This window comes from Dromiciops gliroides, chromosome 4 (assembly GCF_019393635.1).
Source record: "Dromiciops gliroides isolate mDroGli1 chromosome 4, mDroGli1.pri, whole genome shotgun sequence".
Lineage (NCBI taxonomy): Eukaryota > Metazoa > Chordata > Mammalia > Microbiotheria > Microbiotheriidae > Dromiciops > Dromiciops gliroides.
In genome coordinates this window covers 483,966,976-484,035,857 of record NC_057864.1, presented here as the reverse complement: position 1 = coordinate 484,035,857, position 68,882 = coordinate 483,966,976, and the positions used below count along the sequence as shown (strand labels likewise).

The 68,882-nt window shown below is 50.5% G+C and overlaps 4 protein-coding genes across 11 annotated transcripts in view; all 4 read left to right on the top strand.

The window, feature by feature from the left end:
* Positions 1 to 19,476: 19,476 nt before the first annotated feature.
* On the top strand, positions 19,477 to 28,856 carry PRSS56 (serine protease 56). The gene is made up of 14 exons (XM_044003634.1): positions 19,477 to 19,585; positions 20,682 to 20,715; positions 20,986 to 21,123; positions 21,479 to 21,639; positions 21,767 to 21,956; positions 23,500 to 23,599; positions 23,730 to 23,889; positions 24,185 to 24,327; positions 24,930 to 25,092; positions 25,879 to 26,061; positions 26,187 to 26,357; positions 26,915 to 26,974; positions 27,449 to 27,555; positions 27,861 to 28,856. The coding sequence occupies exons 1-14, from the start codon at positions 19,477 to 19,479 to the stop codon at positions 28,044 to 28,046; spliced, it is 1,905 nt and encodes a 634-aa protein (XP_043859569.1). The 3' UTR covers positions 28,047 to 28,856.
* A 531-nt stretch (positions 28,857 to 29,387) lies between these two features.
* Positions 29,388 to 38,562, top strand: CHRND (cholinergic receptor nicotinic delta subunit). Its single transcript, XM_044005355.1, has 12 exons — positions 29,388 to 29,482; positions 29,862 to 30,007; positions 31,936 to 31,980; positions 32,131 to 32,240; positions 32,474 to 32,629; positions 32,996 to 33,111; positions 33,249 to 33,449; positions 34,142 to 34,253; positions 34,375 to 34,489; positions 35,984 to 36,185; positions 36,301 to 36,419; positions 38,119 to 38,562. The coding sequence occupies exons 1-12, from the start codon at positions 29,431 to 29,433 to the stop codon at positions 38,299 to 38,301; spliced, it is 1,557 nt and encodes a 518-aa protein (XP_043861290.1). The 5' UTR covers positions 29,388 to 29,430; the 3' UTR covers positions 38,302 to 38,562.
* Positions 38,563 to 44,931: 6,369 nt separating this feature from the next.
* Positions 44,932 to 55,711, top strand: CHRNG (cholinergic receptor nicotinic gamma subunit). The gene is made up of 12 exons (XM_043962848.1): positions 44,932 to 44,980; positions 45,585 to 45,724; positions 45,971 to 46,015; positions 46,309 to 46,418; positions 47,554 to 47,709; positions 48,291 to 48,388; positions 48,632 to 48,832; positions 50,569 to 50,683; positions 50,897 to 51,011; positions 53,134 to 53,350; positions 53,741 to 53,874; positions 55,458 to 55,711. Exons 1-12 carry the CDS (start codon positions 44,932 to 44,934, stop codon positions 55,620 to 55,622), a joined length of 1,545 nt encoding a protein of 514 aa, XP_043818783.1. The 3' UTR covers positions 55,623 to 55,711.
* A 9,110-nt stretch (positions 55,712 to 64,821) lies between these two features.
* Positions 64,822 to 68,882, top strand: part of EIF4E2 (eukaryotic translation initiation factor 4E family member 2) — a 24,191-nt gene continuing 20,130 nt past the window's right edge. For 2 of the 8 annotated variants that reach the window (XR_006356343.1, XM_044002348.1), the window contains exons 1-4: positions 64,875 to 64,975; positions 66,085 to 66,162; positions 68,094 to 68,208; positions 68,640 to 68,774. Coding sequence is in view for 7 of the 8 variants with exons in the window: in XM_044002348.1 (XP_043858283.1) it covers positions 66,134 to 66,162; positions 68,094 to 68,208; positions 68,640 to 68,774 (279 nt within the window). In the remaining variant the exon portion in view is untranslated. Of the gene's footprint in view, positions 64,976 to 66,084; positions 66,163 to 68,093; positions 68,209 to 68,639; positions 68,775 to 68,882 lie in introns of all 8 variants that reach the window. The other 6 variants (XM_044002349.1, XM_044002346.1, XM_044002353.1 and 3 more) reach the window with 6 other exon arrangements.

Below are 68,882 nucleotides of genomic sequence, written 5' to 3'. Positions count from 1 at the left end.
TTTATCCACTGTGCTATCTAGCCGCCCCCCAAACCCCTCATTTTACAGAGGAGGAAACTGAGACCCTGAGAGGAGAAGTGATTTACCCAAGGTCACACAGATAGGAAGTAGCAGAGCTGAGTTGTACTGTGTGGAGCTGGAATATACTAGACCTGGAGTGGCCATGGAGGGGGGGGGTGTGGAACTAAAGAGAGCTTAACTTGGGATCCGACAGTGTTTTCTTTGAACATTGTGACAGCTGTACTTCTATTAATAACACTGGTTTCCTTTGCAATCCTATATATTTATTTTATGCATTTAACATTATACTGAGAAGGGGCCCAAAGGCTTCACCAATCTGTCTTCTCAAAGGGTCCAGGACATAGAAGGTTAAGAATCCCTGGTCGAGTCCAACTCCCCCATTTTACAGATAGGGAAATCGAGGTCTAGAGAGAGGAAGTATAATAGCCAGGGGTGCACACTGGCATTGGGCACATTGCCATCTGAAGCCAGATTCTCTGGAAACACTGACCAGACCACTGACCCCCGGGCCATTGCTGTTAATTGCACACCATCTCCTAAGAGTTGCTGCTTCCCTGTTCCCCTAGCCTGGCTCCTTTCCAGCACCGCCCCTCCAGTCCTCAACCAGAGCCAGGTCTTCGGGAGCATCAGGGTTCAAGTCGAGGGGCCCAGATGACCTGCAGAGTCTCTCTGGTGTCTGCAAGGACAGACTGGCTCAGGGGGGAGGGAGGGAAGGAGTTGGCCTTCCCAGCTGCCCCGGCTGCCTCCTTGTTCAGCCCCCTCTCCCCCCAGGGTCTAGGTCCTGGATCCGGTCAAGAGGGCTGGTTCCCCTCTGAGAGGGCCGCTGCCCTGGTCACTGGCTCGGGGAGAAGAGAAGCTTTTGTCTCCCGGGCTTTGTCTCCTGGGCTGCAGGAGCACTTCCCTTCCCTTCCGCATGAATCATGTGTGGGTAGGTTTATTTTCTCAAGCAATTTCACTAAATGCAATGGGGCGGGCAGGCCCGCCCCCAGAGGAGCAGCCAGAGGGAGGGAGCGGGGAGGGAGAGGGGAAAGAGGAGGGGGAGAAGGAGGCTGAGGACTGGATTGTCATTCCCAAAGGCTATTAGCGTGAAAGCACCAGCCTTCCTTCTGCCGCTGCCCGCCTGCCTGCTGAGGGGAGCCAGGAGCGTAAGAGGCCTGGAGGGGCTCTCCCTGGTGGGGCAGCCCTCTTCCACCGGACTGAACCACTCCCAGCCCAGTTCAGTCCCGGTTCGTGGGGCCCAGCTTTGCCCTTTGAGTGCAGGGGCACTGAGCCTTGAGGTTGGGGGTGGGGACAATAAGGTTTGATGGAGCTGGAGAGAGTCCGAGTGGCTAGCCTCCCAGTGGGGACTCCTTCTAGCTGGGGAAAATTGAAGGATTTTCTCTTTTGCTCGGGAAGGGGGAAGGGGGTACTCATCCCAGTCCCCTCCCTCCGAGGACTGCTTAGCAGCCCAGACACGAAAGCAGGGATAGATTCCCATTACAGTCATGGAGAGAAACAATCAGCTAATGCCAACCCCCCCCTTCCCGCACCCCCACCCCCGCCGCTGCCACCCCTTCTCCCTTCTTGCTTTCTTCTTCCTTCCAGCTCTCTCCCCCTTCCTCCTCCTCTCTCGGATCATCCCTTCTCAACCCGAATTTTACAGCACAGAGGTGTCCTCAAGCCCCTAGGGGGGAGAGGGGGGCAGAGGAACAAAGAGAGGGGAGAGAGGTGGAGTTGAGTTTGAAGAAGAGAGACAAAGGATTTAATAAAGTGGCTGGGGCGAGGCTGGAAAGCAGGCTGAGGTTGGAGAGGCAGGACTGCCAGCGCCCTACTGCATGCGGTCCCAGAGCTTGGAGATCACTATATCCACCCTCCTCCTTCTAGGGAGGACTTGGAGTCCTCAGGCTTTGAGAGATGAAGAGACTCGTCCAGAGTCCCCCTAAGGCAAAGAGCAGAGTACCCCTGTATTCAAAGCCAGGTGTTCTGACTCCAGGCCCAGGGATCTTTCCCGCTGCTGCCCCGCCCAGCCCGGTAACCTCTCGAGAAGGGGCGAGGCGACCCCCCCAACCACAGTGAACCCCGAGACGACGGGGCTGCTGGTGCTCAGATGTGGGCAGGGGTGACCCCGGGGGCCTCGGGATAGGGGAGTCTGGGTCCCAGGAGGACCTAGGAAGCGTCAAATGGCCTTCCCTGATAGGAGGGGCTCGGCAGAATGCAACAAAAATGTGGCTAATGTCTCCTGTGTGCCGGGCCCCGACTCGGCGCTGGCGAGGCCAAGACAAAACAAACCAGCGGTTCGTCTCCAGTCTCGAGTAGTTTACATTCTAAATGGGGACACGGGCAGAGAGACACCTCATCTCCCAGCAGGGTGCCAGATTTAGAGCTGGTGGAGCCTCAAAGGTCAGCTCGTGCGTCCTGCTCCCTTTATAGATGAAAAGACTGAGGCACAGCAGGGACTCGCCCAAGGTGACCCACACAGGTGCTAAGAGGCCGAGGTCAGGATTCGAACCCGGCTTCTACTTCAGCTCTAGGCCTCCTTTCGCTCCTTGACCTCCTTAGAGTCCTTCCAGCTCTAAGGTCTGCGCTGGAACGAGACAGCCATCAGCTCTAGAGAATTCTCCCCAATCCCCTCTCCTCCCCTCCCCTCCCCAAAAGACTCCCCCGCCCAACCCGGGCTGGCGTTCTAGATCTAGAACTCGGGGATAATGCATTCACGCAAGTAAGCGGCAAAGGTGGGAATCGAACCCAGAGCCTGGCGGAGGTGGGAGGCCGCTGTCCCAAGGAGGAGGGGCGGGGGCCGCCCTGCTCTGCCTCCTGGGGAGGCAGCAAAGCCCGACCCCACCCTCTCAGATTCCCGGAGGACAGGATTCAGCTGCGGCCTCCTTTCCCTTCTCAGGGTCCTCTCCCTCCCTCCCCAGGCCCTGCCACCACTAATGCCGCAGATAATTCCTCCCAGCGCAGAGCGATTACCCCGCAAATGGGCCGCATTTCATCTTAGGCGGGTGGCTGCTGCTGCGGTGGCTGCGGCTTGTTTATTCTCGCTCCTCTCCCTAATAGCCTACAGCGATTTATTAGCGTCGGGCCCTGCGCAGCGGCTGCGGCGGCTGCTGGGCTGAGGCTGCGGCTGCTACTGAGCCAGCCCTCTCCCGCGCCCCCTGGCCTCCACTCCTAGCCTCCGCAGCCCACCCAGGGAGACCCCAGACTCTGTGCTTTGAGGAGCTGGGGCCCGGGTGGGGAAGGGGAGCTAAGAACCTGGGGCGGGAGGAAGACCCCAGATTGGGTGCCTGGAGAGTCTAGGAGCGGGGGCGGGAGGGAGGGAGGGTAGGCTGAGACCTTTGGGGATGGGCGCCTGGGGGGAGGACTGGACGTCTGGAGGGGCCTAGGTATTTGGAACCTGGGAGGTTGGAAACTGAGAGACCGGGATCTGGGCGGGGAGGGGGGGGGGCGCGGAACGGGCTTAGCTACCCCCTCCTCTCTCCTGGGTTTTTGGCCCAACATTTCTCCCACGCGTTCCCGGTAAGCTCCAGGACAAACAGCCTTTCCTTTGGGAGGGGGCGTAGACCAATCCCGGGGCCAGAGTATGGAGGGATAAATGAAAGCGGCTGCGCGGTGAATGGATAGATGACTATGCCTTCCCTCACATTAGGCTGGGGCGTAAAGAGCAGGGAGTTCCGGGAGGGGCCCCGAGGTGGGATGGAGGAGGCGAGGGTGAAAGGAGCAGAGAGTCTAGGCTCGGGCTTCTGGGCAGGGAGGCAGTGCCAGCTCTGCGCTGGGGCCCCTTCCCACGCTGCCTACGCAGGGGGCCACCAGGGGGCAAGCATTCCCTCCTACGCAGTGCTTCCCAGGGACTGACTTTTAATGGACTTTATAATCTGCCCCCGGGGCAAGCTAGGTGACGCAGTGGATAGAGCACTGGCTCTAAAGTTGGGTGGACCTGGGTTCAAATTTCACCTCAGACACACTTACTTGCTGTGTGACTCTGGGCAAGTCACTTAACCCAATTGCCTTAAACATCCGGGGCCATCTCCAGTCATCCTGATACATATCTTGCCACTGGACCCAGATGGGTCTGGAGGAAAGAATGAGGCTGGTGATCTGGCACAGCCCTCCCTCACTTAAATCCACTGCAAGTCATGCCATCCGCCGATGTCATGGTCCTCTTCAAGAACGCAGAACAAACAACAACAATAACGTGCTCCCACCCCACTCACACCTTCCCAGTTGTCTTACACCTAACTGGTCACCGGCCTCACTTTGGAATCCAGTGACACTGGCCTCCGGGTTGTTCCTCCCACCAGACACGGCAGGCATTTGCACTGCCTCGCTCCTCGTCTCGACCTCCGGCTTGCTTGACTTCCTTCAAGTCCCCGCTAAAATCCCACTTTCTGCAGGAATCCTTTCTTTTTTGTGGGGCAACGGGGGCTAAGTGACTTGCCCAGGGTCACACAGCTAGTCCGTGTCAAGTGTCTGAAGCCGGATTTGAACTCAGGTCCTCCTGAATCCAGGGCCGGTGCTTTGTCCACTGCGCCACCTAGCTGCCCCAGGAATCCTGTCTTGATTCCCCCTCAATTCCCTCTGTTGATCCTCCCTCATACCGTCCATAGCTTGCTTGCGCATAGTTGTTTGCATGCTGCCTCCCCGTTCCATTGTAAGCTCCTTGAGGACAGGGGCTGACTTTGACCCAGCGGTTAGCGCCCAGCACAGTGGCCACGTGATCAAAGTTGAATGACTGAAAGGCCTGGGTTCGATTTCGATCTCAGATACTTGTCAGCTTTGTGACTCTGGGCAACTCTGAGCCTCAGTGTAATCCTGCTTCTGACCCGTCCTGGCTGTGTGACCCTGGGCAAATCACTAATCCTCTCAGAGCTTCAGGCAACTCTAAGGCCAGAATGTCCACAGAGGGAGTTCCCTTTGCCAATGACATTTCACCCCAAATTTCGGGTGGGGAAGAAGGTGTGGCCATTTCACATTTATAAGAAAGTAGACTAGGGTCCTATTGTAAATATCCCTAACTAAAGCCAATTACATCTGGCTGACATTGTCTCTCAACTAATAGTTGAAAAGGACACCTCCCACCCCCCACCCACCACCCCCCCCACCGGGCCGCAGCTAGGTGGCGCAGTGGATAAAGCACCAGCCTTGGATTCAGGAAGACCTGAGTTCAAATCCGACCTCAGACACTTGACACTTACTAGCTGTGTGGCCCTGGGCAAGTCACTTAACCCTCGTTGCCCTGCAAGAAAGAAAGAAAGAAAGAAAGAAAGAAAGAAAGAAAGAAAGAAAGAAAGAAAGAAAGAAAGAAAGAAAGAAAGAAAGAAAGAAAGAAAGAAAGAAAGAAAGAAAGAAAGAAAGAAAAGAAAAGAAAAGAAAAGAAAAGAAAAGAAAAGAAAAGAAAAAAGAAAAGGACTCCCCCCACCAGCCCCGCAGGGCCCCCAGAACTTTGAGCAGACAAGTTGCCAGTCCAGTTTTAAAGGTCTGACCGCTGAGTAGGTATGAGAGCATCCATCTTTTCAGGTCCCTTCTATGCTCCTATGATCTCCCACCTCTCGAGGCTGTGAATGAAGATCAAGTCGAGGGCATGAGGGAACCCAGAACACAGCCTAGAAGTAGGTTTACTTAACTAAATCTTGATATTGTCATCTTTGGAGACAGTCTCATGTTCTCAGTGTGGAGCTAGAATATTCCCATAAATTGATGATTGATGTGCTCCCAGGCAAGTCACTTAAACAGTTCCCTAGTAATTGGCAGAGAAGATGGCTTCTGCATCGGCCTGTAGGAGGCATTTCTCACCTGAAGCTCCCTATGCTGGGAAAATCACAAGTCTGAACAGAAAAGTAATGGTGATAATGAAGACCTCCCATTCCTGCAATGCGTCACACTAGTGATTTACCGAGATTTTGTTCACAGCAAAGCATCGGGGCTGATAGCATGAATGTGACTTCATCCAGGGCTCTGAGGCTCAGAGAAGGGGATGGGCAGGCCCAGGGTCAGAGGAGGGATTTGAACTTGGACCTTTCTGATTCCAAGCACTCTGTGCACAGCACCATTGCTGGATCCCTGTTCACTGGCCTGCCCCTCTAAGCCAAAGAACAAAGGGTAGTCCAGACCACCTGCCTCTGGGCTTCTCTTCACTCTGGTCAGAGGCCACAGTGGGAACTGACCCTGCCTGGGCTGGACCATGGAGAACAGGGCGTCAGCTGTTCAGGAGTCATGCACTGAGCACCCGCTATGGGCCCTCTCCATGGAGAGAAGAGCACTGGACCTGAAGTCGCAGCCCCAGGTCTGTGCTTACTGAGGAGCCAGTCACTATGGCCTCTCTGAGCCTTAAATAGCCTCCTCCATTCAAATGTAAACTCCAAGAGGGCAGGGACTGTCTTACTTTTGCATGTGTATCCCCAGCACTTAGTATACTGCCTGGCACACAGTTGGTATCTAATAAATGCATGTTGCTTGATCTATCAAGTAAGAATAATGATACTTGTAATATCTTCTTCACAGAGTTTTCATGTGGTTCAAATAAAATGAGTATAAAATGTTTATAAGTTATCAAACACTATATAAATACGGGCTGAATATTATACTGTAGGGAGGGAGAAGGGCTGGACACAGCATCAAAGATGGGGACTCAGTGACCATCTACTTCAATCTCCCATTTTATAGATGAGGAAAATGAGACTCACCAAGGATAAATGACCTACCAATGTTGCACAGATAGATAGTATGTGTCTAAAGAGGGATTTGAACCCAGGTTTCAAGGTTGTCTCTATCCATATCTATTACCACGTGCAGAAGAGGGAAATACAGCTCTCACCATCTGGGAGGTAGCTGATCATTTGCAGAAAGCCAAGGGATGGGCATGATTCATTGGGGCATTCAGGGAAAGAAGGGAGAGCTGAGGACTCAGGAAAACAGGAAGGACCTCTTAGAGGAGGTGGATCTTGGGCTTCGCCTAGAAGGGTGGGTAAAAAGGAAGATTCCAGGGGCAGCTAGGTGGTGCAGTGGATAAAGCATCAGCCCTGGATTCAGGAGGACCTGAGTTCAAATGTGACCTCAGACACTTGACACTTAATAGCTGTGTAACCCTGGGCAAGTCACTTAACTCTCGTTGCCCTGTAAAAAAGAAAAAAGAAAAAAAGAAGAGAGATTCCAGCCAGTCGCTACAGGTACGCCTTGTTTTATTTCACTTCTCTTTACTGGGCTTCACTTTTTTTTTTAAAAAACAAATTGAAGCTTTGTGGCAACCCTATGTGACCAAGTCTATGGGCGCCATTTTTCCAACAGCAGGTGCTCACGTCATGTCTCTGCGTCACATTTGGGTATTTGTTGAAATCTTGAGAACTTTTTCATTGTTTTTCTATCTGCTGTAGTGATCTATGGTTAATGATCTTTGATGTTACTACTGTAATTGCCTGGGGGCACCGTGAACCACGCCCATGTAAGATGGCAAACTTCATCAATAAATGTGACTGCTCCACCGACCATCTGTCCTGATCTCTCTCCCTCTCCTCGGGCTTCCCTATTTCCCAAGACACAACAACATTGAAGTGAGGCCAATTAATAACCCTGCTACAATGGCATCTACGAACTCAAGTGAAAGGAAGAGTCAATCAATGCGGCAAACTTCATTATTGTCTATTTTAAGAAACTGCCACAGCCACCCCAACCTGGTCAGCAAGCAGCCATCAACAGGGAGGCCAGACCCTCCACCAGCAACAAGATTATGACTCCCAGGGGGCAGCTAGGTAGTGCAGTGGATAGAGCACGGGCCCTGAATTCAGGAGGACCTGAGTTTAAATCTGGCCTCAGACACTTGACACTAGCTATGTGACCCTGGGCAAGTCACTTAACTCTCTTTGCCCTGAAAAAAAAAAAAAGATTATGACTCCTAGAAGACTTAGATGATGGTTCCCATTTCTTAACAATATAGTATTTTTCTTTTTTTAGTGAGGCAATTGAGGTTAAGTGACTTGCCCAGGGTCACACAGCTAGTAAGTGTTAAGTGTCTGAGGCCACATTTGAACTCAGGTCCTCCTGAATCCAGGGCCGGTGCTCTATCCACTCTACCACCTAGCTGCCCTAGCAATATAGTATTTTAAATTAAGTTGTGTATATTATTTTTAGACATAATACTATTGCACACTTAATAGACTACGGTATAATATAAACACAACTTTTATATGCACTGGGAAACAAAAAAAAATCATGTGACTCACTTTATTGTGATGTTTGCTTCATTGCAGTAGTCTGGAACCGAACCCGCAATGTCTCCGAGGTATGTCTGGACATCTTGGGAGGAGTCTGGACATGCTATCTGTTGGGGCTAGGGGTGGACAGGAAGTTCTAAGAGGTAGAGGCAAAAAGAAAAAGAAAATGTCTTCCTGGAAAGAAAAACTCCCCATCGGAGCAATCTCTTGACTTTCTGCTAAAATGAGGGAGACCACCTGTAGCCACAATAACAGCAGCCCCACCCCCCTCCGGGAGCTCTGAAGCTCCTGAATCGAAGAACTGCCCAGTGCTTAGAAATGTGGTTGGCCCCCAGTGCTCATAAATACCAGAGATAAATTGTGTGGAAAATTCTTTGAGCTAATGGCCTGAGAAATATCTGACTCAGGTGACATTCTCTCCTCCGTTCTAATTGTGTCTTTAACATTAATAGCCTGGGAGAGCTACAGGCTGGTCACCTGGGTCACCCAGAGCCCAGTGGTGGAGGGACCAATGGAATTTAAGCCTGGAGAGGCAAGCGGAATCTAAAGGCGAGAGCCTGGGGATTGGAAGGTGGGAGACCTGGCTTCTAGTCTGGCTTGGCCAGGAATTTGCTAGATGTCTTTGGGCCTGTCACCTCATGGCTTTGGGGCTCAGTTTCCCTATCAGTAAAAAAGGAAGAGTAATGTCTACCCCTGCCCAAGGGCCGTGAGGCCTCACAAAAGCTAAATGAGGTGAAAGTGCTTTGCACAATGAAAGTTCGACTGACATAAAACTGAAAAGCTTTTGTGCAAACAAAATCAATTCAAGTAAGATTAGAAAGGGAATAGCAGAAGGGAGAGGAAATCATTGCTGTGAAGGGAAATCCACTGTGCCAGGGCAGGGCATCAGGGGAGCTAGATTGGGTCTGAATGTAAGGAAGAACCCCATCTGTGGAGTCACGGGACCTGGCATCAGGTCACCTGTCTAATGTTTCATTCTTGTGACCTTGGTTCTGGGTGTCATCATCTGTAAAATGGGTGGGGGCTGGACTAGATGGCTTCCTAGGTCCCTTCCAGCCCTAGATCTATGATCATAAGCACTTTTCAAGAAACAGCTGTCTTGGCAGCCTTGAAAGGGAATGAGCTCCCTGGCATTGGAAGTGTTCAAGAACAGAGATTTTGCAGAGGGAATTCCCCAGTTGAGTGTGAGGCTGAATTAGCTGATCTCTCAGATCCCAAGAAGCTCTGATATAAGCCTTCTTATCTCTCTAGTGCTACCACTGAAGTTTAGCTCAAAAAGAAGAGAGCTCCTTGACTGGGGGCAACCACACATATACTGCTCTAAATCTCAGGATCCTAGGGGTAACGCATGTGGGTTACCATTCCCATCAACACTGTAGCTCACGAGCCCCCAGTAGTGCATTTCCCATGAACAAATTAGCCACTAATCATAAAACATTTTCCAAAAATGCAAAGAGAATATGATATTTACATAAACTGAACCCATAATCCTGAATTGTACTCTCCCATCAATGTATATAGTGTCCATGGTGAGAGTGAGCATACACCTAAAGTGCCAGGTTAGTCAAGTTTACACATGGCCAGAGAAACTCACTACTCTGAAGCTATAGCCTTCAGTGTGCTCTTTCTGTCTTAAGAACCATCCATAAACATTCCCTGAAGAGCATAATCTCTGCATTAAACAGATATCCCCACTGCTAAGCTGAGCTGATCTATGCTATGCTTGACTTTACAACTTACTGAACATGACATTTTAGCTGGACTAGCTGCTTCTCTTATGCTCTCCTTTCAAGTTGTACCTCTGCTCAGCTGGGCTTACAATTTGACAGCAACTGTAGTATCTGTCACTTGCAGCTTCAGGTTTATCTGATGCCTTCTGATTTAGTGTTCTGCAAAACCACTCCAATTCTGTTACTTGTCAGGATTCTCCTCCACCTCTCAGCATCAACAGCTGGCAATGAAGAGAAGTCTATTCTGTCCTTTCTTCACACTCCAATCAGTGACACTCCAGCTACAGGTAACAAGTGACAGTTGTCCTTTCGACTCCTGCCCTTCCCTTCTACCTCTTCTTGGTTTAGTCATTGATTGTTCTCATGGGGTGAATAACCAATAATCAATCTCCTTTTCTGTCTAAAACCAGTAAAACAATATTTGTCCTATAATTATAGAAAGTTTAATGTTCTGTGATCTTTCATATTACTAATCTAAAAATTCTCCAATTCCTTATATGCAAATCGTTGGAGCCCACTTTGATCTCCATTCGTTCCAGTATTTTACAACTCATCATATTAAAATGAGCAATCTTTGTCTCAGAACATTGAGTCAAACCAAATTCTAGTAATGCTTCTCTTAGAACTCTAAGTTCAACCTGTTTCCCCAGACAAATGAACTGTCAACAGTTATGGTTAACTCAGCAACTGCTTTTCTCATCAGATATGCCTCAGAGAAGTGAACTGTCAAGGGTCACCTCCTTACCTAAGGATAAGACTAAGCAGCTAAGTATTAGTTCCATATACACTGCTCCTCTCACCTCTGTGCTAGGCTCAGATGTGAAAGATATGAGAAGGAAAAAAGATGCCAGGTCCAAACCTTTAGGAACCTTACAGCCCCGGTCTTCTGCACTGTCGTCCTCACTGGACCTCTGGCTCATTCTTTTCTTTTTTCCTCCATCCCTCAGAAAATCCATTTGAGGAGTGGAGTTGGATAGGTGACAAGTTTATAGGGGCGAAGATTTGGGGTCAAGGAGTTAACAGCAAAGCTATCTGAATTCTCCATTTAAAGATGCTAGACTTAGAGAAATGGGCAATGTCCACTCACAGTGTGTACATCCAGACCCTGGTAAAGCAGAAAAGACACTGATCACACATCGAAATTTAAGATTAAGTCCTTGCTCTTCCTTCTAATAGCTAGGCTAGATTCTAAACCACTCTGAACCTCAGCTTCCTCTTCTATAAACCCAAGATAACTGCTCCTCCTACTTCACAGAGATGTCACAGGGCTCAAAGGGCTTTGGAGTGTCTTGCAATAGAATGGAAGCCCATCCTCTCTCCTCTGCCCACTTTCCAAACCAAGATAGATTAATCGTCCCACATTCTCTGTCTCTCTCTGTCTCTGTCTCTCTGTCTGTCTCTCTTTACAGATGAAGAAACCAAAAACCGAATTTCTCCACAACACATGGGTATTCAGTGGCAGGGGTAGGATTTGAACCCACTTACTCTGACTCCAAATTCACTACTCTTTCCATTAGACCACACTTGATTCATGTTCTGACTCTGACACAAACTGGCTGTGTGATCCTAGACAAGTCTCTTAAACCTCGTGGTGCCCCTAGCCCACTTTCTAAGACTCTAAATTGCAGGTATTGACCTGAATTGGGAGAGGGAATTTCTCTATTGGGGACTCTGTATACCAATAGATCTAAAATTGGCCAATTCATAATGGATTCCTCAGGAGAGCTAGGGATCACAGAATCATAAATTTAGAACTTGAAGGGACCTTAGAAGTCCTCTGGCCCAGCTCTTTCAGCCCACACTTCCCCTTTGCCATGGGCCATGTGAGAACATAATGGGATTTGCCAACACCCAAAGGCCCCACCTGGAGATTGATTTGGATTGATTGAATTGATTTGGGAACTGGCATATTTAGTGTCCTTTGGGTCTATCCTGGTTATTTTAGCTGCACTTTCCCTTCACCTCGGCACATGCGCCAATGGTAATTTTCATAGAGCTATGGTTCATTCAAGATTCGAGAAAGTTCCCATTGTGATACCTTGTTATTGGACAGAGGTGACCCTAGGTTCTTGAAGGTTATACCCAGGTTGTGGCAGCCAAACACTTTAAGAGGGGGGTGAATGATGGATCCTACGTCCACTATCTGAGGGCCAGCTGGCTAAGTTTGGAGATGTCCCCTGAAGTCACAACTGGTCACTGCATGACTAAGAATTCTGAAGCCTTTCAGAGTGGATTTCCTTTCCATGACTGTGGCTGTCACTTAATTTGTTTTCCTGCTTTGGCTGACTTCACTCCACATCAGGTCATAAATAATCAATACTCATGGTGCAATAATATTCCATCACAATCACATACCACAATTTGTCCTGCCATTTCCCAATCATTTGGCATCCTCCAGTGCTTTTCCCATCACACCACCCTGGGCTGCTAATGATGTTACTGAAGTGTCTCCCGTTCCCTCTACCTCCCATGAGCCATTATCGAGAAATAGCCATATCACACCCTGGCACTCAAGTGACTCAAGTGTACCAGGCAGTCAATAAATGTCTGCTTGAATTGAACCCGGTTTCACCAGGCCTTTCCGGCCTGAGCTCTCATTATTTGGTTTCAAACATCCACTGCCCAAGCCAGGCTGGCCCCTCGATTGACAGCAATTCAGTTTAATTCAAGTAGCATTTATTAGGTACCTACTATGTGTAAGGTACTGGACTGGGCACTGGGAGGGGTAGGATACAAAGACAAAAAGAAAAACATTCTCTAGAACCATTTGTCTGTTGGGGAGTAGCTTTCAGATTTACATGTTTCTGGTAATTGTCTCTTTTTAAAGTTTAGCTGGCTTAAGCCTGCACTAAGACTTTTGGGACACCTTGTATTTTGCATATCGAACCCTTATCAGAGATATTTGATACAGAGATTGTTTCCCTGATAACTGCTTTCTTTCTTATCCTTACTTGCATTAGCTTTGCATATACAAAATCTTTTCAATATGATATAATCAAAATTATCTAGTCTTTTGTAATTACGTCTGTCCATTGTTTGATTAAGAAATTAGGGGGCACCTCGGTGGCGCAGTGGATAAAGCACTGGATTCAGGAGGACCTGAGTTCAAATCCAGCCTCAGACGTTCAATACTTACTAGCTGTGTGACCCTGGGCAAGTCACTTAACCCTCATTGCCCCGCCAAAAAAAAGAAATAATAATAATTTAGCCATTTACCTAAAGCTATGAAAGAAGTAAAATATGCTTCTCTTCTCACTTTTTTCTGATAAGATCTTTAATATTCACCTCATGTATCCATTTGGAATTTATTACAGAATATGGTATAAGATATTGGTTTAAACCTAATTTCTGCCAGACTGCTTTCCAGTTTTAATACTTCTTATCAAAGAGAGAGTTCTTTCCTAGGTAATTTGATAATTTATGTTTGGGGGTTTATTGGACATTTGGTTTATCGAGTTCAAGTATTTCTGATTCTTCCTTTTCTAGCTTGGACTATTGACCTTTTTAGTTTTTAAAACTAGTGTCAACTCCAAAGGACTCAGGATGAAAAATGCTTTCACCTCTAGAAAAAAGAAAAGAGTCTGAATGCAGGTTGAAGCAATTTTTTTTTCACTTCATTATTTTTGTGGGGTTTTTTCTCTGTGTCTTCTTTCACAATATGACTATATGGAAATTTTTCAAAACCCTAGTATTGAATAGTCCTGATAATTTCTGCATTATAATACAGTCTAAGGTCTAATAGAGGCAGACAACACATAAAGGGAGTACTGGAAAGTATAGAGGAGGATGCCTATTGCCACAGTGAAGAGACAGCTAGCAGGGAAGTGTGGTGGAAACGTGGACCCTGGAAAAATGGGCCAAAATTCACCTCTCCGAGCTGGAGAACCCAAGGTTGTGGTAGTAAGGCAAGGAAAGCAATGGTTACAGAGCATGGTGGAGTATTGCTACTACCAGAAGTAGCTCAGAGTCCTGGAGGAGGTCAAGACTGGATTTGAGTTTTGGAAGTGACACTCAGATTAGCATCTTGTGAATAAGGAGGTCTCTGATTGAGCTGGACTCAATAAATTTTGGTCTGAATCTTTCATGAAAACATACCAGTGGGCTGCTACAGCAGCATCATGAGGGAGAGTATTCCACAGAATCTTGCCTTTGCTTCTGAATTTCAGTGTACAATCTTGGTTGGCTGACTTTGGGAAAATTAATTCTGCACCAATAATACACTAAGGTCAAAGAAGTAAATCAACAGCCTCTTCTCTTGTGCTCTTGAAATGCACATTCTCTTGGGTGTCAGGGATGATGTGGTTTTGAAGGATTGATACAGATTTTCATTTCTAGGTTATACTGTGGCAAAGTTGCCAACAGCCTAGAAGATGCCCCCCTCATGAGGAGTTACTTGCACTGCATCCACATGGACTAAGTAGGGTCTTGGGAGAGTCTCCTCAACAGAGGCTATCACTTTCTAATCTTATTATGCTCCTACCCTAGAGTTCCAGAGAAAAATCTCCTAAAAAAAGCTCAGGTTTGTCCCATGTCCAGGGTCTCCTCTTAATAAAGGGATTAAAAAGGTACTTCCTAGAAAAGATACCCAGTGTACAAAGTATATATAAGGTATAGGACAGCTATTTACTTCTTCTACCACTAAGGAAACACTCAAAGCACCAAAATGTATTCTTTTTGTTTTCTGTTGGGGCAATAAGGATTAAGTGACTTGCCCAAGGTCACACAGCTATAGTAAGTGTCAAGTGTCTGAGGCTGCATTGGAACTCAGGTCCTCCTGAATCCAGGGCTGATACTTTATCCACTGAGCCACCTAGCTCCCCCCTCCCCACCCCACCCCCGGCCAAATGTATTCTTAACTGATAAAGGTAGCTTGGCTAAGTGGGCTTGGTTCATTTATTGACTGATGAGTTTAGTCAACCTCTTCCCCTAAACTAGGACCAAATAGAGAGCTGGGATCAGTTAAGACACTGAGCCTCAATTCCTCTGTCAAATGACCACTAAATTCCCTTCCAAGCCCAACATTCTGATAGTCACATCCTCAGAGGGCAGCTAGATGTCGAAGTGGGTAGAGGGCAGGTTTTGCAGTCAGAAAGATTCTTCTTCCTTAGTTCAAATCCAGCCTCAGACACTTGCTAGCTGCGTGACCCTGGGCAAGTCACTTTATTCTGCTTACCTCAGTTCCCCTATCTGTCAAACGAGCTGGAGAAGGAAATGGCCAACCATTCCAGTGTATTTGCCAAGACAATCCCAAATGGGGTCATGAAGAATCAGACATGACTGGAAAACAACTAGTGAGATTGGCTCTCGAGTCTTCAGTTCACCAGTCCCTGCTCCTATTTGATGCCATTTTGAACCCTGGTCCCAGAAACACTGAACTGATGCAGACGAGAAAAGAATTGAGAAATAGCCAGAGGCTGAGATCTGAATCCTGAACCACTTCCCCACTTGGGAGACAAGGACGTTGGACATTCCTCTCTATATTTTATGATTCCATGACTAGATCGCTAGAGTTTTGGACCCTTCCCTCTGTCTCCCTATTTGTAAGACGGGGCGTGGATATTCCCATAGCCCGCTCACACAGAGTCGTACCCTTGAAGGCTAATAGAAATGCCGCCTATCCCTTCATGAGAAGCATTACCTACGCGCCATCTAGTGGTGAAAGCCCAGAAGTCCCATCTCAAGCACCCTCTGGCCACCTCACCAGCCTCTGCCTCCCCTTTTCTCCTCTTGAGTATGTATCATCGTGAAGGTGTGGGCTCCAGAGCCTGAGGCCAGCTGAAGCCCGTGGTGCTTCCTTCAGGCTGGAAACATATTCGATCGTGTTTAGTGTCTGAAATTGGACTGTTCTTAGCATGCAGATCCTCAGGGGAGAGCCCACCGAGACCAGTAAATAAGGAGAGATGAGAATGGGTCACCAGAGCCTTCTGGAGGGAAGGGCAGGCTTTAATAAAGACTTTGCAAGGAGGTGTGGTCCCTAGTCAGGGAGGCTCTGGGAGTCCAGTCCAGTGCTCGGTGCAGCGGCCCACACACGATGAGAGCTTAATAAATGATTATTGGGACCCTCTCAGGTAGCCCTTGGTTCTATGGCCTGAGCTCTCCTCCAAAATCCTGTGATTCTTGAGAATAGTCACAGATTTCTGGGGAACCTTAGAATAGAAAATATGTCCCTGAAATAGGCAGGGAAAGGGAAGCAGATTTCTCACCTGCTGGGGAGGGAGTAATCAGGGATATCCAGGAAAAAGTTAAAAAATTGGGGATGGGGGTTCACCTACTATAATAGCTGATAGCTGACAGGGACAACCTAATTTCTTATAAATGTGAATTGGCCATGCCTTCCTCCCCCACCTCAAATTTTTTAGGGGGGTGGGGGATTGGGTGAGATTTCATTGTCAAAAAGAACTCCTTCCGTGGAAATTCCCTCTCCCATCACAGAATCCCTTCTGTTCCTCAATATCTAGGTAGTCTTAGGCATGTGAAGTGCTTTGCCAGGAGGAGACAGATCGAGGATCTGTCTGAGACTAGACCCTCCTGACTCTGAGCCCCAACTCTGTCTCCACCCCTGACCTTTGCTGATGCTTCATTTTCGCCACCTTCCTCCCCCATCCTCAAGGGAACAATTTCTGGCTGAGATAGTTTTTACCTGAGGTGATTACAACGACCCCTGTGGCTTACAAGCTATTCCTTATACGTGACATTCCATCTCCCATCTGCAGGCCTTCGCCCAGGCTGTCCCTCATGCCTGGTATGCACTCTCTCCTCACCTCTGTCTTGTAGAGTCTTTCATTTCTTTCAAGGCTCAGATAGTTTATCATCTCCTACAAAAGGCCTATTCTGATCCTTCTAGTCATCTAATCCCTCCATCAAAATGGGACCCCATCAGGGTGCTTTGCATTATCAATAAGCCAGCTAAAATAAATTAGCTTTCAGAAAAGTGATTTACTGAAAAGGTATAGCTAGAATAAGTTTCCCACAATCCAGAGAACACACTCTCCCCCTTCATAAATAAGGTGAGAGTTAGTGAGGCATGTAGTTAGTCAGGAGAACTTGGTGCTTCTCGACTCCTGGCCCTGGTGGTCCTCTTCTCTCTTTGAGGAGACCTCGAACCAAGGCCTGGCTCTGGGGATAGATGGGTCAGTTCATTTCTGGACCAAGCTCCTTTTCATGTGGTGCTGGTACTCTCTCTTTTCCTTGCAATTCCACAAGGTCACTGCCTGGGCATCCTGCAGTGGCCAGTGCTGGCACACTTTCAGCTCCCTGGTGGGACCCCTGCAGCTCTGCACTCACAAAGTGGTCTGGAGGAAACAGGGGTACCACGTGCTCCCAGACACATGGTGGCCAAGTAGAGAAATGTAACTACCTAGCAACTCAAAATTGCCCTCCTCACCCAAAACCTGCCAGGGAAGAGGTGGGCTGATTAGTTGGTGGCGCCTTTCCTACGCATACGCAATCCCCTCAGCCACTCCAGAGTCTTCAACTTTTCCAGCTTAGAAGACTTTCATTTCAACCATAATGGCTCCCCAGAATTCCACACGGCCTGGTATCAGGCAGAGAATAATGATACACTTCAAGGACTGGGCCTCTTCAGCCAGTCTTTGACTTTCAAATCATCTATCTATCTATCTCTTCATCCATCCATCATATATCCATCCATCCATCCATCCATCTATCATCTATCCATCCATCCAACCATTCATCCATCCATCCATCCATCCATACATACATACATTCATCCATCCATCCATCCATCCATACATCCATCCATACATACATACATACATACATACATCCATTCATACATACATCCATCCAACCATCCATCCATCCATCCATCCATCCATCCATCCATCCATCCATCCATCCATCCATCCATCCATCCATCCATCCATCCATCCATTCATACATCCAACCATCTGGCTTTGAAAACTTTAAGGCCGATTTGTGTAGATGTCGGTTACTATTATCCTTCTCTCTCCAGTTGAAGGGATTTTGGGGTGGGACAAGATCTGCGCCTTTTGCAGCACCAGGAGTGCCCCCTTGCCACCTGCTCTGTCGTTTATAGCCTCAGAGACCTGGCTGGGAAGGCCAATGTCTTAGCCACAGCAGCACAACCAGTACATGTCCAAGGTAAGAGCAGAACTCAGGTCCTTCTGCCTCCAGCACCCATTCGCTAGTCCCTATATGGGAGGCCTTTCTCTTCATTTCTTTCCAAAGTACAGTGAGTAAGGGAGCCCCCAAGCCCCATCACCTAGTTACCCGCTCAGTGTTTAGGCTGGCCACCCCGCCCCCCTCCGTCCCCAGCCATTGACCCCAGTCTTTGAGCTGTCCCCAAAGGTCCCCCTGGGAGAGAGGGCACAGAGCTGACACTGGACCTCCCAACAAAGGATGGACAGTTGGGGAGGGAGAGGGGCAGGAAGCACCATCTGGGAGGGTGGCAGCCCCTCTGCCAGCGCAGGTCCCTCTGAGAGGCTTTCATCTCCTCCTCTCCCCCTCCAATCTCCCGGACCTGCTGCCAGCACCCCCTTCTGGCCTCCCTTCCCCTCCAGTAATTACTGCGCTAATTACAGCGCTTTGATCTTGCCCTTTTGAAGTGGTAACAATTGTCTGGGAAGGGGCCCCAAAGCAATTAGGCCTGGGAGCTCCTGGGGCCCAGGCAGGGAACCCGGAATCAGGGATCCAGTGCTCCAAGGGACCTTGAAAATCATCAAAATCAAGTCTCCTTGTTGGATATTGGAGAGAGGAAGGGCCACTAAAAGCACACAACAGAGTCTGAATTTGAACCCAAGCCCCAAATTCCAGAGCTGGCTCTAGGCACTCAAACCAGGCCTGTAGAGGCTGCCTGGGACCTCCTAGGACAGGCTGGGCTGCAGCACAAACTCCTTGACGTAAGCCATGAGCTTAGAGATGCTCCCCCTCCCATTCCAGGGCCTGGGTTCCCTCTCCCATGCCCCCCCCCCCAACTGGCCTCTATGAGCAGCTCTGGGATGGGAAGCTGCTGTCCTGACGGTCTGGCCTCTCCCTCCCACTCACTCGCAGGGCCACCGGCCCAACCGTTAGCCCTGCTTTTCCCCCTTTGATGCCCCCTTTGATGTGTCCCGGCAAACAAGGGGCCTTTTCACAAAGAGCCCTGAGGACAGGACTTCAAAGGCTGTGACTGGGGGGAAAGGGGACCCAGGGAAAGGGAGAGGCTCATCCCCACCCATTCCCTTCCCTGTGTCTGGCATCTTCGAAGGCCTTATTCATGACCCCAAGCAGGACACCAGGGCCAGCCAGAGGAGGGTTTGTCCAACAGCCCCTTGTCCCCCCCTCTTCTAGCTCACCTCGTCTGTTCTGTCCCTGCTACGCCAGGGCATGGTGGGAGGGCCTGGCCAGGGAGAGACGGACAGACAGAGTGGCTGGAGAGGTCTAAGGACATAGGCCCCAGGACCAGCCAGAACAAAGGGAGGGGAAGAACTGGGGGCCCAGGGAGGGTAGTTTGGAGGCCTCAGGAGCCTGGGGTGGGGGGGAACTGCTCAGTCTTGTTTTCCCCAAGCCCTCAGGGGACAATGCTGCTAGCCGCGCTGGGACTTCTGGGCCTCCTGTTCCCCTGGGGCATTGGGGGAGTGGGGGTTGCAGTCCCACGGCAAGAGCGCCTGGCCAGGACCACACTTCAAGGTGAGTTTATTCCCTGGCCATCCTGAATGTGGGAGGAATGGGAATTGGGGAGTATGTGTTGGGGCGGAAGTAGGTGAAAGTGTAAGATTTAGGAAGGAGTGGGGATTAGGGAGAAAGAGAATGGGGTAGGGAAGAGTGAAAATAGATGATTCAAGTTTAGAAAGCAAAATGAGCATTAGGAATGACTCAGGGTTGGGGGAGAATTTAGGGGCTGAGGAATAGTTAGAGATTTTGTTGTTCAGTCATTTTTTCAGTCGTGTCTGACTTTTTGTAACCCTATTTGGGGTTTTCTTGGCAAAGATGCTGGAGTGGTTGGCTATTTCCTTCTCCAGCTCATTTTTTACAGAAGAGGAAACTGAGGCAAACTGGGTTAAGTGACTTGCCCAGGGTCACACAACTAGTAAGTATCTGAGACTGGATTTGAACTCAGGTCCTTCTGATTCTGGGCCTGGCACCACACCACCTAGCTGCCCAAGTTGGAGATTAGGACAGGAATTTTAAGGTTAGAGGAAGAGGTTGGAAGTCAGTCAGGAGAGTTAATTGAGAAATTGAGATTTGGAGAGGAAGGTGGTGAGTAGCATCCCAATGGCCCAGACCTCTCTCATATGTCTGCTCCATCCCTATTTGGGAGAGCTCTACAACCATAGTTTTAGCTTTGGTTTTTCTCGGATGTGACGACTGACCCTTGGAAGGTGCCCAAGGGCAATGGGGGCAGGTGGGACCATCACTAGCCACTTTTGTACCTGGGGCAAGTGGAACAATATTCACCTCAAATCAACTTTTTGAGACAGATTAAGTCATACTGATAAGAGACCTCAGGAGATAATGTATGCCCATGAATGGGCATACCAGGTCATGGAGTGCAGGAACCCCACCCAGACACCATTTCCATTATAACTAGTTTAGTTTAGTTTAGCTGGCCGGCTGCTAAACTCAGTAGTTTCTACCCTGTCTTCACCCTCCACATTTTGATGCCCTGGGGCCAAGCCCATATCACTCTAGCTTAGTTACAGATCTTAGAATCATAGATTAGAACTAGAAGGGACCTCAGAGGTCATGACACCAGGTGCCCTTGAGCTTCCTCTTCGAATCCCAGGTTTGGCCTCCAATACCTGCGTGGCCTTGGGCAGGTGACTGGCCCCTCTCTAAGACTGTCTGCATCTGTAAAATAAAGGCGCTGGGGGCAGCTAGATGGCACATTGGTAAAGCACCGGCCCTGGATTCAAGAGTACCTGAGTTCAAATCCAGCCTCAGACACTTAACACTTACTGTGTGACCCTGGGCAAGTCACTTAATCCCAATTGCCTCACTAAAAAAATAAATAAATAAAAATAAAGGCGCTGGACTGGGTGCTCGCTAATCTGACGTGATGACCAGCCCCGGTCCCTCTGTTTCCGCAGCTCTGTCCGAACAGGGCACTCTCCTGCTGAAGGCTGTTCAGAGAAGGGCCTCACTGGCTATAGAAAGGGCGACGATGGAATACAGACGCAGGCTTCTGGCGTGCCGGGCTTGTGTCAACCATACCTTGCCTTGTCCTGGTGAGCACCGAGGGGGTGGGCCAGGAAACCTAGACTCATTTCATCCCTTCTCTTGGGGCTGGGGTCCTCAGTGTTCCTCCCAAGCATCATGGTCCCCTCATAATCCCATCTCCTCCTCTTATTCCCTCTTCTCTTCCCTCCTATCTTCCTGCTCAAGGCTGAACAAAAGTCCAGGCTAGCTCCTGACTAATCATTCACCGAGGTGTACCCTCCCCCCCATGGACCCTTCTCTTGGACCCTAGCACTTCCTTAGAGCCTCCTCCTTTCAGTTAGCCCAAGGACAAGGTCCAAGCTCCTTTGTTGAGGGGGTGGATGGCCATTCATCGGGGGTGATACAGAGAGGATTCCTGCTCAGGAATGGGTTGGACCAGGCGGCCTTGGAGATACTGGGATACTGGGATGAGGATGTGCTGGTCGGAGGTCAGTATTGTGTTCTTGTCCCCTTGATCCCCACATCCCTAGCGCTTTGGAGCCAGCAGCCTCATGTCCACAACTCTCCTGGACACCAGAAGTTAGGTAAGGGCTGTAAGAGATGGGCAGAAGGGTGGAGGAAAATGTGGCTAGAAGTGGGGGAATGTGGGAATCCCAGGCAGTGCCTCCCAGGACGGGAACCCCATCCTGACTCCCCTTCCTTTCCTTCCAGTGACCTGTGGCCTGCGGAAACATGGAACTGCCAATGTGACGTGGACCCAGGGCAGAATTGTGGGGGGCAAGGCAGCATCCCCCGGCTCCTGGCCGTGGCTGGTCTCGCTGAGGTTGAATGGGCAGCCCATGTGCGGAGGTGTCCTAGTCGGGGATGCCTGGGTTCTCACCGCTGCTCACTGCTTTGCAAGGTGTGAACCCTGGAAGGTAGTGGGGGGAGGGGAGCAGAAACAGACTCACAGGTCCACACTGCCCCTCATCTTCCATCTCTAATGGTTCTGGGATTAACAGCCTCAGCCAGGCAGTGATCTCTGCTGCCCCCTGGTGGATGATAGAAGTATTGCTAAACCCGTCCAAAACCCTCCTCATGGGGAAAGGGAGGTGGGCTCAGTGCTCTGGGTATGACCCAAGTAGTTCATACTATCAGGATTTAGAGTTGGACAGGGCCACAGAGAGGCCTACGGGATAAGGATGGCTAAAGTCCCTACCTCCCAGGTAGAGGGCAGCTCAGATAATATGTGCTGTGGAGAGATGGGTTCAAGTCCCTCTACTGACACATACAGGTTGTGAGACTGGACCCCCAACAAGTCCCTAACTCCCTACAGCTATATGTTGAATAGGAGTCACTCCCCTGCATTAGAACAGGGAGTTTCCTCCACTGGAATTCCCTACACCAATAAAGTCACACTGAAAACAAAGAAACAGATGAGTAGATGAACAGAGGAAGGAAGGAAGGAAAGAAAGAAAGAGGGAAGGAGGGAAGGAAGGAAGGAAGGAAGGAAGGAAGGAAGGAAGGAAGGAAGGAAGGAAGGAAGGAAGGAAGGAAGGAAGGAAGGAAGGAAGGAAGGAAGGAAGGAAGGAAAGAAGGAAGGAAGGAAAGAAGGAAGGAAGGAAGGAAGGAAAGAAAGAAAGAAAGAGGGAAGGAGGGAAGGAAGGAAGGAAGAAAAGAAGGAAGGAAGGAAGGAAGGAAGGAAGGAAAGAAAGAGGGAAGGAGGGAAGGAAGGAAGGAAGAAAAGAAGGAAGGAAGGAAGAAAAGAAGGAAGGAAGGAAGGAAGGAAAGAAGGAAGGAAGGAAAGAAGGAAGGAAGGAAGGAAGGAAGGAAGGAAGGAAGGAAGGAAAGAAAGAAAGAAAGAGGGAAGGAGGGAAGGAAGGAAGGAAGGAAGGAAGGAAGGAAGGAAGGAAAGAAAGAGGGAAGGAGGGAAGGAAGGAAGGAAGGAAGGAAGGAAGGAAGGAAGGAAGGAAGGAAGGAAGGAAGGAAGGAAGGAAGGAAGGAAGGAAGGAAGGAAGACCTGAGGTTCAGATATGGCCTCAGACACTAGCTGTGTGGTCATTGACAGTCACTTAGTCTTCCTCAGTCTCTTCATCTGTGAAATGGAAATAATAATAGTAACTACCTCCTTTGGTTGTTATGAGGACAAAATGTAAGTCCTCTATAAATGCTGGCTATTGATATTATTGTCAACCCAGAAATAGTATAGTAGAAAATACAACACACAGTGAGAACTTGAGTTCAAATCTTACCTCTCAATTGCTCCCTGTGTGACCTTGGGCAGGTCACTTTATTTGGCCTCAGTGTTCTCATCTGCAAAATCCTCATTGGATTGGACTGGATGTACTCTGAGGTTTCTTTCAGCTCTAAATCTAGCAGCCTCTGTGTGAATCCCCCTCCTGAGACATGAGAGAGAAGGAAGGGCCCAGGAGAATCAGTAGCCTCTTCCTTCCCCACCCCCCCAGCCTTCAGAATGAGCTACTGTGGACAGTGACCCTGAGCAGTTCCCCAAGGGAGAGGCAGGAGGAGGGGATCCCTGTTAACCGCATTCTGCCCCACCCCAAGGTAAGACCCCCAGAGCCCTTCCTTATCCCCTGCCTCCAAACTGCTCCTGGTCCCTGGGTCCCCCACAACTCTGACTTCCCCTTTCTCAGCCCCACCCCCACTGACATACCCCCTTCCCTTCTTCCTATAGTTTGATCCCCAGACCTTCCAAAATGACTTGGCTTTGGTGGAGCTGTGGGTACCAGTGCCCCCATCCGAGTGGGCATGGCCTATTTGTCTGCCTGAGGAGCCCAGAGAACCTCCAGCAGGCACCATCTGTTCCATTGCTGGCTGGGGAGCTGTGTACGAAGGTATGATTGACCGGGGCTCTGAGTCACTGGGGTTGTAGGTGGCTGTCTAGCATTCTGTCTCTGTTTCTGTCTCTGCCTCTCTGTCTGTCTGTCTCTGTATCTGTCTCTCTGTCTCTGTCTCTCTGTCTCTGTCTCTGTCTCTGTCTCTCTCTCACACACACACACACACACACACAAATGGGAAGGGAGATGGGAGTAGGTGGGTGTATGGGGAGGTAGAAGGAAAGGGTCACAGGGAGTGGAGCCAGTGTCCCACGACCTCTATGCCCAATGGCATCCTGCCACTCCCTCTCAGACGGCCCTGCGGCTAAGGATGTGACGGAGGCCAGAGTCCCCTTGCTCAGCCTGGACACTTGCCGGACAGCTCTGGGGCCAGCACTTCACCCCAACACCATGCTCTGTGCTGGCTATTTGTCTGGAGGGGTGGACTCCTGCCAGGTAGGAGGAAGGGAGCCTGTTGGAGACCCCAACAGGCCAACAGTGTGAGCTTCTCGATTTTCTCTTCTCCTTCATGGGGAAGCTTCTTAGAATGGGTGAAGGCCTGAGTTCAGATCCCACCTCAGATCCCACCCCAATGACCTTGGGCCAGTCCCTTCACCCCCTTGGACCTCAATTCCCTTTTCCATAAAGTGAGGGGTTGGACCAGTTGGCTTCTGAGTCTCCTTTCAGCATTAAAACCCGAGATTTTATGACCCTGTGAACATGAGCAGGGAACAAAACCAGGATGTGACTATGTCTTAGCAACCTTCCCACCCTCTCCCCTTTTGAGTCACCAAATGTGGAAAAACTTAGAGACCACCTGATCTCAACCGCTCTGGGCAGCCCAGAGAAGGAGAGCAATTTGCCCTAGGTTGCCAAGTTAGTGGCAGGGCTGAGACTCGAACCTGCCCCCCCCCCATCTCCTGATTCTTACTTATCCCATTCTCCTTAACGGTTCCTTTGCAACTGTATGGAATCGCTCCCTGGTTGGGGGAAAGGGGGGACAACCTGGTGGCCCGGGGGCCTGCCAGCTCCTCCCTCTCCCCGGCATGTGCCCACAGGGTGACTCAGGGGGGCCTCTGACATGCTCAGTGGCTGGGCCCTCCCTCAGGGAGGTCCTCTACGGCATCACGTCCTGGGGGGACGGCTGTGGAGAGCCAGGCAAGCCCGGCGTGTACACCCGCGTGGCGGCTTTCGGGAACTGGATCCGCCAGCAGCTGGATGGTGAGCGCCCCTCCCCCGCCTCCTCCTCCGCCTTTCCTTGGGCTTCTTCCTCCACCTTTCCCCTTGCATGCTGCCGGGAATCAGGACACAAAGAGCAATCATCACATCCAGCGGCCATTGATTTAGCACCTGCCACGTGCTGGGGCTGGGCTGGGGATGTGCAGAGGCAACAATGAACCCACTCCTGCCCTCAAAGAGCTTGCGTTCTATTGATGGGTCCCGCAGGCAGGTATTAAGCACCTACTACGTGCCAGGCTCCGTGCTAGGAGCAGGGCATACAGACAAAACGATCCTGCTCCTAGGTTAGAAATTTAAACTCATGCTCTGGCCCCGCCTGGGTAAATCCCATTCTCTTCTGTGTCTCCATTTCTTCCCAGCGGCCTCCCTTCCTCTCATGGCTTTAGAGAGAAAAGGACTTTAGAGACCACTGAGTCCACATTTTACAGATGAGGAAACTGACCACAGAGAAGTTGACTAGTCCAGAGTCACACAGCTAGGAAATGTCTGAGGCAGGATTTGAACCCAAGTCTCAAGACTCTAAATCTAGTACTGTATTCACTACACCAGGCTGCCTTTCCTTGGGTGTATTTGTGCACCTCTCTTCCAGTAGAATGTAAGCTTGTTGAGGGCAAGGACCGTCCCGCTTTTGTCTCTGGATTCCTAGTGCCTAGCATGGAAGCTGGTTGATTGACTGGCTGGTTGATTGATTGACTGATAAATTGACCCAATAGCTTCACGAGGTTGGTTCAGAGAAAGAACCGGCCGATCCAGTTGTGTCTTCTGCAGCCCCTCCTTCCAGCCGGGAGCCCAGCTGCCGGGAGTTCTTGGCCCTGGACACCCAGGAGGACCCTTCGGCAGAGTTCAGCCGCCTCTGCTCTTTCTATGAGCGCTCCTGCCCCGCGCCTCGGGGATCTGGCGCCTGTCCCCGCCTGTCCCAGAAGAAGTGTCAACTGCGCAAGAGGAGATGTGGTCAGCTTCCCCCTGCTGCCTGGGGGCCTGGCTGCAGGGCAGGTCGGGAGGGGGCCCCGGGGTGTGGGGGGCTTGGAATCTCTCCTCCCCTCCTGAGTCCTCCCCCATCTGTGGCCCTCCCGCAGAGCTGCGCTCTCTGCTCCAGACGCTGCTGAGCCTACTCAGAGATGCTCAGGACTTCTTTTCCCGTCACTTGGGTCTGCTTCGTCTTGCGCGAGCCCTGCCTCAGCTTGGCCTGGGGCTTCTGGAACACTCCTGGCTTCCTCCTCGTGCTCCTTGGCGGGGCCAGGGCTCAGGTACCTCGATCCTCTTTCCTGACTCCCTCCCTCTGGACGGCAAACTTCCCTGCCTCAGTCGCCCTTTGGGAACTCTTTCCTCTGACACCTCATCGTTCTTAGAGACCCTCAGTTTTGCCTGACTCCCCCCCCCCATGTATTAACCTCCCTGAACCCCTCCTCCACTCCTGTGACAGGAGCCTCACCTAAGGCAAGGACATCGGGGCTTTACCTCAGGGCCCTGACAATGCTTTCTGCCTTTCACTTTCGATGACAATACTTTGATGCCTTTCACTTCCCCATCTCCCCACATCTTTCCCCCTTTGACAGCCTCCCTAGCAGTGGCCTAGAGGCAGCATCTTAGGGTCTTTGTCTCCCCATATGGGGTGATGAGCACCCTGTTCCCTCCTCGGAATAACTTCCCTGCCTCTTGCGGGGGGCGTGGTTTGTGGCGCTTACCCCAGACGCCCAAATCTCTAGGCACAACTGAGTGCGCTTTTCCCCCTCCCCACCTCCGGTGAGTTGCTGCCTACTCTCCATCTCTGGTTCTGGCTCCCCACTGTCTTCTTCCTCCTCAGCCCCCCGAGGAGAAGCCCCCCTACCCCAGGGGAGGCAGGAGCAGGAGGCAGAAGAGAAAGGTAATGGGACAGGCCCTCCTCCCATCCCCCTCCAACCCAGCACTGCCCCGAGGCCATCTCCCTCGGAGGGAGGCAATGGGATAAAGGGGAGAGAGACGTGAAGTCAGGAAAAGCCTGGCGTCTGAATCCCACCTCCAACACTCGTTAGTGGTATTAACTGGGTAGGCGCCTTCTTAAGCTCCCTGGGCCTCAGTTTCCCCATTTGTAAAAAGAGGGAATTGGATCAGATGTTCTCTAAACTCTCTCAGCTCTAAATGCTCAGCACATACCGCCTCTCGGGGTCCGTACCGGTCCCGTGTCCTCCACAGCTGCCCTGTGGATTCTGGTGCAGGTCGTTTTGGGCGATCTCTGTCCCCGGATCCCTCCTTCCCCTTCTCCACGGTACCACCCGCTCGCAGAGGTGTTGTGAGGACTAGAGGGAAACGGTGATTCTAAAGTCCTCTGTAACCTCGAGTGTCGTGCCCCTCCCTCCAGGCTGCCCTGGGCTGGACACTCTGGGCCAAAAACTGGCTGCTGTTCGGGGAGCCTATGCCTGGATCCTGCAAGTGCCCCCTGACCAGCTGTCTATGGACTTTCAGGAGGTATGCACAGAGCCCCTCAGACCCCAGGCTTGTCTTCTTGTCCCACACAACCTGACCTGGCTTAGGATGGGCCAGAAGCAGGGAGGCCTCAGCGGAGAAAGTCAAGGGGGGAAAAGGGGCTTCCCTTTGTCAGTGTGATCCAGGCCTCCCCCATCCAGAGAACAGGTTCAAATCACACTGCTAAAGATCCCCTAAACTAATCCTGGGGACCCCTCCCAAAGGAGGGGACTAAAAGAGGCAGAGGAAGGAGGATGCTGGGAAGGGAGACACAGCTCCCCTCCTGATCTGCCCCTTTCCTTGAACAGATCCTGGCTGACCTGGGCTCCAGAACTCAGAAGGGACTCCTCCAGGCCCAAGTCAGAGCAGTCGTGGGGGGCCGTAGAGTGGTCTTTGTCACCATGATCGGAATGGAGCCTGCCACCCTCACTCATAGCCTCCCCGGCCTTTTGGCCCGAGCCTTGAGAGCCTTGAGAGCTGGGCCCCCAATATAGTCAGGAAGGACTCAGGCCAGATGCCCCCTGGGACTCAGTGGGGGCTCAGCCCTACTGCAATGGAGACAGCAGGGTGAAGAGAATAAGAACAGAGAAACCTCTTGGAGTTGATGCCCCTGAAGGTGGGGCCAAGGAGCCCCCCAGGCCATCCCAGCCTCCAGATGAAGTTTGATGGTGGGGGTGCCCTGTGACAGGCACCCTCTCCTTAGCCTTTCAGGGGGACATGACAGCCCATGGGGTGCTGGTCTGGCAGGGGGGAGGGGCAGGGATCAGGATAACATAGTTATTTATCAGTAGATCTGGTTTATGAAGGGACTGGGTAGAGATTTGGATATCATCTGAGAACGAGCATTTCTATAATAAATTCCCGCTACCCCCAAGAGCTCCCTTGGAACTGGACCAACGAGTAAAGATCCATCAACTCTTGGGATCATAAACTTGGTTGGGAGAACAACCAACCTTCATCTGGAAATAGAAGGAACTTCTGAAGTTCTGGGGCCTGGGGTGGGGGCCTATGGGTATGACACATTGCATACAGCATCAAACTTTCTGGACGTGCAGGCTAATTTTGCTGCATTGTTTTCCCCTCTTTTTTATTCTTTGTTATAAGTGATGACTCTGGGAGGCAGAAGTAGGATCACGCTGGGAAATGTGGTTGACAGAAAAACAAACAATGTCGATTAAAAAAAAAACAGCTATGGAGATATTGGGGTCCAGGGCCTCTTGGCAAACTGTAGGCGTTTAATAAATGTGTGTTCCTCCTCCTCCTCATGTCTCCCAGTGAACGACTGTATATCTGAAGACCCCGAAGGCCAGGGGCTGTCTCTCTTTGTCTGTAATCCCAGGACCTGGCACACGAGGGGCATTTAATAAATATTGGCTGAATTGAGTTGAATTTCCTAGGTAGAATGGGTATGGACAAGGCACAAGCCTCAGAGGGGGCACTTGGCTAGCCCCCCCCCCCCGCCCCGACCCAAGGAAGGAGCCTCCCATCTTCCCACCCCTAGGAACACAGCTGTGCCCCACAGATGAGTGACAGCCCCAGATGGCCTGGCCCACTCTCTGGGCCCCTCCCCAGCTCTGAGCCCAGCCCCACGGCCCATTTCCCCCAACGAGCTCTCCCATGGCCCCCTTCCCTCACTGCCCCTGCTGCCCCCCCCCTTCCCTGTGCTCTCACTTCCTCCCCCTGCCCTACCCTCCTTGAGCCACACAGGGTGTCCGGTTGCTGTTATAATCCCTTCATTTCCTCTGCTCCTCCTCCCCCCAGCCCATCAGCACCTGTCCCTTCCTTCCTCTCCCCCCACCCCCAATCCTATCTACATTCCTCGGCACCCTGTCTAGGACAGTAGGGGTCAGGCCCAGGGCTGCAGACCGAGGGGACAGAATGGAGGGCTGGACGCTGGGGCTGGGGCTGCTCACAGCTCTGGCTGTCTCAGGTAAGGACCTGCTGCCCCCCGCCCCAGCACCTTCCCATCCAGGGGAGCAGCCCCACCTCCCACCAACACTTTCACTTTGGCCCCTCCTCCCTGCTCCCCAGCCCCATACCCCGCACTACCTGGCTCCCAGGATACACACATGCTAGCCGCCCCCCCCCCCAGGATCTCCTCTATTCCTCCAGGCCTGTCCCCCCTCCCAATCCTGCTCAAGGCTCCACACTCTGGAGGCCTTTTCAGACCCTCTATCCAGCTTCAGCCCCTTGGAGCAGGTCAAGGTCGTCAGAATGAGCTGCCCCTCCAGCTTCCCAGCCAGCCTCAGCCCAGATCCTTGGACCCCTCCCCAGCCAGCCCCCAGCCTCCCAGCCCCTTCTTTCCCCAGGTGCCTGGGCCCTGAACGAGGAGGAGCGTCTCATCCGCTACCTTTTTGATGAGAAGGGTTATAACAAGAACCTTCGGCCTGTGGAACGGCAAGGGGACAAGGTGGACATCTCCTTGGCCCTTACCCTCTCCAACCTCATCTCCCTGGTGAGTCCCTGAAGGTCATCCGGCCTCCCTGGGGACAGTGACACCCTCTGTCCCCAGGGGCATCCCTGGGCAGCTGCTCAGCTTGGAGCAGGAGGAGGAGCTCCCCCCTGCCCTGTCACTAGCACCCTCTCCCCCCACCCCTGCCCTGTCACTAGCACCCTCTCTCCCTGCCCCCCCCCTTATGACTTGGTATTTCTTTGGTGGTGCAGACATGCTGTTTCCTCCCAGAAAAGCGTAAGCCTCCAGAGGGTAGACGCCGTTCATTTTTGTCTTAGCATCCCAGCACCTAGCCCAGGGCCTGGCATACAGTGGAGGGGGAGAGTGGGTTAATAAATGCTAATTGGCCTGAGTTGAAGCAAGAAAGGGAAGAAGAGGGAGGAAGAAGAAAGAAGCCCGCGAGTTTGGGAAGGGGGAAGAGAGAAGGAAGATAGGATGGTTTTGGCAGATTGTATGATGCAGTCAACTAAAATTAATGGAAACAACTAATAACTTGAATAAAGCAGAAAGATAGAAAATAAGCCTACAAAAAGAGAGAAGGGAGGTATTATAGGGGGAGGTCAGCAAGCTGAGTGGGCATCATGGGCCCAGAGAAATTCTATAAGAAAAGAAGGGCCTCATCCCCCAAAAGGAGATGCTGAAAATACCTTTCCCTCTCCTCCTTGCTGAGACCAAGGTGGGGGCCTATGGGGATGAAGCAGTACATACACTGTCAGACTTGGTTGATATGTGGGTCAATTTTGCTTCCTTATTATAAAGGGTGGGAGGGGGAGAGAGACAGGTAAAGCGAGAAATATATTGGGAATTGTAGGTCATAATGAAAACAAATTGTATCATGTCTGAGCTAATGTGCCAAAAGTCAGTATAGCACAATGGATAGAGATTATAGGACCTGGAATCAGGAAGTCCTGGGTTCAAATCCTACCTTAAACACTTACTGGTTGGCTACATTACCCTGGGCACGTCACTTAATTTGCACCAGCTTCCTGACCTTGGGCAAGTCTGAGGGAGGTCGTTCCTTCTAGAGCTGAATCTGAGTCTATTAGGACCCAATGAAATAATGTATTGAAGTCACAATGAAATGTCTATTGTTATCATTATTTTAAACTGGATTTTGTTATATAAATATTATATTATATAAATTATATTCTTTTATAACATGTAATATATAAAAATATCATTATATTTAACTGGACCTGTGTTTTCACTGGTCTAAGGCAGAGGTGACAAACTGGAGGCCCTCAACCCAGCAGCCCAAGCCAGATTAAACTGTCACTGGGAAATGTTGAACATGACACATAAAAATACAATGAAACATAGATAATGTTAATCTGTGATTTTCTAAGTCAATATGAGCCCACAAGGATCTGTTTCTATTTGAGTTTGGCTTCGCTGGTCTAGGGAATTGTCAGTGAAGAAGCTCCCCCGACCGGTGTAGATGATGGCCTACTCTACCTCTTATAATTGAGCAGTTTTCCTGAGACAATGGAGGTGAAATGACTTGCCCAGGGTCACAAATCCAAGCTGTGTTAGGGGTCTTCCTGACTATGAGGTCAGCTTTTCCCCCACTTCAGCCTCTTCAATTATTGATATTGATGTTGTCTTATAGTAAAGAGGACTATGTTCAGACCTGAGACCCCTTGTATTACAACCTCCTTGGACAAATATCGGCCACTCCCCCAACCCAGGAGGTCTAGATGTCCTGGGGTCTGGGTCACCACTCTCAAGCCTAGTTTGGGGCAGCTAGCTGGTACAGTGGATAGAGCACCAGCCCTAGAGTTAGGGGCATCTGAGTTCAAATCCAGCTTCAGACACTTACTGGTGGTGTGACCCTGGGCAAGTCACTTAACCCCAACTATCTCCCCAAATAAATAAATGGAGGCCTAATCCAGGGCCTAAGGTCAGATCTCAACCTTCTGCTCTCCTTTCAGAAAGAAGTTGACGAGACCCTCACCACCAACGTATGGATCGAGCAAGTGAGAAAGTCTGGCTTCCTGGGTGGGGTTTGGGAGTAGGGGAATGAATCCTTCCTCAGGTGAATCCTAGGCCTTCCCTGGGGATGTCAACCTCAGGCTGGAGTGGGAGGAGGTGGAGGCTGGGCCTTCATGTGTCCTCTGGATGTCTAGGGTTGGATGGACAGCCGGCTCCAGTGGGATATAGCCGAATTTGGGAACATTAGCGTCCTCCGCCTGCCTCCGGACATGCTGTGGCTCCCAGAGATTGTCCTGGAGAACAAGTTAGCCTGGAGCCCCCAAACACCCCAACATTTCCCCAAGGCCCCTTCTCTCCTAAACCCTCCCCTCCCCCTCTCAATCCAGCAGTCCCCTTGCCCCATTCAAGGTCCTTCCCCCACTCTATCCAAGACCCCTCCTTCCATGTCAGCCTGGCCTCCACCCCAGCTCTCCCCCACCCTCGCCCCATCCAAGGCCCCCCCAGTGACCTCCACTCTTCTCCCTTCTGCCCTGGCAGCAATGACGGCACCTTCCGCATCTCCTATTCCTGCAACATTCTCGTCTACCCCTCGGGTTGGGTTTACTGGCTGCCCCCCGCCATCTTCCAGTCTTCCTGCCCCATCACGGTCACTGACTTCCCCTTTGATTGGCAGAACTGTTCTCTCAAGTTCAGGTTGGACAGCAGGGCCCTGGCCCCTCAGCTGGTTCCTCCGCCTCCTGCTTTTCTGTTCCCCCCCCCCCCCCCGCTGGTTCATTCTGCAGCCCATCATAGCTCATCTCCCTGGAGCCCAGGAATGCTCAGCACAGCCCCCAGGGGCACGAGGGGAGGGTAGAGGCCCAGACACTGGAACACTTGGGCCACAGGTAGAGCCCCAGGGGTCCAAGGGCCAGAGTCCCATGAAGTAAGCAGAAAGGGCCAAGTCCCAGAAGGACAGAGAGCTCCTCACTTCTCCCCAAAGGGGGCCTTTAGATTGTCCCTCTGCTCTGGAGGAGACCACAGGGTGCCCTTAGGTCAGCCATCTCCCTCTATCCCTCACAGCTCTCTGACATACACGGCCAAGGAAATTAATTTGCAGCTGAAACAGGAGACAGATGAAGTCAGTGGGCGCTCCTACCCGGTGGAGTGGATTATCATCGACCCCGAAGGTTTCACAGGTGCCCAGCCCACCCATCCTGTCCCCCCAGACCCCAAGAAACCCCTCCTGCCTCAAGGTCCAGGCACCCAGGCCTCCTCCCAGCAGAGGCCCCTGTTCCTCCCAGCCCTGCACCCAGGACGTCTGTCTCCTTTCCAGAAAACGGGGAGTGGGAAATCGTCCACCGGGCAGCCCGGAAGAATATCGATCAGAGCGTCTCCCCCGCCAGCACCAGCTACCAGGACATCACCTTCTACCTCATCATCCGCCGGAAGCCCTTGTTCTACATCATCAACATTCTAGTGCCCTGTGTCCTCATCTCCTTCATGATCAACCTGGCCTTCTACCTGCCTGCTGACAGTGAGGGAGGGGCTCCAGCCCCCTGCACACTCCCCCCCCCCTCAGCTCTCTGGTTCTTGGGCTTCCCCGTTGAATTCCCAGGGGTCCCAGCCCCAAAGTGCTTCCTTGTGACATCAAGTGGGACCTTTCAGGTCCCAAGCCCTTCCTTCCTCCCCTCTAACCAGCTTCCTCTCACTGGGCTACCTGGGATCATAGGAACTTGTCTGTGGAAGAGAAAGAATAAGAATAATAGAGAGCGTTTATGTAGCACTTTCTGTCTCGTCATCTCAGCTCATCCTCATGACAACCTTGAAAGGTAGATGCTATTATCTCTATTTTACAGTTGAGGAAACCAAGGCAGACAGAGAGTAAGTGACTTGCCTAGAGTAAAAAAGCGAGTATCTGAGGCAGGATTTGAACTCAGGTCTCACAGGTCTCATTACTCCTATGTTCTGTGCCACCTAAGTTACCATTCTGCCCCTGCCCATCCCCCTTCCCCAACCTTCATTCTGCCCATCATAACTAACTCTCCCAAGGGCAGAAAAATCAATACAGTCCCAGGAGGCAAGAGGAGAGTAGGCTAGCCAGACACCTGAGGACAGGGCCAGAGATGGAGCCCCTGAGCCCTAAGCCAGAAGTGATGATGAGGTCTGGGTTTAAAGGTCACTGGCCAGGGGTCAGAGGTCAGAGCCTAAGGTCAGTCTTCTTCCTAGGTGGTGAGAAGACCTCATTGACCATCTCTGTGCTGCTGGCCCAGTCTGTCTTCCTGCTGCTCATTTCCAAGCGTCTGCCTGCTACTTCCCATGCCATCCCCCTCATTGGCAAGTGAGTGAGAGCCCTCTGCTCTCCCCTCTTCTCCATTGCTTCCTTGTGACTGGACCCAGGACCCAGGGCTCAGGACCCAGGGCTTGGGCTCAAGGCTCGGCACCATCTCTATCCCTGGCAGGTTTCTTCTCTTTGGCATGGTCCTTGTCACGGTCATTGTGCTCATTTGTGTGGTCACTCTAAATATCCACCACCGGACACCTAGCACCCACGTCCTCTCTCAGGGGGTCAGGAAGGTGAGTCTGGAGGAGAAGAGGTGGGACAGGTTGGGTGGAGAAGATGGATAATAGACATATGGAGGGCATTTATTAATCACTTGCTGTATGCCAGGCATTGTGCTAAGCCCCAGAGATGCAATATAAGCAAAAGGAAAGACAGTCCCTGCCCTCAAAGCTCTTCCACTCTAGTGGAAGAGAATAATGCATAAGGGTGGCAGGGGAGAGGGATCCTGTGCTGGGGTCAGGCTGGGGATGGTTTGGAAAACTCTGGAGGGTAAGGGGGTGGGCCAGGAACCAAAGGAGGGCCAGGGGCCAAGAGAAATATAATAGGGAAATGACTCTAGATGGAAAAAGGAGAGAGAGAGAAGAGAAGGGGAGCGGGGAGGGGAGGAAGAGGAGAGGAAAAAAAGATAGTGAGATCATTACATGAATAGCTGTAGAGAGCAGGAAAATGGGAAGGAGCCATTGACTAAGTCCAGAAGACCCGAGTTCAAATCTCACCTCTAACATGTTTGAGCGATATAACCTTGGGCAAGTCATTTAACCTCTAGGAGCATTGGTTTTCCCATCTGCTAAATGGAAGTAATAATTTCATAGTTTTCAGAGTGCTTCAGGAATGCAGGCTATCAATTGTCACAGCCACCATCTCCATAGCCCTCCCTTTCCCACAACAATCCTTTGAGGTAGGAAGTAGAGGTGCTCAGATGAGGACCAAAGGCACAGAGAGGAGGTGACTTTCCCAAGGTCACACGGTCTTCATGTGTCTAGTCGAACATTAGCTCCCAGAGAAGCGCATTGTCCGGGTGGTTGTTGTTGAAAGAGCCTATGATTTCATGCGTGTTGAGAAGCCACTTAGAGCTACTGAGAGTCACCTATAAGGAATGGGGGGGAACTGACCTGCCCAGTAGTCATCGGGGCAGGACTAGAATCCAGGCCTTCTCAGTTCTGAGGCCACCAGCCTCTCACCTGGCACACAACAGCTGCTTAATAAATGGTGGTCGAATGAACCAACAGAGTGTAAGCTTCCTGAGGGCAGCAGCTAATTCATTTTTGCTTTGTATTCCCTAATATCCAGCACAGGGTACGGTGGCCCACCTCAGTGGGCCATCTCCTCACCCCTTTGTGGCTGTTCAGTTGTTTTCAGTTGTGTCCAACTCTTTGTGATCCAGTTGAGGGGTTTCTTGGCAAAGATACTAGAGTGCTTTGCCATTTCCTTCTCCAGCTCATTTTACTGATGAGGAAACTGAGACAAACAGTGGTTAAAGTGACTTGCCCAGGGTCACACAGCTAGTAAGTGTCTGAGGCTAGATTTGAACTCAGGTCTTCCTAACTCCAGGCCAGGCACTCTGTCCACTGTGCCTCCTGGCTGCCTCTCCCTACTCCCTCTGGTCCCCCATGATGACAAATAAAGGAGCCATGGGGGAGGGTGGGCAAATGAGCCTGGGCACTTCTCCATTGAGGGAGAGGAGGAGGAAGCACCCTGGTCGGACATGGCCTTTCTCACTCCCCCAGATGTTCCTGGAGACCCTGCCACGGATCCTGCACATGTCCCAGCCAGAAGCGGAGCCAGTGCTGGGCTCCCAAATCCGCCGCAGCAGCTCTCTGGGCTACATCTCCAAAGCCGAAGAATACTTCACCGTCAAGTCCCGCAGTGACCTCATGTTCGAGAAGCAGTCAGAGCGGCATGGGCTGGCCAGCCGGGTCACTCCTGCCCGTGAGCATCCGGGCCGGGGCGGGCGATCCAGGCGGGGTGAGGGGCGGGCAGGCGGGCACCGACCCCTCGTTTCTGCCAGCTTAGCAGAACCCCCTGCGTTCACATCTCCTGGCAGGGCAGCCCCCCGCAGGGTCGGAAGAGTCTCAGCAAGAGCTGTACAGTGAGATAAAGCCGGCCGTGGACGGAGCCAACTTCATCGTCAACCACATGAGAGATCAAAACAGCTACAACGAGGTGAGGGAAGGTCCCTCAGGCTGAGAGGGCAGGGGAGAAGTCCTGGGGGGGGGGTGGCTGGGAGATCCACTGGCCCCCAGTGACTGGCATTGAAAGGAGAGCTGCGGGGGCAGCTAGGTGGTGAAGTGGATAAAGCACCGGCCCTGGATTCAGGAGGACCTGAGTTCAAATCCAGCCTCAGACACTTGACACTTACTAGCTGTGTGACCCTGGGAAAGTCACTTAACTCCCATTGCCCAGCATAAAAAAGAAAAAAAGAAAAGGAAAAAAGAAAGGAGAGCTGCAAGAGTGAGGGTCCCCCTCAGCTGCCTGGTGCACCCTGATACACTCCTATGTCCTCTCTAGGCCCCAGGGCTGGGCTGGAACCTGCCTGATATCCCAGAGGTGGACATGGGTGGGATGGGAGGCGGTGGGTGAAGGCATCACCACTCATCAGAATAACCAGAGTGATGCCCTGTGGGTCATACAGAGAGGATTCCAGGCCCAGCCTTGTGGCATGCCAGAGGCTGAGACTGTCGTGTCGATATAGACCGACAGTGGCTACTGGCCAGAAGACCCTTGACCTGTCCCAGATCCTTCTCCTGCCCCACCCCCACCAATGTAGTCATGGATCAAAGAGCTAGAGTCAGAAGAGACCCCCAGCTTTTACAGAGAAGGAAACCAAGGCCCAAGAACCCTAGAATCAGAGCTCTAGAATGAGAAGAGACCTTAGAAACCAGAGGGCAAGTGACTTACCCAAAGTCATACAAGTAGAGGAGGCAAACCTGGGCATTTGAACCCAAATCTTCTGATGCTGAAATGAAAAGACACATCAGAGCTGGAGAGGAAGATTTGGGGGTGAGCAGCCTAGAGCCTTTGGTGGAGGCCGGGAAGGGCATTAGGCTGCTGAGGTGAAGAGTATCAGGAGACCAGGAGAATGCTAGAAAGCATGTGTCTCAAGGAGTCTAGAAGCTGAGGAAGCAGCATGGGATGGGAGGGCAGGAGTCAGAAGACCTGAGTTTTAATCTTAGCTCTGCTATTTATTACCTACATCCCTGGGTGAGCAAGCCTCTTGTGGCCTGAGTCTCCTTATTTGCAAAATGAAGGGGTTAGACCAGATGGATGACATCCCTTCTAGGTCAAAATCTACCATCCTGTATATTGTCCTGTGGAGTCACTTTATCACTTTAAGTCTCTATTTCCTCATCTGTCAAATGGGTGTGTGTGTGTGTGTGTGTGTGTGTGTGTGTGTATATATACACCAAATGGCCTCAGCAGTCCCTTCAACTCAAAAATCAATGATCCACTCGAGGAAGCTTAAAGAAGTGATACCCAAGGAGGGTTTGACCAAGGAAGGAGGGGTGTGAGCATCAGCACCAAATGCTTTGTGAGGTTAAGGAGCATGAGGACCAGACACTCCTGATTCACGTCCTTGGAAATCTTTGGGGCTGCGGGGTCAGTGGAATGTTAGCAACAGAAGCCAGATGGCAGGTCACACCAAGGAGAGTGTTTGGAAGGAAGTGTAGACAACTCTTTCAGCAAGTATGGTCATGAAGGCAAGGAAACTGAGGACTGCCCCCCCTTCTGGAGTCCCTGGGGAGGGCTCTTGGGTTGTCTATTTCTGGGTGGCTCTGTCTCACTCTTGTCTTTGGGGCCCCTTGGCCCCTACTACATGGCGGGGTCTTAATGAAGGCTTGTTGATTGGCTGATTGTCTCCCAGGAAAAGGATAGCTGGGGCCGGGTGGCCCGCACCGTGGATCGCCTCTGCCTCTTTGTGGTGACCCCTCTCATGTCCCTGGGCACTGCTTGGATTCTCCTGCAGGGCATGTACAACCAGCCCCCGCTTCAGCCTTTTCCTGGGGACCCCTTCACCTATGCTGAGAAGGACAAACGCTTCATCTAGGAGCTGGCCCGTCCAGGGGCCCACAGACCAAGGCAGTTCCATGGCCCCTGTCCTGGGGAGGCGGGGAGGGGTTACTGTTCTGAAAGATAGGGGTCTGAGGAGAGATGAAGAAGGGGCCATAGCCCTAGCTCCTGCTGAGGCCCTGAAGGGTCTCCCTTCTCAAAAGACCAGGCCCTGAGTCAATACTGTCCTAGGGGAAGGGGGCGGGCTGGGAGGGAATGGGATGGGAATAGATCAGTCTGTATTCCTGGGGATAGAAGAGCCATGGACTTTTGCAGGCAGGGTTTCCTTGGAAGGAAGGAAGGAAGGAAGGAAGGAAGGAAGGAAGGAAGGAAGGAAGGAAGGAAGGAAGGAAGGAAGGAAGGAAGGAAGGAAGGAAGGAAGGAAGGAAGGAAGGAAGGAAGGAAGGAAGGAAGGGGAAGGAGGGAAGGAAAGACAGAAAGGGGGCAGAGACAGTGTGGATCAATAAATTAAGTCCTTGTTGACCCAGTACATGCCCCGCTCTGCTCAGTGCTGGAATAGAGGAAGGAACATCTCTGGAGCATGCTCAAGTGTTCAAATAGACTTACAGACATTCTCTCATTGGAGATCATTTAAATCATATTTCAAATTAAAAATCAAATTACAAATTTTTTAAGTTGCATTTGAGTCTCACAATAACCCATTCAATATTGGTGCTGTTATTATACCCGTTTGAAAGATGGGGAGGCTGAGGTTTCAGGAAGGGAAATGACTTGTCTAGGGTACCACAGATAGAAATCATCTGGGCTGAGGTCTTAATGCCAGATGCCTGGGCGGGCAGCAAGGCACAGTGGGAAGAGCATGGTTCTTGGGTCGAGGAATCTAGGCTTAGCTCCTGGATTCAACAATCCAAACTCGTGTGACTGAGAGACTGACTTTCCCTCTCTGGGCTTCAGTTTCCTTCTCTGTAAAACGAGGGAGTTAGACAAGATGGCATCTGAGGTCCCTTCCAGACTAAGAGTTACCAGCCCATGAACCTACATGGCATGACATGGGTCCAGTCCTGGCTCTGCCACTCACCCCCAGCAGGACCTTGGACAGGTCGTCCCAACTGTCAATGAGAGGGTTGGGCTGGATGGCCTCCCACCCTTCTAAATCCAGGCTCCTTAGCTCCCTCTTCAGGAGATGGGCCTGCTCATCTTCCAGCAAAAGTCAGTGGTAGGAACAAGTCTGTGCTCCTCTCCTCCCCGATTTCCCCTCCTCCTATTATCTCCTGCCGATCAGCTGCACAAAACAAAGGGCCAAGATGAAGCAGGGTATCGAGGGCCACCATAGGCAAGCGCCCCCAGCTACAATTGTCCAGGGAGCAGCTCTGCTGATTCTCTCTCCCTCTGGGAACTGGTGGCTCTGGATCTAGCCTGGTACCTTCTTTCTGTCCTTCCAAGCCATACCCCAGTGTCATGGTGATGCCTCTTCCCTGGTTAAGCTCCCACTCCTGGAGGGTCCCCGGTGATTGGTTCTACCTTTCTATGCTAACCTTTCTCTGATTCTGGGCCACTGTTTTCCTCCATAAGTCTCCGTCCTCTCATTCCCATGACTGACCCATCTAGAGCCCTAGTATCCGAGAGGTAGAAGGGACCTCTGAGGCCATCTCAGGATCCCAGGCTCGTAGATTTTGAACCCAGGTCCATTGAGTCTAAATCCAGCCTTCTTTATACTTCAAATTGCCTCCCCATGCCTAAGGAAGACTCTTTCACCTAAATATAAAGACCATAGCCATCTACTTCCTCCTCGAAGACTTCTAGACATGGAAAGCTCACTACCCTCTAAGGAATCCCATTTCAGATCTAATTTGGGGAATGTTTTTCTTTACCTAAAGCCCATATCTGCCTCTCTACAAATTTCGCCTATCAATGCTAATTCTGCCCTCTGGGGCCACACTTTCCTGCAACTCTGTCCTTCTGGTCCCATGGAGCTCACTGCTATTTTCCCTTTCTTCATTACCAGAATCCCCAAAGGAAGACACAGTGAGGTTTTTGGTTTTTGGTGTGGCAATTGGGGTTAAGTGACTTGCCCAGGGTCACACAGGTAGTAAGTGTTAAGTGTCTGGAGCCGGATTTGAACTCAGGTCCTCCTGAATCCAGGGCTGGTGCTCTATCCACTGCACCACCTAGCTGCCCCCACAGTGAGTTTTTTTAAAGGTTTGTTGAGTATAACCAAAGGGAAGGATCAGAGCCAGAAGGGACCTCATTTTTAAAGATGAGGAAACTGAGGCTAAGAGTGGTGAAATCACACGAGAGCATGCCATTAGGGACAGGATTTGAACCTGAGTGAAAGAGAAACATTCTACAGTGGATGTGACTGATTTAGAACCTAATCAAGGCTCACAATAGAGAACCAATTTGCGTTGCCACTTGGATTTCTTTCCCCCCAATATGTTTTATTAAACATTTCTCAATTACATGTAAAAAATTAACATTCACTTAAAAAAATTTGAATTCCCAATTCTTTCCCTTCCTTCTTCCCCTCCCTTTCCTTGAGAAGGCAAGAAAGTTGATGTATGTTATACATGTGTACTCATGCAAAACATAACTCCATATGAACCTTGTTGCAAAAGAAAACAGAGACAAAAAAAACAAGAAAAATAAAGACAATGAAAGTATGCTTTCATCTGCATTCAGGCTCTGTTGATTTTTCCTCTGCAGGTGGATAGCATTTTTCATCCTAAGTCCTTTGGAATTGTCTTGGATCATAGTATTGATCAGAATAGCTAAGTCTTTCTCAGTTGATCATTGTACAATATTTCTGTTACTGTGTACAATATTCTCCTGATTCTACTTAATTCATTTTGCATCAGTTCATATAAGTCTTCCCAGGTTTTTCTGAAACCATCCGGCTCATCATGCCACTTAGATTTCTAACACATACACACATATGTACAAAAGAAATATCTATGAAATATGAACATGAGGATCTAGAGTAAACCTTCATCTCTACTTCCATCCAGCATATCCTGAGATCAAACTTCTGGCATCTTTGATCATCCAAAACACCACAAGAACTTAGCAGTCAACAGAAATGCCCCAGAACAGTCAACAGCTGGTCACAAAGGTCATGCATTTTATTTCACAGAAGATCCCTGAGGCTTTCACACAGACAATTGTGTATTAATCACTCAGTTGGGCAGTGGGGCTCACTGACAATGAGGAGAGCTGACAACTGACTCTGGGGAAAGGATAAAAAAAAGGATCATACAAGGCAGACAGAGGAATTAAGAAAAGCAGAGAGGGGACAGCTAGGTGGTGCAGTGGATAAAGCACCGGCCCTGGAGTCAGGAAGACCTGAGTTAAAATCTGGCCTCAGACACTTGACACTTACTAGCTGTGTGACCCTGGGCAAGTCACTTAACCCTCATTGCCCCCCCCCCAAAAAAAAAAGAAAGAAAAAAAATGAAAAGCAGAGAGAAAAGCTATCAAGGTCCAGTGGCCTGGGACCATTTCATTTAGGGGCAAACTCTTCTGTGTCTCTCAGTGGCCCCTCAAGGAATTCTAGATACATTGACCCTCAAAATGCTCAGGAACTCTTGTTCCTGGGAGTTCCAAGTTCCAATTATCTAGAAAATTCACTTCCACAGAAATCCTTCTGACGACAGCTGTAGCAAGTCTCATTTCCATGGATTTCCCAGGTTTACTAAGCTCTTCTTTCATGGCAAGCCTGGGGGCGAGTCATGCAGACATTGTCTCCATTCTGCAGGTGAGGAAACTGAGGCTCACGAGGTTCAGATACCCAACCCAGTGTTGAACGAACAGTAGATGCTTAATAAGTGCTTGTTGACTGTTGATTTATTGAGCAATTTGTCCCCCTAGTGGTGGTCACTAACAATAACTGGATAGGGCAGCTAGGTGGCAATGGATAAAGCAACGGCCCTGGATTCAGGAGGACCTGAGTTCAAATCCGGCCTCAGACACTTGACACTTACTAGCTGTGTGACCCTGGGCAAGTCACTTAATCCCCATTGCCCCACAAAGAAAAACAAAACAAAAAATAACTGTATAAAGGAAGTGTCACTTGTGTACACATCTCCCATGCCCTGCCTGTTCTCAGCCCAGCATATTCCTACATCTCTCCTGCACATTCTACCCTACTGACACTGAGGGGAAGATTGAGGATGCAGAATGAGACAGGTATTTTTGTGTGCCACTAATGAGGGAATTTGTTTTGCTTGACTATGCAAGTTAGCTTCAAAGAATTTATTTTTCTTTTTTCAATGGGGTGGGAGGAATGAGAGGGAGAGAAAATAGACTTCTGTTCATTAAAAAAACTTTTAAAAAATGTAGAGGTGGAAGGGATGCTACAGATGTGATATGGTGGTATACTTTCAGATGAGATCACTATATTATTACTTTTACTTCATTGTTTTACTTTGTTACTCTCAAGGAATGGGGGTTATCTGTAAATGTAAAATCAAACATATTTCTGCCCTCCCCTTCCTACTCATTCACTGGTTGAGGGGAATAAGGAGACCCCCCCCTCACCCCAGATACTGAAACACATCCAGGAAATAGATCCAAGAGAAACATCCAGGATACTGCATGATGCGCCATGTCCAAAAGTCTGGTTGGGAGACAGAACTCTTAAACAGGAGTTTTCCAAGGCACAGAATCAATCAATCAACTGGCTTTTTTGTTTATTAAGCACCTACTATGTTCCAGGTGTAACCCTGCTTCTGCCTAAACCTGGGGCAATTTGGTAGAGAGATCTGTGCTGGGTGCTGGGAATACAAAGACAAAGGATGAACCAGTCCTTGCCTTCAAGAAGCTTACATTCTAACTCACATGTATACAACCATCTAATAGAATACAAATGTGTATATGTGTGTGTGTTACTTACCTTCCTCGAGCAGTACAGGTGTCTAGATAGCAAGTTGAAATAAAGACCAATCAAATATTGGTTTCTAAGCCCAAATCCTTGTTAAGGTGGTTGAAGAGGAGGAAGAAGGAAGAAGATCGGGAGAGGGAGAGTTGTGGTTGGGGAAGGAGATGTTTGAACTTTCCAAGCAGAGGAACAAGATCTAGATGTACTGGATGTTTTGGGAGAGCCCTAGAGTATAGGATGGGAGAAGGGGAAAACAAGTGTAGAGTGTACAAAGAGTTCTACATTTGGATTCAGGGAGGAGGGTTCAAGCCTAGGGTTAAATGCTTGGCATCTGTGTACACTTGGGTAAATCATTCCAATTCCCTGGACCTCAGCTCCCTCTATAAAATGTAAGTTTTGGACTGGAGGATCTATAAAGCCCCTATAAGCTCTAGACCTTATAAAACCATGAAACAGTAAGAGATAAGGCTGAAAAGGAAAGTTGGGGCCAATTCATTAGATCTTTGAATGCCAGGCAGAGGAAGTTCAGACTTTCTTCAGGAATTTTTTTTTTCTTTTTAAACAAGATGGGTTGGACTAGAGGACTTGCCAAATCAATGACTCTATAGCATCCACAAAGTTACTTTGCTTCCCATTGGGGCAAGAACATTGGATTTCAAGTTAGGTGACTCAGATCCCAAATCACTCTACCCAAGTTCCAAGACCTGGAGCAACTCAGCCAATAAACAAACACGCTCTTTATGGCTATGGCACTGAGGACATGAAGAAAGGCAGAACCAGGGTCCCTACCCTTAAGGAACTCCTATGACTCAACCTCAATGGGCCTTGAGTTTGTTTGTTGTTCAGTCATATTCTACTCATGACCTCATTTGAGGTTTTCTGGGCAAAGACACTGGAGCGGTTCGCCATTTTCTTCTCCAGCTCATTTGACAGATGAGGAAATTGAAGCAAACAGGGTTAGGTGACTTGCCCAGGGTCACACAGCTAATAAGTATCTGAGGCCATATTGGAACTCAGGACTCTCTGACTCTATTCCCAGTACTCTATCCCCTGTGCTGTCTTGGGGGCCTCAAGTTCCTTATTCACAAAATGGGGGTGACAGACCATCCAAAGTTAGTGCTAGCTCTGGATCCTCCAATTCTAGGACAAGATTCCCTTCTGCATACACAGTCCTGTACCTGGAGGTATGAGGCCAAGCTGTTCAAACTCTTCACTTTACTCAGGAGGAAACAGGTGCAGCTTGGAGCAGTCACTTGCCCACTTGTAGCAGAGCCAAGCTCTGAGCCCAAGCCTCAGACAGGGTTCCAGTGCTCCTGCCAGAGTCCTGATTTCAAGAGCTGGTGATGGCAGCAGCCCCAGCCCCAGCCCCAGCCCCAGGGCCCCTGGGACTCTCATACCCATATCTCTGTCTCCTCTGCCTAAGAAGTGAGTCCTTGGCTCCTGCCCCTGGAAATGGGTATGGGGGCAGGCGGTAGGGGGAGGGCTTGGAAGTGTCTGCAGTGGGGGAAGGGGCCCTCCCCACCCCTCATTCCCCTTCCGGTAACTCGAACCTGGCATTGTGTCCCAGCCTGAACAGCTGATAATGCTGTGGCTAGACAGCTGGGCAGAGGGTTGCGTGTGTGTATGTGAGTGTGAGAGAAGAGGAGGCAGGGGAGGAGGGAGGGGCCTGCAATGTCGGGGGTGGGGGGGAGGGGGGAGGGAGACAGCAGGAGGAGGCGACAGCTCTGCAGAAGCCAGGATCGGCCCCAGAGCTGGGAAGCTGCCTTCTATTCCCCACCCCGCGCCCTGCTCACCATGCCCTGGCTAGGATGGCTGGAACTGCTGCTGCTGGCCGGCTGTCTGGGTACCAAAGCTGAAGGAGGCACAGGGGTGCCAGGGGTGGGGCTGGGGAGCAGGGAATGGGTATGGGGGGAGCACTCCCAGGAGTCCCCTTCCAGTGTTAGTGCCTGCCTACTCAGCCCACCACATCCACCTTGTCTTCTTCCCCCTTCTCTCCTTCCTCTTCTCTTCTCCCCCTTTCTCTCCTTCCTATTCTTCTCCTCTTCCTCCTCTCCTTCCTCTTCTTCCTCCTCCTCTCCTTCCTCTTCTTCTCTTCTTCCCCTTCTCTCCTTCCTCTTCTCTTCTTCCTCCTTCTCTCCTTCCTCTTCTTGTTTTCTTCCCCTTCTCTCCTTCCTCTTCTCTTCTTCCTCCTTCTCCCCTTCCTCTTCTTGTCTTCTTCCCCCTTCTCTCCTTCCTCATCTTCTTCCCCTTCTCTCCTTCCTCTTCTTCTCTTCTTCCTCCTTCTCTCCTTCCTCCTCTTGTCTTCTTTCTCTTCCTCCTCTTCTTCCTCTTTGCTTTTTCCTCTCCCTCCTACCCTTTTCTTCCTCCTCCCTTTTCCTTTCCTTCTTCTTCCTCTCCCTCCTCTGCCTCTAATCCCTCCTGTCCTGACTCAATACCCTTGGTTACAGGAGTCCAAGGCCTGAACCAGGAGGAGAAGCTACTGAATGACTTGATGAAAAATTATAACCCTAACCTGCGGCCAGCTGAGATGGACTCTGACATCATCAACGTCAGCCTGAAGCTCACCCTCACCAACCTCATCTCCTTGGTGAGCTGGGCCCCCCTTGGGTGGAGGGGAGCTCAGTGTGCTTGCCCACTGTGGCCGGGGAAGACACAGAGTTCATTGGACCAGAGTCTGTCCGAGAAATCTGGCTGGGGAGCTTGTGGGAGGGGGCAGGAGTTCACTCTTTTGGCCTCCGTGGAAGAGAAAGGAGCCATTTAATTGGCCTCCCCACTGGAGATTGGAAGGGGCAGTTAAAGGTGGGGTGCTGAGACCTTCTTTCTATGCCCCCAGAATGAGCGGGAGGAGGCACTCACCACGAATGTCTGGATAGAGATGGTAAGAACCTCCAACCACCCCCACTTCTGGGGCCCTGGTTCCCAAGGTTTCATTAGGACACCCCACCCCCAGCCAGAGGCTGCTATTCCCAGCCCCCTCCTCTACTCTGTCCTGTCTTGGTTCCAGGCCCCTTGGCCTGGGAGGGTTGAGGGTAATGCCACAGCCCTGGGGCAGGGAACCATGAGGCTGGTCTGGAGGGAGCTGGCAGATAGGGGATGGGGGTGGGGGAGAGGTGGTGTGGCCTGGCTGCTAACCTGCTTCCGCCCACCCTTCCCGGCCCTTTACTACTATAGCAGTGGTGTGACTACAGGCTGCGCTGGGACCCTGGAGACTATGAGGATGTGTGGGTGCTGAGGATCCCCTCCACCATGGTGTGGCGGCCAGATATAGTTCTGGAGAACAAGTAAGTTGGAAAAGGGGCTACTGGGTGGGTGGGGATAGGGGCCCCCTGAGTGGAACTGGGGGTGGGGCTGAGGTTCTGGCTATGAGGGAATCCATCCATTGATTAACCGGCATGCATTAAATGCCTACTCTGCGCTCCTTGAGATAGAAATGAAAGTCTTTGCCCTCAAAGACCTGTGATTCTTTGCTTCGTGGATTGAGAGACCTGTAAGGAGCTGGGGGGTGGGGTAGGGAGGGGATGATGACATCGGCAAGACCTAGGTAACCCATGATGACATCTTTAAAATAGAGTTGAGATGGGGCAGCTAGGTGGCGCAGTGGATAAAGCACCGGTCCTGGATTCAGGAGTACCTGAGTTCAAATCTGGCCTCAGACACTTGTCACTTACTAGCTGTGTGACCCCGGGCAAGTCACTTAACCCCCATTGCCCTGCAAAAAAAAAAAAAAAAATAGAGTTGAGGGGTAGGAGGAACGAACTGGGGGAGGGGGGAGGGGAGAGGTGGCCTGGGGAGAGGTAACTCACATGAAGGAAATAAGAAAAAGATTATGGAGGGGAGGGGAGGAGGGGGAAGGAGTGGGGGAGTGAGTGAAAAAAGATACCAGCAGGGTTAAAGGTTGCTGGGGACTGAGGCGAGGTGAAGAATAGAGTTGGGGCAAAGTTAGTTCTTGGGTTTTGAAGGAATTGTACTTTCCCTGCTACAATTCAATGGTTCAATTCCACACTCATTAAGAACCTGCTCTGAGCCTAGCACTGTTCTAGGCACAGGGGGTAGAACAAAAGCTGCCTCTGAGGAGCTCGTCTTTTCCTGGAGGTGGGGGTGGGTGGCTGGGACCACAGTAACCTGTGATTTGAGATCAGCTTTGAGGAGGACAGAGGACAGAGACAGCCACTGGCTTGTCTGGGAAAATATGAGAAAAGAGGTTTCTATGCAGGAGAGGCTAAGGGTTACAGAGAGACGGTGACCCCTGAGCTGAAGGGGAGATCTCAATTAGAGGGGCCGAGATTAGGACTAGGGAAGGGTAGGTCTGCTGTGGAGGCTGGGAGGGCTCAGGGAACATCACTAGGGAGGGGATTCCAAAGGTGAGGCCCAGCTGGGCAGACCCTGGTCCCTCACAGCCCCCTGTACATCTGACAGTGTGGACGGAGTGTTCGAAGTGGCTCTCTACTGCAACGTGCTCGTGTCCCCCAACGGCTGCATCTACTGGCTCCCACCCGCCATCTTCCGCTCATCCTGCCCTGTCACCGTCACCTACTTCCCCTTTGACTGGCAGAACTGCTCCCTGGTTTTCCAGTGAGAGGGCCGGGGCTGGGGCTGGAGGGGGAAGGGGGATCACCAGCTGGCCAGAGGGGGCTGAGGGAGGCTTCAGAAAATGCAGGCTCTCCTCTGGCCAAGCCACTCACCAGCTTCTGAGTCTATGCCCCCCCCGCCCCCCCGCCCCCCCGTAAATCAGGGCTAGGGTAGGGTGAGGTAGACAATCTTTAACGGCCCTTCCAGCGTCACTGTTCTACGTGTCTGCGATTTTTATGGAGGGGTTTGCTTGAGAGTCACTCTTACTGGGGGAAGACATAACCTTTCCAGAAATACTCATGGATGGGTACACACTTCTCAACGGTCCCTTTTGCTGTGTCCCTCATTCTGTCTCTCTCTCACTCTCCCTGCCCCCACTCTCTCCTTTCTCTTTGTTCAACTATATGTATCTCCCCTCCCCTCCTCTCCCTCTGCCTCTCCTTTTCTCCCTTCCTTCTCTGTCTCTTTCTGTTTCTCTCTCCCTCTTACCTTTGTCCTCCATCTCCCTTCCCTCCCCCCATTTCCTCCCTCTGCCCCCTCCCCACCTGGTGGTCTTTCCCTTTTGCTCTCTCCCTTTCCCAAAGGTCCCAGACCTACAGCTCAAACGAGATTGATTTGCAGTTGAGTAAGGAAGATGGCGAGACGGTTGAGTGGATTTTCATCGACCCGGAGGCCTTCACTGGTAACCCCATTGCTCCACAGTCTTTGCCACTTGCGCCCTGATCTCTCCAGGGCTTCTCTGCACCCTCCACCACCTCCGAGTCCTCCTCTGGGCACAGACAGTCCCCTCCTTTTGCCCTCATTTTCCCCCATTTCCCTGGGGTGTGGCAGGCACCGTCCCAGGCTCGGAACATGCCAGACGGGATCCACAGCAGGGCCTCCCAGTGGGCCCTTCTGGCCCCTGCCATCCCTCTACCACCCACAGAGAATGGGGAGTGGGCCATCAAGCACCGCCCCGCCAAGAAGCTCCTGGACCCCCCAGCCTCCCTGGGGGAGGCTGGGAACCAGCGGGTGGTCTTCTACTTGCTCATCCAGAGGAAGCCCCTGTTTTACATCATCAACATTATTGCTCCCTGTGTGCTCATCTCCTCCGTTGCCATCCTCATCTACTTCCTACCTGCCAAAGGTGAGGCTTGAGGCTCCTGAGGGACAGTTCCTGCCCCTGGGCAGGGGATCCAGGTGGCTTCTTGGTGGCTCAGGAGATCTAGATTGAGAAGAGAACCTAGTGACCATCTGAGCCAGCCCCCTCTATTTCCAAGTGCACCTACCCTAGAGGTGCCCTTAACAGAACGCTCGCAGGGAAAAGAACCCTGGATGGGTAGCTAGAGGGCCTGCATTCAAATCCTGCTTCTGCTAGCTATGTGCCAGCAATGCTGGACAAATCACCTCTCTGAGCCTCATCTGTAAAAGGAGGGGCCTGGACTAGGTGACCTCTAAAGTCCCTTCTAGCTCTAAAGCGATGATGCAGAGGGTTTAGGCAGCAGAGCAGGGGATAGAGGACTGGCTTTCAAGCCAGGTATCAGTCAGTCAACAAACGTTTATTAAGTGCCTACTATATACTAAGCCCTGGGAATACAAATACAGCATCCCAGCTTTTCCTCCTTCTTGTCTTCTTCACTCATGTCTTAAGTTATTTACATCTCCTTGTCTTCCTTTTGGTATTTGAGTCCCTAGGTCATTTGTATTCCCAAGGTTTGGCCCAAAGCCCGCTTAGTGCAAAAATTCTTATTAAAGGTTATTTTCCTCATTCCCCTTCATTCCCCAAGACTTCTCTTGGCAGACTGCCTGCCCCCACCTACAGCCATTCCTTATAACATAGAACAAAAAAGGGAAAGAAAAAAACCAGTCCAACAAAATTAACTAATATCAGTCAAGTCTAACAGAATTTGAAGTTGTTCATACCCATAGTCCCCCACTTCTGTGATGAAGGGAGGGAGGGACAAGCTCATATCCCTTCCTCAGGGCCAAACTTGGGGATATGTAGATTTTAATTCATAGACATTTAGTGGCCGCAGGGAAACTGAGTCTCAGAGAGGTGAACTTGCCTCAGTTTCCCTATCTGCACAAGGGAGATAGCAGAGCCTAATGTTCAACTTTAAAGCTTAGCAGTTGGTATATATATATATATATATATATATATATATATATATATATATATATATATACATATATATATATATATATATATATTTAGTGAGGCAGTTGAGGTTAAGTAACTTGCCCAGGATCACACAGCTAGTAAGTGTTAAGCGTCTAAGGCCAGATTTGAACTCAGGTACTCCTGACTCCAGGGCTGGTGCTCTATCCACTGTACCACCTAGTTGGTATATTATGAGAAAGGAGAGCCCCCCCCACCCCAGGGTGGCCTGGTGAATTGCATACAAGTAATAAATAAGAGAGTCAAGTTACCCAAGTTAAGTCCTTTGTTCTACTCACTACCTTAGTCATTCCATGGTGCCCAGGTGCTCTGATAAGGGCCAGGGGAAGCCTCCTAGGGGCAGGACCCCACCCAGGATACATGGCTAGCATCAGAATCCCTCAGACTTTCATAATTAAGATCCACATGATAACAGTTCTTTATGGTGAGGCAAGAGGGAGAAAGCAGGATGAGGTAAAGGTCCAGGCTCGGAGGCCCTGCCCTGCGATTCAGGGGCTGGGCAGAGTGAAAGGAATGGATTCCAAAACTTGCATAATTTAAAACTGTTACATCACAGTGAGGCTACTTCTGGGAAACTGCTGCCCTGGAGGTAGTGGTGAGGCGGGCAGGGGGATGAGGAGAAGCTTGGGGGGGGGCGAGGTGGAGGGAAGACTGACCCCCCCTGCCCCAGCTGCCTGACCGGGATCTTCTCTGGGTGGGGCCAGCTGGTGGTCAGAAGTGCACGGTCTCCATCAATGTCCTGCTTGCCCAGACCGTCTTCCTCTTCCTGGTGGCCAAGAAGGTGCCAGAGACCTCTCAGGCCGTGCCCCTCATTAGCAAGTAAGGATCCCTTTCTTCTTCACTCCCTCCTGTGCAAGACCCTTCCACCCCTTCTGGGCTCCTCCCCCAGACTCCCCTGGGCTCCTCGGAGCTCTGATCAGGGTTTCTGAGCTGGGGCCATCCTGTCCCACTTTGTAAGGGAGAGGGTGGGGTTCTGTCCTCCCTAGGAGGGCCAAAGACCAGACCTGGCTCCTGCTTCCTCTCCTCCCATAGGTACCTGACTTTCTTGCTGGTGGTGACCATCCTAATAGTGGTGAATGCTGTGATCGTCCTTAATGTCTCACTCAGATCACCCCACACTCACTCCATGGCCCGAGGGGTCCGAAAGGTGAGGCCACAACCACGCCTCCTTGATGTCTCTTTTAGACTGGGTCTTTCCATCTCCCAGGCTAGACCCTCACAGGCTGAACCCACTAGTGATTGCCAGGGAGCTGGGACCGGCTTCCTTTCTGACCTGGAGCTGTTTGCCCCTCCTTAGGGAATTCCCCCTCACCTGCTCTCCAGGGCTCACCATATCAGTGCCAGATGGTTCAATGAGGCCAATGAGGCCTCATTGACTCTGTCCCCTCTGCAGCTCAAAACTCCCAAACCCAAGTGACCCACCAGCTGCACCCTCTCTAGTGGCCACTCTGCCCAGGGTCACCCCCCCATTTGTGCTCTGTCCTACATCCCCTTCCTCAGGTATGGGGCCCATCTGGATTCTAGGCCAGGGTCCCAGCTACTAATAGGTATTCCTTCTCTACTGGTGCTCAACCTGCCCACTCACACACCCACTCACCTGCTCACCCACCCACTCATTCACCTGCCCATGCACTCACTCAGTCACTCAGCCACCCACTCACCTGCCTACTCTCCTACTACTCACTCACCTATCCACTCTGTCAGTCACTCACCTGCCCACCTACTCACTCACTCAGTCATTCAGCCACCCATTCACCTACCCACTCACCTGCCCACTCACTCACCCACCCACCCACTCATCCATTCATTTCATCCTGTTGCCTCTCAGGTAAACTGCAGACCCCTGGGCTTGCAATTTAAAGGCCTTCACAGTCTGATCCCATCCTCCCTCTCTAGACTTCCCTTCACACATTATGTTCTGGCCGAACCAGCCCATTTGCCTCTTCCCAGTCTTGGCCTAACAAGTTTGGCCTCTGAGATGGTACCATCCTGGTACACATCCTAGGACCATGCTCCTTCCGGGGCATCTCCTCTCAGCATCCCCAGCTGCCTTAAAGGGGCATCTCTGGCCTTCTCTTTCAGGAAGCCTTTGTTTATTCTGCATTTACTTACCTGTGCTAAGGTTGTATTCTTCAACTCCCCCAGACCCACCCATATACACTCCCCCCACACCAGACACCCCCCCACATACCCACCTACACATACACTCTCTCTCTCTCTCTCTCTCTCTCACACACACACACACACACACACACACACACACACACACAAGAACAGAAGCCAGACTGGTTTGCATTTTGCCTTTTTTATCCCCCAGGCCTGGCATTTGTTAGAATTGTTCTGGGGCTCTGATTTTCTCAGTGTGAGCAGCTCCCTGGGTGGGGGGGAAGCCCCTCCACCAGAATCAAGGGGCACCTGCTCTGCCACTGAGAGAGTTACCCAGAGCCCACTGCCATTATCTACCAGAAGCTCCATTGGAAGCCAGCTCACCCATTATAGGCCCCACCCTGGAGGAGTTTCGATTTACAGACTTTAAGAATATATAATATTGTATGTCCCCCCAATCACATGTAAAAATGACTTTTAACATTCATTGTTTTTCTAAGTTCTGAGCTCCACACACTCACAGACATTTTTGTCTCCATGGACAGCTTGGGGATCTCACCTGGATTCAGCCTCAGGTTTCTGGTGACGGCCTTGAAGGGAGGGGGTGAAGGGGGTGGGGGCAGGGTAGTAGAGAAAGAACTAACCCTTAAGTCTGGCAGAACCTCTGACCCAAGTTGGCTGAGTCATCCTGGGCAAATCGCTTCATCTGTCAGTGCCCCACATTGCAGAGCCCCTGCTGAGATAAAAATGGTGCCGAGAATTTGTATTTTAATGGGGCCTTTCTCCCTACACGAGCGAGTAACAATCATAATACCGGCTAACACTTATATAGGACTTTACATTTGGCAAAGTGCTTCACATAAAGGATCTTATTGTATCCTCACGACAAACCTGGGAGCTAGGCACTATTATTCTCCCACTTTACAGGTGGGGAAACTGAGGCAGGTAGCAGTCAAGAGACTTGCCCAGGCTCACACAGCTAGTAAGTGTCTGAGGCAGGATTCAAACTCAGGTCTTCCTGATGCCAAGCCCAGCCCTCTACATGCCATCCACTGCTCTAAGGCCCAGGTGCAGATCCTGCCCACCCCCACCTAAAACGGAGAACCTTTCAACCGGAGCTCTCAGAATCCTGAACCTTCCCTCTCCCTCTCATCCGGCCCCAGGTGTTCCTGTACCTACTGCCCCGACTACTAAAGATGCACATGCGCCCCTTGGTCCCCCCAGCCCCCAGGCGCCTCACCCGCTACCTACAGAATGGCTCTTCTGGGGGGGTGGAGTTGGTGGGAGAGGAGGCTGCCCCATGGATGCCCTGCAGTGAGCTCGCCTTCCAGCAGCGATGGCAGAGGGATGGACTGGTGAAGGCTGTACTGGAGAGGATAGGTGAGGCCAGGGAGAAGGCCCTGGGGGCCAGGGGGTGGGTCTCTAGTCTCCTGCCTACCCTCAAAGCAGGGGGACTTGTCGAAGGCGTAAGTAAGGGGAGAAGTGGGGGTCCTGGATGGGGCAGAGGGGCCACCCCCTCTGCTGGTTCAAAAGAAAGGAGACCAGGCGGCTTTGGGGCAGAGGACACCTGGGTTCGAATCACACCTCTGACATTCCCCACCTCTGTTGGGAAAGTCACCTCCCTTCTCTTTGCCTCAGTGTCCTTCTTTACAAAATGACAAGGGTGGGGTGGGGGAAGGAGACAGTCGATAAGGTCTTTCCCAGCCCTGGGTCCATGACCTCCTCTTCCCAGTTCTCTGCTGCTTACAAGCCTTTCCTTCTCCTTGTCAGGGAACGGCCTGGAGTCTGGGCACAGTCAGGAATTCTGTGCCAGCCTAAAGCAGGCAGCCCCCGCCATCCAGGCCTGCGTGGATGCCTGCAACCACATTGCAGGGACCAGGAGACAACAGAGACATTTTAACAATGTGAGTTGGGGGAGGGGGAAGCAAGGGTCACAAAGGCAGGGCAAGAGGTCGGGAGATGGCAAAGGGAGGATGTGGATGGAGGTAGGGATGAAGCACGCTAGCGCCCTCTTCCCACCAACTCCAAGGTCATTTATTAAGCAGCTGCTTTGGGCCGGGCACTGCTGTACTGACTACAGAGCCTACAGCTCTTACCCTCAGGGAGCTTATGGTCTTACCTTGCATTTACTTTTTTTTTTTTTTCGGGGCAATGGGGGTTAAGTGACTTGCCCAGGGTCACACAGCTAGCAAGTGTCAAGTGTCTGAGGCTGGACCTGAACTCAGGTACTCCTGAATCCAGGGCCAGTGCTTTATCTACTGCACCACCTAGCTGCCCCTTGCATTTACTTTTTATACTTTTTTGGGTATTATTTACTATCCATATGATCTTGGGCAAGTCACTCTCTGTGCCTCAGTTTCCTCATCTATAAAATGAAGGGGTTGGACTAGATGTCCATCATCCTGTAATTCATGTTTCTCCATAATAAAATGTAAGCTCCCGGAGGGCAGTTATTGTGAGAGTGAACAGAGGACTTGTCTTGGAGCCAGACCTGGGTTCAAATCCAGATCTGACATAGCCTGGCTGTGTAACCCTGGAATTCTGAGTAACCACTTATCCTCAAAATGCCCCAGGCTGGTAAGTTGCCCAGAAGATGCCAATCTGCATTATTAGAAGGACTTTCCCTCACCTGGATGTTCCCTATGCCAATAAAATCACAGTTCTAGTTACTGTCCCAAGCACCTGGCAATTAGTTAGTATTTAATAAATGCTTTTTGAATGAATGGGGCAGCTAGACAGCACAGCAGATAGAGACCTGGAGTCAGGAAGACTCATCTTCCTGAGTTCAAATCCAGCCTTAGATACTTACTAGATATGTGACCCTGGGCAAGTCACTTCACCCTGTTTGCCTTAGTTTCCCCATCTGTCAAATGAACTGGAGAAGAAAATGGCAAATCACTAGAGTACTTTGTCAAGAAAATCCCAAGTGGGGTCATGAAGAGTTGGACATGACTGATAAGTAGTTGAACACACACATTGAATGAATGAGTGAATGAATGAATTGGATGGATGGATGGATGGATGGATGAATGGAAGAATAAATGGAAGGATGGATGGATGGATAGATGGAAGGATGGATGAATGGATAGATGGAAGGATGGAAGGATGGATGGATGGATGGATGGATGGATGGATGGAAGGATGGATGGATAGATGGATGGAAGGATGGATGAAAGGAAGGATGGATGGATGGATGGATGGATGGATGGATGGATGGATGGATGGATGGATGGATGGAAGGATGGATGGATAGATGGATGGAAGGATGGATGAAAGGAAGGATGGATGAATGGATGGGTGGATGGATATATAGATGGATGGATGGATGGATGGAAGGATGGATGGAAGGATAGAAGGATGGATGGATGGATGCATGGATAGATGCATGGATGCATGGATGGATGGATGAATTAACACATAAGAATATTTGAGGAGTAGGGACAAGGTTGTTCGCCTGCCTATCCCATGTGTCTCTCTAATGCTGTAGGAGAATGAAGAATGGATGTTGGTGGGCCGTGTTCTGGACCGAGTCTGCTTTCTTGCTATGATTGTCCTCTTCTTCTGTGGTACCATCGGCATCTTTGTCCTGGCCCACTACAACCAGGTCCCGGCCCTCCCTTTCCCAGGGGATCCCCGTACCTACCTGCCTTAGTGGTCCTGGCTGGCGTTTCAGGCTGGACCATGGATGGCCCCGCCTCTGCTAGGTTCTGGGCCTGTGATATTGGGTCTTGGTATTCTGCTCCCGCCGTGTGGTATCAAGGTTTGGGCATCTCATGGGAAGAAAGAAGGTGAAAAAGTTTGTGTTTGTGCAATGGAATTTTTCAGAGCTCTGTGATCTGGATGCTGTGGGGAAATAAAGGGACAGACTTGGAACAACTGGTGTGTTTTTTTGAAGTCCCACAGCAAGGGTGGGACTTCATTCAATCTGATTTAACAAACATTTGTTAGGTAATAGAATATAAGCTTCCTGAGGGCCAGAGGTGGGGGGTAGGGGGACTGTATGTTTTTTGTATGCTACATACAAACATAGTAGGTGCTATGAATAAGTGCCTCTTGGACAAATGAAGAATATGAAGATGAAAATGAAAAATAGTCCTTGTGTTCAATCAGTCACTCAATGAACAAGCACTTATTAGGCACCTACTAATTGCCATAGGTGTTCTCAAAGAGCATATAGTCTATTAGGGCCTAGTAGCTGGACATCTAGGTGGTATAGTAGATAGAACTGGCACCACCACGCATTTTGATGAAGTCATAGGAAAGTTTCTTAACCTCCATTTCACTTTGTTGATTGATGGAGGTGGGTTTTTGAACCTCTTCCCTTACATACAGACAATATTCTAGACCTTAAGGTGCCATTTTAAGCAACAGCTGTTTTGTTTTGGTTTTTTTGGTTTGAGTTTTATTCAATATCATATACAAAACGTTTCCAAACCCAAGAGGGTTTAATCCTCCTCCTCTTCCTCCTCTTCATCCTGGTAATTTGTAACTCTCCTTGCTATTGGCCACCACTCAGAGCCAATCCTGAAGATTGTTCTTCTTTAAGTATTTCTTTGTCAGGTATTTCAAATACCTTTTAGAAAATGGCACTGGGGCAGCTAGGTGTCACAGTGGATAGAGCATCGGCCCTGGATTCAGGAGGACCTGAGTTCAAATCCAGGCTCAGACACTTGATACTTACTAGCTGTGTGACCCTGGGCAAGTCACTTAACCCCAATTGCCTCACCAAAACAAAACAAAACAAAAAAGAAAGAAAATGACACCTCCGAAGTCATGGCTATCTTACTCTTGCTTCTTTCAATGGTTACAACTCTACCACCGAGGTTGCCGCCCTTTCCATTCATTTTGATTCATTCTTGTAAAAACTGCTCAAAATTAGCAACATCCATAATCCCATCTTCCACAGGATGGGTACCATCCAGGGTAAATTTGAGGAGTTGCTTCTTTTTTTGCCACCCTTCATCACAGATTTCTTCACAGGAGCCATGATGATCAAGGAGGCAGAAAGTGCGACAGTTGTTTTTCAAATGAATATTGCATGCCAAGGACCAGTAAGGGAAAACACATTGATAAATAACGTGCTTGCCATTGCTCAAGGACTTTAAAATTTGGGAGGGGAGAAAAGATATACACACAGAACGATAACCCTCAACCAAGAAGGAGCTGTGGTTTTATCGGTGTGGGCAGGAGAACCAGGTGTCCCAGGGCACCAACAGCAAGTGGGGGGGGCACTTCTCCAATATGGCCACCACAGCTCTCACTGTCTATCACTGGGGTCATCTTGCTATACTGCCAGCTTTAGATCACCCAATTGCCGTTATCTGCTTGTTAGAGACAAGCAGAAGAGCAGATATCACGGAACAGGGGTAAGAGATGAGCCAAAGACCAGTCAGGATTCACTCAGTGCTCCCTGGTCTGGCTGTGACTGCACCTGTATTTAGCCAGATAGGAGAAACTGGCTCCTTGGCTCAGTCCTTTCTCTGGGCTGCTCCTCCCCCATACCCCCAGCCCCCACAATCCTCTACAGGGAAGGCTGAACTTTGGTAGCTAGTGGGCACATAGTCTTTCCCTGAGTGCGGCAGGTCAGGCTTCCGAGAATGAAATCAGGAGATGAGGAAATGCTCCAAGTGAGTTAGGTTGAAGTCTCTGGCAGACACCGGAGCCCCAGACCAAGAAGTGAGATTAAGCTTGAGAGTATTAGCGGGCTGCAAGGGCCCTGGGCCATGTCCTGATGCAACTTGGCACCTGGACCAAAGACTCCACTGCCCATAAATGCCTTCTAGCCATGACTCTGTGGAAAGGGATAGACAGGTGTCTGTTCTGAGAAAGGGATCTCCCCTGGGGCTGTCATTGATCTGAAGGCTGAGGTGTCACTGGGGATAGAGCGCTGGGCCTGGAGTAAGAAGAGAGCTGGTTCCAATCTGGACTCAGACCCCAGCTGTGTGACCCTAGGCAAGTCACTTAAACCTCTGTTTGCCTCTGACATGGGGCTTAGAACATATTGAGAAATTAAGAGACTATTAAAGTTTAGTTAGGCCAACTAGATTTCAGGATGGACACACGTAAAAAGTAATGGGAGATAAAATTCTATAGCAGGAAGGTCAATTGGGATGGCTACTACCTGGGGTGGAGCCAGGGGACAGAGATAATTCCAGAAATCAGGACCCCCCCAATTCAAGCTTCTCCCAACCCTAATAAAGGACTTTACCATTGCCAGGTGGTCATCCCATCTCTCCTCTATAAAGCTTTGGCCTTTCTTCTGTTGGAAGAGGAGAATGTTTCTAAGCCACCTTCTTGCCTTGAGGTGAAGTCTTTGACTCCCCTCAATCGTTTTCTCTTTCGCCCAAATAAAAGACCATTTTATTCTAACTGGACCGTGAGTGAGAGTGTAATCTTTGTAGAGGAAAACCTAAGGAATCCCACCTCCTATTTCCCCTGTGACAGCCTCAGTTTCTCCATGTGTAAAATGGCGATAATGATCTCACCTACTTCCCAGGATCAAATGCAACAATAATTGTAAAGTGCTTTGCCCAGTGGCTGGCGCATAGTAAGCATTATATACATGTTAGGAATTACTGTTGTTTAAAAAGCTATTTTTAAAGCCTCCTTTTTAAAACTGAAAGCTTGGGAGGGAGGGAGGGAGACAGGGAGAAGGAGGGAGGGAGAGGGAGAGAAAGAGAGAGAGAAGGGGGAGGGGGGAGAGGGGGGAAGAGAGGGAGGGGGAGAAAGAAAGGGAGGGGGAGAAAGAGAGGGAGGGGGAGAGAGGGAGGGGGAGAGGGGGAGGGGGAAAAGGAGAGGGACTGGAGAGGGAGAGGGAGGAGAGTAGGGAGGAGAGTAGGGAGGAGAGTAGGGAGGGGAGTGGGGAGGGGAGGGGGAGGGAGAGTGCCCTGTTACCAGGGGCTTTAGCTGCAGCTGGCAGTATCAAGGGAAGACTCTTTGCACCTGGCGCAGGCCATACATTGGGAGGAGTATGATGTTCTTGCCAGGAGATCTCAGCTTTCCTGAAGTGTCCAAGGTGGGCTCCAACCACAGACTTTCCTTTCCTGTCTACCTCTCCATGTATATTTCTCAGGTGTGTCTCTTTACCTGACTGTGCTCAGCTGACTCTTCACTTCTCTGTTTCTGGTCATCTCTTACCCCTCTTCTACTTTATTCTACTTTTCTTCTGCTGGTCTCTAATGACTCCAGTCAAGGTCATCTTATAAGCAATGATCCATCTCTAATGTGATTTTTTTGTTTGTTTGTTTGTTTTTTGGGGTTATTTTTTGGCAGGGCAATGAGGGTTAAGTGACTTACCCAGGGTCACACAGCTAGTTAAGTGTCAAGTGTCTGAGGCTGGATTTGAACTCAGGTACTCCTGAATCCAGGGCCAGTGCTTTATCCACTACGCCACCTAACTGCCCCTTCGAATATGATTTTTTTTTTTTTTTAGTGAGGCAATTGGGGTTAAGTGACTTGCCCAGGGTCACACAGCTGGTAAGTGTGTGTTAAGTGTCTGAGGTCGGATTTGAACTCAGGTCCTCCTGACTCCAGGGCCGGTGCTCTATCCACTGCGCCACCTAGCTGCCCCCCTTCGAATATGATTTTAACCTCAAAAATTCTAACTTTTCATCAGGTATGACTCCAACAAACATTACATGGTTTTCCCATAGTCTCCCAAATAGTTATTTGGTTTATAATTTCTCAGTTATAATCTTTTAAAACTCTAAAAATAGTCACATGCAAAAATCTCATAGACCACAATGCCCTATAGTCATCATTACCTTAATTAGTGCTATGCCTAAATGTGTATTAGCTATTATTAGTAGTAGAGTTATTTTTAAAGTCTCCTGTTTTTTTGTTTGTTTTTTAACTGAAAGTATGGAGCAGAGAGAGCCCTATTACCAAGGGTTGCCAATGGAAACAGAAACACCTGCTTTTAAACAGGTTCATTTCTCCCCCCAGTTTCTTAGGCTCTCATCCCATTGTCACCCTCAACTTCTTACTGTCTCTCTTTTTTTTTTTTTTTTAGTGAGGCAGTTGGGGTTAAGTGACTTGCCCAGGGTCACACAGCTAGTAAGTGTTAAGTGTCTGAGGCCGGATTTGAACTCAGGTACTCCTGACTCCAAGGCCAGTGCTCTATCCACTGCGCCATCTAGCTGCCCCTTCTTACTGTCTCTTACACCCCATGTTCAATCTCTTGCCAAGGTCTGTCAATATTGCCTTTGCACATCTCTCCAATATCCTCCCCTCTCTCCTCTGATACTGTCACAATTCTGGTGAAGTATCATCTTCTCACTCTTGTCTACTGGCTGACCAGTGTAATGATTAGAATGATGCCACCTACTGGAGACTTGCTGTGGGAAAGCTCCGCCATGAGGAAAATGCCTCAGAGGCATTGTGGCTTTTCCTTGGCATCAGGAAATGACGTTTACTCATGGGTGCTGTCTATCAAGGCTACCAGCCAATCAACTTGAGGAGCCTCCTATTTTTCTGGGAGGAGACAGGAAGGAGGAAAGGGAGCCTGCGTGGAGAGCTCGCTCTCTTTTGGGTTCCTGACTTGATTGTGGTGGCGGCAGAGGACTTCACAGGAAATTTGAGGAAAGATAGGAATGCCAGGCTGTTGGAATTCTGTTCTCAATCTTTTTCTTTCTATTTTCCAATAAACCCTTAAAAACCTAAACTCATTTTATCAGTGATTTTAGTCAGTTTCCCCCAAAACTGGGGGAACAGATTAGAATCCACATTTAGAATCTTAAATTACACACCAGTAAAAGTGAACACACCTGTGGGGGCTCCTGACCTATAGTTTTTTGGGTTTTTTGGGTTTTTTGGGTTTTTTTTTTTTTTTAGTGAGGCAATTGGGGTTAAGTGACTTGCCCAGGGTCACACAGCTAGTAAGTGTCAAGTGTCTGAGGCCAGATTTGAACTCAGGTACTCCTGACTCCAGGGCCGGTGCTCTATCCACTGTGCCACCTAGCTGCCCCTGTCCTATAGTTTTAACTGAATGCAAATCCATAAGCATAACAGTCCTGTAAACTGGGATTTGCCCCTAGACATTACAGGATAAAGACAATGCCAAAAGACTCCTGGTGGAAAATGCTCTCCACATTCAAAAAAAGAACTATGGAGTCTGGATGCAGATTGAAGCATATCATTTTAGCTTTTGTTGTTGCTTTTATGTTGTTGTTGTTGTTTATTCTTTTTCCCTTTTGTTCTGTTTCTTCTCTCACAACATGACTAATGTGGAAACATGTTCAACATTATCGTATTGTATAACAATCATCAGATTGCTTGCTGGCTTCAGGAGGGGGAGGAGGTTGGGAGGAAAATTTGGAACTCCAAATCTTACAAAAATGAATGTTGAAAACTATCTTTACATGTACTTGGAAAAAAATTTAAAAATAAAAATGAAAAGAATGATAAAAAAAGACATTAGAGGATAATAGGATCACAGATTTAGAAGTGGAAGGAACCTTGGAGGTCATTTATTCTCACTCCAGCATTTAACAGATGAGGAAAACCAAGGCTCAGAAAAGTTGAGGGACTTGCCCAAAGTTACAGAGGCAGGATTCCAGCTCAGGTCTTCTGACTCAAATAGGAAGCTTTCCACCCCCACTGCCTTTCTTCAGCATTGGCTCATAGTCTCCCTCTTAACCATGACCATTCCTATCATACTCCAGGACTGTAATCTCCATGTTGCTCTCCCTTCAGACAGCCGGCATTCTAAAGAATGCTCATAGTGTCTTTTTTTTTCCACCTTTGCAAAGGAGTTGTATTCTCATATCTATTCTATAAGGCTAAGCTTATTCTTCGTCATTTGGAAAAATTAACTTTCCACTCTGTTGTGGTTGGCATATTTTTCTTTTGTATTGTTTTTGTCATTGTGCATCTTGTTTTCCTTCTGTATGGAGCAAACTGCCTCAGTTTATCCAAATAACTCGAGGAGACCACCAAGTCAAGCAAAGACAGATTTATTACATTCCCATAGGAATGGGCAAGTTCAATACCTGAACCGCGCCAGCTAATACATGCCTTGACCTTATATAGGAATGTTGGTCAGAGGGGAAGTCCCCACGCACACTAGGTCGAGCTCACAATCTAACATCCAAATCTGTCTCACCCAGGGTGTGTGTTCAGCTCGTGATCAATGTATGGAGATATGCATACGTGTTCCAGGAACAAGGGGGAAAAGGGGAGGGGGAACAAGGTCAAACCAAAGGAAGAGGAAACAGGGGAGTGACAGTCAGATGTTTCAGATCTCACAGTTCCCACTGACTCCCCTCTCCCGGCCCCTGTCTCTAAAGATATTCAACCTGAATAACAGGAAGAGTCACTCAGGTGCTTCAGCATTGTTCTGTAGCCGTGTTAATTCTAGAAGGATGACAGGGTTAAAATTTATCTTCGGCTATGTTGGAAAGTCAAAGAAATAGAATAAAGAATAAAAGAATAACACATTGTTGGGACCCTAGGGTCAAGGGGATTCTGCTCTGAGAAAAAGAGACATGTCACTTAACATCTGGTCTCAACTTAATTGCTGCATCCTGTGCCGAGCCCTGTCCTTTCTTCTTGAGTCCCCAGTATTGAATTGGTGGGCTAACTCCCTGACCCACTGACTGGGGTTCTGACACATGATGGATTGCAGACAAAACTAATATGTAGCTGACAAGTGGGGAGACTGAGCAGAAGTAAAAATACTGTTAATTGGCAATAAAACTTAAAGGAGACAGTGAGAATTTGACAAGCAATAAACTTCTAAACGAACTATACTGGGGCAGGGCTGGGTACCTTCCAGACCCCATCCTCAGAGTTTAATCTGACTCAAATCCATAATCATATCATACACTTCGATGCTCATACTTTCAATCTCACCATCACCCATAATTGGTCTACCTCCAAGCTCCAGAACTCTGAAGTTCCTTTCTCTGACCACAACTTCTACATATCCATGTGACTCACTCCTCTTCCCTCTGTTCTGGCCGAATTTTCCTCTCTTGAAGTCTTCAGACTATAATCAGCCAGCTCAGCTATAATGTGGCCTTTACATTGGATTTCCTTGTCCCCTTCTCCCACCATCACCATTCACTTTCTCTATTCCTGGTGGCTGCACTGAAAGTCAATGGAGGAAGTCATACAACCTTGCCTACTCAGTCCATTACAGACTGTCGACTTGATCTGTAGTGGGCCCTTGGGCGGTCCTTTTGTTTTTATCCACTTTCTTCTCAAACCTTCCCTCCTTTCCTCAAGCCTTATAAATCACTCCCACCCAAACTTGGTCTGCAGAGGCCCAGACCTCCTACTTGGGAACTCCCATTAAGCCTAACCCTATTCTACCCTTCCCCCCAAACCCTTTGCTTGAAGCATGCCCTATTTTCTCCTCCTTCCAAAACTTCGGACTCTGAGGACCAGGTAGCTGTCTCCTAGCCAAAGCCAAATCTCCTGCGTACTCGATGCCATCTCGACCAACTCCTTCAGGAGCTGCCCCTTTATCCTCTCCTCTCCTTGCAGTCTCCTAGTGTAGATCCCAAGCCCAGAGCTCATCACCTGACCTTCCTTCAGCATCCCCTCAAGCCAACAGTCCCTTATTTCTTTCCCTTTCACACTTAAATTCCTAGAAAAGACCATGGAGGTGACAGGATCATACGGCAGGAAGGGACTTTGGGCATCATAATCATTCGGTCAATAAACATTTATTAAGCACCTACCATATGCTGTGTACCCAGGGGTACAAAAAGAGGCAAAAGAGAGTCCTTGCCCCTCTAGGAGCTCACAATCCAATGGGAGAGACAACGTGCAAACAAATTCTACACCAAGGAAAATACAGGATAAATAGGACAATGAGGGAAGGCGTTGGAGCTAAGAAGGGTGGGGAAGGCTTAAACTTTCCCCACTTGCGACTCCTTTTTGCCAGATAAATTTCTGCAAGACCCTGAGTTTATAGGCACATTAAAGGTACAGATCCCCTTTTACTTTTGCCAGGTTTTTTGTGACCCCCACGTTCCCCTTATGCGACCCCATAGTCTCCACCAAGCCACAGGGTTTTTTTTATTATTTGGGGGGGGGACAATGAGGGTTAAGTGACTTGCCCAGGGTCACACAATTAGCAAGTGTCAAGTGTCTGAGGTCAGATCCTGGTCCTCCTGAATCCAGGTCTAGTGCTTTATCCACTCTGCACCTAGCTGCCCCCCAAGTCACAGTTTAAGAAGCTTTGCTGTAGAAAGCAAGATTTTAGGTGAGACTTAAAGGAAGCCGGTGAGTTCAGTGGTCAGAGCAGAGAAGGGCAGGTGCTCCAGGCCCCGGGGAAGAGCCAGAGACTGCTCAGAGCTTGTGCCACAGCCAGGAGTCGCCTGGAAAGGTGGGAGGGGGCTTGGTTAGGAAGGGCTTGGGAAGCCCAACGAGGCATTTGATCCTGGAGGCCACAGAGAGCCACGGGGATTTACTGAATAGGGGACTGACATGGCCAGATTCCCTGAGCCTCAGTTTCCCCATCTGTAGACGGAGGGGGCTGGGCTGCGCGACCTCCGCGGTCCCTTCCAGGCCTAGACCTAGGATTCTGGGATGCTGGGAACGTGCCTTCCCTTCCCCAGGCCTCAGCTTCCTCTTCTGTAAGAAGGAGGAGGGTGGCGCGAACCTCTCCTCTCCTCCTCTTTCCCCGAGGCCTGCGCTGGGGGGATGGGGGACGTTCTCAGCTCTCTCCCGCCCCCTTTCGCTCCGCCCCCAGCCCCGCCCACGTGGCTTGGCCTCAGGAGCCGGCCCGCGCCCCCCTCAGGTCGGCACCGCGCAGGCGCGCCATTCGGTCTCGCCCCCGCCCCAGCCCTGGCCCCGCCTTCCCGAGGAGGTGCTCACTCCGCTCCCTCTCCCCCCACGGCCGGGGCCTCGAGCGCAGCACTTCCGGCTGTACGCAGCGCCACCGGAAGTGTCCGGGGGGACCGAGGCCGAGGGACTCGGCAGAGCGGAAGTCAGTGAGTGAGACGGCGGCGGCGGCGGCGGCGGCGGTGGCGAGAGGATGAACAACAAGTTCGACGCGTGAGTGGCGTGGCGCGCGGCCCCAACCGCCGCCCCGGGCCCGGGCCCGGCCTGAGCCTGAGCCCGCCCCCGCCGGGGCCCGCCCGGGGCCGGGGCCGGGGCCCGGGGGGAGGGGACCCCCGCTTGGGGGGAGGGGAAGACCCGGGCGGCGGAGGCAGGCGGGGTGGGAAGGCAGGGCTGGGGCACCCCCTCCCCCAATCGACGCGCATTTATTAAGCGCCTCTTGGGTGCCTGGTGGGGCGGTGGTGTGGTGCAGTGGTGAGGCCGCTGGCTTTGGAGTCCGAGGACCTGGGTTCGAATCTTGGCCCCGTCACTACCCTCTGTGACCTTGGGCAAGTCCCTTCCCTTCTCCGGGCCTCAGTTTCCCGCTTTTTTGTTAGCTGTGGAGTGGAAGCTCCCCGAGGGCAGCCTCACGGCCGACAGCCAGGCTCCAGGTGTCTTTGCATCCCGGGGCCGGCACGTAGTAGTCGCCTCCTGCATGCTTGCTGGTTGGGGGCTCGGTAAAGAGGAGAGGCTTGGGACCGAGCGCCGGCCCTGCCCTCAGGGAGCCTCCACTCTGCTGGCTCTGGGCTGGGCAGCAAGTGTCTGGTGGGGCCGGGGCCGGACAGGTGCTGGGGGCAGGGGGAGGAAGGGGACCCGCCCCCGTCCTGCCATCCCCCCCCCGGGCATCTGCGGTGAATGAGGGGCCCATTCTGGCTCCGTGATCACCTTGGGGCAGCCCCAGCCTCCCCTGGCCTCAGTTTCCTCCAGGGGAGCCGGTGACCTTTCAGGCGGGCCGGGCGGTGAATGTTGAGTCGTGGGGGCTGCAGGCCAGCCCACGGATGGGGTCGTGGGCCAGGCAGGAAAGGACTTAGAGACGCCAGGACCTGCTGCATTCCCGGCTCAGCTCAGTGTGACCTTGGGGGCATGGCCACAGTCTTGTTAAGTTTGTCACCCCAGGTCCTTTCCAGCCCTGGAGACTTTCTCATAGGAGGGGAAGTGACTGGCCCAGGGTCACACAGCTCGGAAGTAGCTGGGCCAAGATTTAAAGCTGAGTCTTTTGACTCTCCATCCAGTGGCCCAGACCTCATGCATGGAGCACTGAGCAGGGCTATCCCCTCCTTTTACAGATGAGGAGACTGAGGCTCAGAGAGGGAAAAGGACTTGCCGAAGACATTAATGAGACCCAGTCCCAGACCTCCTGACTGGTATCCTGGCTTCCTTCTTTCCAGGCAACCAAAAAACATTCCTTGAGAAATGCATCATACAAAGTTAACTTCTTTGTGTATTCTGTTACTGTGAAGCAATCAGTGTACATCTGTCTCACCAGTAACTTAGTTGCTGAGAGGGAATGTACTTCCAGGCCTGTCTGCCCTTCTCCCAATCCTCTGCCCTGGACCAGCTGTGCTGTAAGATTAGGGAAGGAGTGCATCAAAACCCATTCATGGCCGTAAGCATGAAAGGAAACTCCAGATTTATGACGTTAAAGTGGAATCGTTCTGTTATAGGAAGTGAGCATTTCTGGTCCCCTGCATTTGGGTGGTTGTAGAAAGTTGCATCATTGGAATACACGTCCCATGATGATAGAATCTGCAGCCAAGAGCCAGATTCATAAGATGAAAGATAAATGTAAAGTCTTACACTGGAGTTTTAAAAAAAAGCATCTTGGCTAGTGATCATTTCCTCTGAAGAATGGCTAGAGGTCTTAGAGGATACAGGCTCAGAAAACAATCTGATGTCCATGGCTAAGGAGGTCACAGCTGTGCTCTGCCCTGGTCAGACAACAGCTGGAGGAGTGGGTTCACCCTGCGCACCACATTTTAGGAAGGAAATGGGCAGGCCAGAGTGTACACCTGGGGATGGGTTCAACGGACTGAGAACATTTTACTCAGAGAAGAGAAGGCTATGAGGGTTTGGGGAGGGCCTGGCAAGTGGGAGAGGCTTTGTTTCCCTCGGCCCTGGGGGTAGAATGGGGAAGATGGAGTTGCTGAGGCTCAGCTTTCTGTCCCAGAATGGAGAGGGCTTCTCAGAGAGGGTGTTGAGTTCCCCGTCAGTGGAGGACGTCACACAAAGGCTAGGAACCTGATTGTCAGCAATGTTGCTTGGACAAGAGTAGAAAACCCGCGTGGTAAAGCCTGAGATTCTCAGGAGTGCTCCTTGCTTGCTTAAAGGTCTCCTGGGTCAAGTTTCTTTCATTAGGAAAAATGTTTGCCCAGTGTCTCGTCTCTTCCCTGTTCTTTCCTTATCTCAGTTTTCTCCGTCCAACTCCAGCCCTTCCTCTTCCCTGAAGTCAGCCTTCTTCTAGCGCTGTCTGCCACATTCATCTGATGCTGAACACGTGGTGCTTTTTCTAGTCGCTTGTTAGGTGCATGTGTCAGCAAGCATTAGCGGGTGCTTACTGTGTGCCAGGCGCCGTGTGCGTCCTCCCATCCTAGGTGGGGAGAGGGCAAGACAGTCACTAGCCGTGGACAAGATGATCTCCCCGAGGAAGCAGTAGGAGCTCTGATCCTTGAGACAAGGATGGCTTGTTGACCTGTCGTCCCCCTCTGCTGCTGAGCAGCAAATGCTCAGTGAAGGTTGGTCGATGAAGGTTGCTTATCCAAGTGAGTTGGAACCTGAGCTAATCACCTTCTTTTCCTATGATAAATTCATGTTCAGTGGCTGTAACCTGGGCTATAGCTCCAACATTTCTGGTATTAGCCACACTTAGGAGCCACCAAAGGAGGGATTTCAGAGCTCCCACTTGAAGTTGTTGACTTAGAAGACCTTCCCTACCATGCGCCAGACTTTTGTCCTGAGTCCGCTGTCCTCAAGCTAGTAGCCCGTCCTGCCTTTGTCCCGTGTCCTTGTCCTATGGTGTCGGCACGATCCTCGAGCATTGAGCTGGAAAGGGGGTGGCAGCGCCAGGCTCTCCTCACCCTTCGGACAGTTGTGATTTGTTAGGAGTTATTGGTGGGTATCCAAGGCTTTCCGCTTGGGGTCTCGCTGTCATTTAACTGGCCTTGTATCCTTTGACCTTGAAGCTTTAACCTTCGGCCACCTTCCACCCGCACACTCATAGGAATCTCCTGGTTCTTTTGGATGAGGTCTAAGAGAGAGTTCAGCCACGGGAGGAACTTTGTCTTGTCTTTTCTTTTAGCTTGAAAGATGATGACAGTGGGGACCATGACCAGAATGAAGAAAACAGCGCACAGAAAGACGGTGAGAAGGAAAAAAGTGAGCGAGACAAAAGTCAGAGCAGCAGCAAGAGGAAGGTGTGTTTGGAGCTGTGTTCTCACATGCATTCATCAGCAGGTTTAAATCTTGGGAAGCTGGTGAGATCTGTCTATTCCAGGAGTGCAGGGCATCATCCCCTTACACAAAGGCTTTCCCCTTCTTGGGATACCTGGCATGCTAGATTGAGAAAATGGTGTCTCAAGAGGGGATTTCCTGCAGTTTCTGTTATAACTTGGAACATTTCTCTTCTCATAGGTCCTTGAGGTGGTGTACATTCTCCTGTTCTAGGATTTATGACTCGAATCTCCAAAAGCAGATAGTTTTTAATGGTCATTACTTAATATGGGCCTAACTGGCCCTTTTATTTGGGGGCAGGGGAGGATTAGGAGTGCTGAGAAGGGTCACCAAAAAGCCTCTTTCTGGAAGGGTGCAAGTGGCCAGGGGCTCAGTGCATTGCTTTTTCCCACAGGCTGTTGTCCCAGGGCCTGCAGAACACCCACTACAGTACAACTACACCTTCTGGTACTCCCGGAGGACGCCAGGCCGGCCGACCAGCTCACAGAGCTACGAGCAGAACATTAAGCAGATCGGCACATTCGCCTCTGTGAGTCTTCTCTTGTTGCAGGGCTTAGAAGTAGTTCATTGTTCTGGCTTGTGAGGTCACATTTGTACCTGTATAGCCATGAATGCCACGACCAGCCCTTTATCTGCC

Bases quoted from the DNA above. Each gene is read 5' to 3' on its own strand.
- PRSS56 (XM_044003634.1), top strand. From the start codon at position 19,477: ATGCTGCTAGCCGCGCTGGGACTTCTGGGCCTCCTGTTCCCCTGGGGC. The intron at 25,093-25,878 runs GTGAGCGCCCCT...TGTCTTCTGCAG, and splicing joins GATCCGCCAGCAGCTGGATG to CCCCTCCTTCCAGCCGGGAG. The intron at 26,358-26,914 runs GTACCTCGATCC...CTTCCTCCTCAG, and splicing joins TTGGCGGGGCCAGGGCTCAG to CCCCCCGAGGAGAAGCCCCC.
- CHRND (XM_044005355.1), top strand. From the start codon at position 29,431: ATGGAGGGCTGGACGCTGGGGCTGGGGCTGCTCACAGCTCTGGCTGTC. The intron at 32,241-32,473 runs GTTAGCCTGGAG...CTGCCCTGGCAG, and splicing joins GAGATTGTCCTGGAGAACAA to CAATGACGGCACCTTCCGCA. The intron at 32,630-32,995 runs GTTGGACAGCAG...TATCCCTCACAG, and splicing joins AACTGTTCTCTCAAGTTCAG to CTCTCTGACATACACGGCCA.
- CHRNG (XM_043962848.1), top strand. From the start codon at position 44,932: ATGCCCTGGCTAGGATGGCTGGAACTGCTGCTGCTGGCCGGCTGTCTG. The intron at 44,981-45,584 runs GTACCAAAGCTG...CCTTGGTTACAG, and splicing joins GCTGCTGGCCGGCTGTCTGG to GAGTCCAAGGCCTGAACCAG. The intron at 46,419-47,553 runs GTAAGTTGGAAA...TACATCTGACAG, and splicing joins GATATAGTTCTGGAGAACAA to TGTGGACGGAGTGTTCGAAG.